This window comes from Pelobates fuscus, chromosome 11, assembly GCF_036172605.1.
Source record: "Pelobates fuscus isolate aPelFus1 chromosome 11, aPelFus1.pri, whole genome shotgun sequence".
Lineage (NCBI taxonomy): Eukaryota > Metazoa > Chordata > Amphibia > Anura > Pelobatidae > Pelobates > Pelobates fuscus.
The window spans coordinates 37,564,232-37,636,320 of record NC_086327.1 but is presented as its reverse complement, the minus strand read 5'-3'; the positions used below and the strand labels follow the sequence as shown (position 1 = coordinate 37,636,320).

Sequence of the window (72,089 nt, the reverse complement as noted above, 5' to 3'; positions counted from 1 at the left end):
TGTAGCTGTGGGAGAAATATTTCAATAATTTCTGCAGTACCCTGTGTATGGGAAAGCCTTGTTTATATCCAGGAGAAGTTATACATGTGCTAACTTTCTGATTGCTGTTGACATATTCCATAGTAAAGGTCCTTCCTGTCCTCTTATAATTGGGAAGATAAGCATAGTTTATAGGTCCAGTGTTGCCCATTTATAACCATGTTAAGATGTTCATGACAGAGGTTTCAGGTACCATTCAGAGAAAAAAAGAACAACTTTATTAATTTGGATTACATGATTTAATAGTTCCCCATGTACAAAATAACACCTCCATGTGTCTTGCACCACATATAGCTACCGGATTAAAGGGCTGGAGTGGTCACGATGCTTTAAGGGGAGTCCTGCTCCATTATATTGTCTAGTTTCTAACTTATTTTGCACACCAACATTTGGACATGCTGTTAGTTTTGTCTCTTAACTAACATTGACATCACACATAGAGATAAATGTTTCTGAACTTTCACATACTGGGTGTGACAAAGCACTAACATAAAATTGTTAGTTATTGCAGATTTATTTATTAATATCAGCACATTTTAACAGCTGGAAGGCTTCAAGCCATGCGTTCAGGATGTAATAGGATATTTAATCTTAATGTAAGGGAAGGGTGAAAGTGGATTAACCAAGGAATATGAACGACAGGGTTGCTATGGTTTGGACTAGCAACATATGACATTTGCGTACAGGTGATCTATATCAAGCCATTGGATCAAAATATCGACTTTAACAAATCAACTGTTAGTATAGTATTATTAGTATTATAGAATAACTGCACAGAATATTACATTAAGTGATGAGGTACAGTTCTCTACCAAGTGCAGCGGGATAGAGCAATGTACTTAGGTAGTATTAGGGGCTTAGGATCATGGATTCCCAAATAGCCACTATTCCCCTTGCATCAGGTAGCAATGGAACAATTAAATGAACATTCCAACCACCATAACCACTACTGTACACTGTAGTGGTTATGATGCAATGACTGCCTTAGTGCCCTCTGCAATGTAGGTTGGAAGTGTTAGCTGATCACTTGTAGACAATAGGCTGAGTCATGCACTGTCAGACTAAGGACTGAACTGAGAGCTTCCAGCTACAGTGGAGACAGGAAGCCAAGGCCCACGGACCCCAGTAAAGCGCTGAAGTGGTTGTTGTGCTTGGAAATGTTTCTTTACTGTTAATTTAATTTACCAGGAGTTGCTCAGATCTTTTTGTTGTTGTCCACAGAGACATTATTCAATATAGATATATTAGGCCCACCCTTTACCTGATGCTCACACCTCATCATTACAGTGAGACCCGGAGAACACTGACATCAAATTATCAGTGCGTGGCTGTGTCTGCTGTCATTCCAGAGAGCTCCAGGTCTCATAGGAACAGAGAAAGAGATGGGTGCAAAAGGAAAGCACACATCTTCCACTTGACTCACCGGATCACCAGTAACTGAGGTCATCTTCCCATGGAAAGCATGAGCTAATGGAGGGGTACTTGTGTATGGTCACATGGATGGTAAAGAATTGTAGAATTGCTAGGGGTGACCTTGGAACATATAATATTCAAGAATTTATTGCATAACACATAAATCATGTTGGTCATTTAGTGTATTAATTAATATCTGAGCTGTTACTCTTCAAGTGTTCTTTGTACAGACCTTAAGCAAGATTTACAGGTCCAGCAATGATTGACTCCCATTCAGCAAGAACATCCATGATATGTAGGTAAGCTATACAGAGGACAACAGAGAAATGCTTATTACTTTGGGTAGTTTGAGCAAAGAATAAGCCATGACTAGTGTAGGCAAAAACCATGGGGTTTTCAGAATCATGCAAGTTGGACCTAAAGTGTAATTTAATAAAGAATACAACATAATATACAAAGTTTGCAAATATGTAGACTAAACAATTTATTGCATACATGGCTATACATGGAACTGATGATTTCATTGAAAATTAATTTACTGGGGAATTACAACCTTTAAGCAATAATAGCTAAATCTGAAAAATTCGCAAATTCAGCTATTTTTCTAGCTTTGTTATTTCAGCCTAAATTTGCAATTTCCCTGGCTCTGTTAACATCTATCCACATACGCATAAGTTTGGCTTCCTAGAATTTCTTATGATAAGTCTGTTGTGAAGGCCATCTCAGAAGATCCATACACAAGCCTCAAGTAAGTCATTTAATCTTTAAAGGGACACTATAGTCACCCAGACCACTTCAGCTCAACTCTTCAGATGTAAACATAGCAGTTTCAGAGAAACTGCTATGTTTACATTGCAGGGTTAATCCTGCCTCTAGTGGCTGTCTTCCCGATAAAGGCGCTTCTGCGACGCTCAATGCAAAAATCGCATCCAGCGTGCCAAACGTCCATAGGAAAGCATTAAAAAATGCTTTCCTATGGAATGTTTGAATGCACACGTGCATTCCGCTCCACTCAGGAGCTGATGTTGGCGGGGGAGGAGAGGTCACCAGCGCAGAGGGAGCCCGGCGCTGGATAAAGGTAAGTAACTGCGCCAAGGGAGGGGACCCTGAGGGTGGGGGGTCCTAAGGATGATATAGTGTCAGGAAAACGAGTTTGTTTTCCTGACACTATTGTGATCCTTTAAATTTTCTGGAAATGTAATTTACATCATGCCCCTGTTGATTTGATAAAGTTGATGTGCAAATGGTGTAGGCTCCTTATGTAATGGCACAAGTGAGTTAAAACATGTATGACACTTGAGTGGGAACTAACCTGAAAACAAACTACTGCGATTTTGAAAATTGTTGCTCATAAATTCTGTTTTTTGGCTTATTTGCATATGCCCAGGGTCTAACTTAGTCAAAAGGGTAATCTACACATTGACTCCTTGCTCACTCCTTGCCCCAGAAAGGGATTAGGTATATCTTACTGATAAAGACTGAATGTTATCAGTCAGCTGTTATAGGTTCCGTCATTCAAAAGTGATCTTCATTTAGTCTTTGAGTAGAGACTAACTAAAGGGCAAGGTACTGGATTTTCTGTCTGATCTCGGTGTCTTCATAAATTTTGTTTTTAGATTTTAAACGCCTATCCGAAGATGACTTTGTTATCTACATGTTTAGGAGTCAAATGCTTCACTTTTAAGGTCTTGAATTCATTGTCATCATTTAGGACAGCAATTTCATATGATATATTTCAGATATAGAAATGACTTTAGTACTAACATACACTCTGGCTATATTTGCGGACTCATCAGACAGTCTCTTTCACCCAAGGATATGTTTTCTGCGCAGTCAGACGGTAGGTAATCTTGCTTTAACATAATTTCAAGTAACTCATTCTGTTCATTTCTCACTTATCTCCATGTTCAGAATCTAAATCTCTCCCGACATCTGTTAGTTCTGAAAACAATAACAGGGTTATATACTAAAGTATAAATTCAAAATGAATTTTAAATCTAAAGCAAGATAAGCCTAGCAGAAACATATCTGACTAAGAGCATTTTTCTATTTTGGCTAATCATGGCCTTAAATGTGAAATTTAGTTGCAATTCTCACTTTGGTAAATAACCCTGTAAAATGTGTCGTGAATAGACACCAACAAAAGTAAAACACAATATGTTTAATAGCATTTTATTGAAGAAAAAAAACAGAAAAACAAAGAAATAGGATAAGATCAAATATACATAAAATGCAATAGCATGATAGGCATTTATAGAGAACAGACATATAAATACATTATGTTAAGCAAAATAATAAACTTGGTTTGTATTGAGGTGAATAGATAAATTATAATAGTATGGCAATAATGATGTATTAAGAGAGAGTGCAACCAACCCTGGTTTTGCTACACAACTTAGCCAAAGGCGCAAACGGAGGCATTTCCAGTATAAAAATGGGCTTATACACAAACAAATCAGGTAGAAAAATGAAAGCATAACACAGGTAGAAGGTTACAGAAATGGAAGAGCTGTGGACAGAGAAGAGTAGAAACAAGTATTGAAGATGTATAGGGAATAAGGGAGTGAAAAGAAAGAGGGGGAAAGTGGGGAAGGAGAGTGGGGGAAAACGGTGCATAGGACGTAAGCAGTTAAAGGTGTAGGGAAACACACATAGCCACAGGTGGCAGCAAACCATGTGTGCAGATTATACCAGACTGTCTCATTTTCAGGAATTATAATGGTGGACATCAAGATACCTAGCAGCTTCTGCGGAGGAGAGGAACTCCAGCCTTTAGAACCATTACCACGTGTAGCACTCACTAGCCCAAACAAGTCATTGTACTGCCAAATTTCATTAACCTTCTGAACCCACTGAGCTAAAATGAACACGTTTTGGCAAAAGTTAGGCTTTCCCTTGAGTCGAAGCATTGCTGCTGGAGACTGTAGTTCAATAAAAGGCCTATCTAAGCCTTGGAGTGCCTGGACATTTTTCTTTTTCAGTGACTACAATGATCAGTCATCATCAATGAATGTAACATGCAGATGATCCTCTAACTTATTAGTATGGTGTGGGTGGAGCGAGCATTGTTTACTTACCAACATGTTCAATCGAAAGACAGAGAATAATAAGTCTTGAATGTGGTAAGAAAATGTCGGTGACAGTGAGGGTTCCGCTTACATGCAAGATTTGAGCATGAGTGAATATGTGAAGAAAAATGCGGGGAGTATCCAGAAATAGCCCACATAGGGGCACAACTAACTATGGGGCCTGTAAAATTTGATGAACAATAGTAATGGAAGTGTCTGAGAGCAGGTGTAAAAGTGGACCATGGATCCCCATGGTGAAGTCAGAATTGTCCCTCAGTGTTAGTTTGGACTTGGGCCAGTAGTCAGAAAGTACATACTTCCCAAACTGTGCCGGGTCAACAGTGTAGATTGAACAAAGAGGTTTGGCTGAGCCAGACGTCTCCCACATTTTGCATGAAACCAGAGGCATGAAGGGACCAGGGTGGCTAGATGATGGTTTTAACCCTATCGGGTCAGGAATACATGTTTGTGTTCCTCACCCTATAGTGCTCCTTTAAAACAAGAAAAGCAAATGTGGGAGTATAGACATTTTTATAGAACTGATCCATTCCAACCATGAAAGACACTGATAATCCCATTTATGCAAATAACTGACCACTGAAGAGAAAATTAGTGGGGAAAAAAAAAGAAGAGGCCTGGGTAGTCATCTGTTCTGGGTGATAGAGATGATGAGAACTGAAGTTTTAGCATTTAGTAATTTCATTACTCATAGCATGGCTTTGCAATCATCCAAATTTCTGAAATCTGGACTTCTGCATAATAAAAAGTACATATTGTGTCAAGTGAGTCTGAATAGGTCTGGATATGTTAGAAGGAACAGAAAGATAACATTATGCTTAATGGTTCATTATAGGCCTGTGTGTGACAGCAGAATGATGAGTGATATAAATCTTTTTTTTTATTAGATATTATCCTGGTGTATGTTTAGATAAGGCAATATTGCATATTTTGGAATGGCTATGTTCCTCGTATGGTCTAAAAAGGTAATTCAGACATGGACCTCTGTCTCTCACTGGTGTGAACAAAAAGTGGGCCCCAAAATACCCTAATGAAGGCCTGTTTTGTTGCTGTGATCCCTTTTAAGTCTTTTACTGCACTTTTGCATTGTTTTTTGTTGCTTATGTGTGGCTGAAGAGAAAAAGTATGATTATATACTTCATCTTTATTTAAGCCTGGTTATCACAGGGACACAGTATTGTGCAAGTAAGTAACATGTATGGTCAGTGATGAGACCTATGACAGACCAAATAATTCTCTTAAGATACTGTACCTCTTGTACCCCAACATTGTTGGGACCACGCTCACATACAAATGGACTAAATTAACTAATCTGAACCCAAACAGGCATTTTGTATAACTATTACTAGCATAATATACAAGAGAATCAGTTGGCCAGAGCACGAGAGCTCTTTATCAGTGATTTGTAACTGTCAGCACAAAAACATTAACACCAGACACGTCAGTGGAAACATTTCGACTTTCACTTATTGGGTGTGATAGAGCACTAATGTATAATGGCATACCTTTTGTTGATTCAATGATCAGAATCAATATGTTTTATAGACTGTGAATGTTCCCAAGCCAGGGAATCAGAATGTAAGGTCTTGTGTTAATGTTAGGGACAGATAGTACAATAAAGATATACAACTGTATAAAATGGGGTGCAGGGAAGCAGCACCTTTTAGGTGTCCTCAAGTGGAAGTAGAGCAATATGGAAGACAAGTGGACAAAGGAGCGGAATATAGTGTAGTATTTTAATTACTGGTGAATTAAATAAGAGAAAACAATTTTTTTTATATATATATTTTTTTGGATGTGCTTATGCTCTTGGTCAGCTTCTGTTCCCTTTCAGGGCGCAGTGTTGTAGCAGTGGCAAGCCACCAGTATATATAACAAAGACAAAACCTAATATAGTGCTCACTGTGCAGTAACATTTAAAATAAACAAACCTATACTCCTAAAAGGAGAGGGGGAAATAAAATAAATGTTTTGCTCAATCCAAACAGCATAGCTGGTATATTGCAACAAGGAATTCAAAGAGTGAATCTTCAGAATAAAATCAGGACGGTCCAAATTTAACACTAACGTGTTTCGCCAAAATTTGTGAAGTATTAATTAGAATGATGTAGTAAAATTGCTAGACAGGGTCATTAACTGAATGCTTTGTATCCAGGATTGGTAAAGCTCCAAGTAACTGGGGCAACACACCAATATCCATTTTTTTTTTTAAATTGGTTTACAGAGGCAGATTTAATAGCATGGAAATTCATATATAAAAGACTTTATTTGGGCAATGCAAATTGGTTTTAATCAGATCAATTCTGTGCATAATATAAGTCACTGTCCAGCACACGCTAGCAACGGACGTATAGAGCAAAAAGGTACCCAAAAAGTAGATCCCTAGATTTTGTAAAACTACCATGATGTTTTGCATGCCTTTAGAATGACAAAGCATCATGGAATTTGTAGTTTTAAAAGATCTTGAGTAGTGTTGTCGCGAACCCGAAATTTTCGGTTCGCGAATGGCGAACGCGAACTTCCGCAAATGTTCGCGAACCGGCGAACCGCGCGAACCGCCATTGACTTCAATGGGCAGGCGAATTTTAAAAACAACAGGGACTCTTTCTGGCCACAATAGTGATGGAAAAGTTGTTTCAAGGGGACTAACACCTGGACTGTGGCATGCCAGAGGGGGATCCATGGCAAAACTCCCATGGAAAATTGCACAGTTGATGCAGAGTCTGCTTTTAATCCATAAAGGGCAGAAATCACCTAACATTGACACCTGTCCTCAAAGCCCAGCCCTGATACACACTGACACAGAGCAGAATAGAGACTGTTCCCCCTACATAGGGTCACTTGGCAGATATGGATTGACACCTGTCCTCAAAACCCCTGATACACACTGACACAGAGCAGAATAGAGACTGTTCCCTGTCCACAGAGACCATGATACACACTGACACAGAGCAGAATAGGGACTGTTACCCCTACATAGGGTCACTTGGCAGATATGGATTGACACCTGTCCTCAAAACCCCTGATACACACTGACACAGAGCAGAATAGGGACTGTTCCCTGTCCACAGAGTCCATGATACACACTGACACAGAGCAGAATAGAGACTGTTCCCCGTCCACAGAGACCATGATACACACTGACACAGAGCAGAATAGGGACTGTTCCCTGTCCACAGAGACCATGATACACACTGACACAGAGCAGAATAGAGACTGTTCCCCGTCCACAGAGACCATGATACACACTGACACAGAGCAGAATAGAGACTGTTCCCCGTCCACAGAGACCATGATACACACTGACACAGAGCAGAATAGAGACTGTTCCCCCTACATAGGGTCACTTGGCAGGTATGGATTGACACCTGTCCTCAAAGCCCCTGATACACACTGGGGGGAGCTACTGTCCTCCCCAACCCCTGCGCGGTGGGTGGGGGCCATAAATCACAATGGGGTGACCTACTGTCCTCCCCCCCTCGGCCCCCACACCTGCGCAGTGGGTGGGGGGCATAAATCACAATGGGGGGGCCTACTTTCCTCCCCCCCGGCCCCCATCCCTGCGCGGTGGGTGGGGGGCATAAATCACAATGGGACAGACATACTGATAGGAGTGGAGTATTGTTCATATCAGTTTAATACCTTCCGCGTCTCCTATCAGTGGACGTGTAAATGGCAGAGATTTTTAATTGTTGAATCACCTCCCCTTTTTAGGCCAAGGTGGGAAGATGCTTAGACCACTGGTATATTGGTGCCATCTTGAAGGATTTTAATTTTTGGTTTGGTTTTTAAAGCCACAGTGCTGCACCAGTGGGCCTAAAAATTAGGCATGTACACATGCCTGAAAAATTTGGTATTGTTGCAGCCGCTGCTGTAGCAGCGGCCAGAAAAATTGATGTTTGTTTCACAGGCAGAAAGTGCCCTAAAACATGGCGGCTTGAACCCTAGTTGGTGGCGGATAAGTCACGCAAGTCAAACGTCATTCAGAGCTAAAATACAGCAGCGTGTGGACCATTTTTAGCCCAAGGCTCATCTCATCAGGCCTTTTTTAAGTGAATGTATCGCCCAGTGTCAGTCCCTTCGGGATCCATCCCTCATTCATCTTAATAAAGGTGAGGTAATCTAGACTTTTTTGACCTAGGCGACTTCTCTTCTCAGTGACAATACCTCCTGCTGCACTGAAGGTCCTTTCTGACAGGACACTTGAAGCGGGGCAGGCCAGAAGTTCTATCGCAAATTGGGATAGCTCAGGCCACAGGTCAAGCCTGCACACCCAGTAGTCAAGGGGTTCATCGCTCCTCAGAGTGTCGATATCTGCAGTTAAGGCGAGGTAGTCTGCTACCTGTCGGTCGAGTCGCTCTCTGAGGGTGGATCCCGAAGGGCTGTGGCGATGCATAGGACTTAAAAAGGTCCGCATGTCCTCCATCAACAACACGTCTTTAAAGCGTCCTGTCCTTGCCGGCGTGGTCGTGGGAGGAGGAGGAGGAGGATGACTTCCACCTCTCCCCCTGTTAGATTCCCGTTTTGCTGTGACATCACCCTTATACGCTGTGTAAAGCATACTTTTTAATTTATTTTGCAAATGCTGCATCCTTTCCGACTTGTTGTAATTGGGTAACATTTCCGCCACTTTCTGCTTATACCGGGGGTCTAGTAGCGTGGACACCCAGTACAGGTCGTTCTCCTTCAGCCTTTTTATACGAGGGTCCCTCAACAGGCAGGACAGCATGAAAGACCCCATTTGCACAAGGTTGGATGCCGAGCTACTCATTTCCCGTTCCTCCTCCTCACTGATGTCATTGAAGGTATGTTCTTCCCCCCAGCCACGTACAACACCACGGGTACCAGATAGGTGACAACGAGCACCCTGGGATGCCTGTTGTGTTTGGTCTTGCTCCTCCTCCTCCTCCTCAAAGCTACAATCCTCCTCTGACTCCTCTTCCTCACAATCCTCTTCCAGCGTTGCCGCAGGTCCAGCAAGCGATGCTGATAAGGCTGTTTCTGGTGGTGATGGTGACCACAACTCTTCCTCTTTCTCTTCACGCTCATCTACAGCCTGATCCAGCACTCTTCGCAGGGCACGCTCCAGGAAGAAAACAAATGGTATGATGTCGCTTATGGTGCCTTCGTTGCGACTGACTAGGTTTGTCACCTCCTCAAAAGGACGCATGAGCCTACAGGCATTGCGCATGAGCGTCCAGTAACGTGGCAAAAAAATTCCCAGCTCCCCAGAGGCTGTCCTAGCACCCCGGTCATACAAATATTCATTAACAGCTTTTTCTTGTTGGCGGTCGAACATTAGGAGTGTTGAATTCCAACGTGTAGGGCTGTCGCAAATCAAGCGCCTCACTGGCATGTTGTTTCGCCGCTGGATATCGGCAAAGTGAGCCATGGCCATGTAGGAACGCCTGAAATGGCCACACACCTTCCTGGCCTGCTTCAGGACGTCCTGTAAGCCTGTGTACTTATGCACAAAGCGTTGTACGATCAGATTACACACATGTGCCATGCACGGCACATGTGTCAACTTGCCCAACTTCAATGCCGCTATCAAATTTTTTCCGTTGTCACACACCACTTTGCCGATATCCAGTTGCTGCGGAGTCAGCCACTTTTCCACCTGTGCGTTCAGGGCGGACAGGAGTGCTTGTCCGGTGTGACTCTCTGCTTTCAAGCAAGTCAAACCCAAGACAGCGTGACACTGCCGTATCCGGGATGTGGAATAGTACCTGGGGAGCTGGGGGGGTGCCGTTGATGTGGAGCAAGAAGCAGCGGCACAAGAGGACTCAGCCGAGGAGGTTATGGAAGAGGATGGAGTAGGAGGAGTAGAGGAGGTGGCAGCAGGACTGCCTGCAATTCGTGGCGGTGTCACCAACTCCTCTGCAATGCCACGCATTCCTTGCTTGTCAGCCGTCAGCAGGTTTACCCAATGCGCAGTGTAGGTGATATACCTGCCCTGACCATGCTTTGCAGACCAGGTATCAGTGGTCAGATGGACCCTTGCCCCAACACTGTGTGCCAGACATGCCATGACTTCCTTTTGCACAATGGAGTACAAGTTGGGGATTGCCTTTTGTGAAAAGAAATTCCGGCCGGGTACCTTCCACTGCGGTGTCCCAATAGCTACAAATTTTTTGAACGCCTCAGACTCAACCAGATTGTATGGTAAAAGCTGGCGGGCTAATAGTTCGGACAAGCCAGCTGTCAGACGCTGGGCAAGGGGGTGACTTGGTGACATTGGCTTCTTACGCTCAAACATGTCCTTGACAGACACATGACTGTGGGCAGATGAGCGGGAACTGCTCAAGGCGGGAGACGGAGTGGCGGATGGTTGAGAGGGGGCAAGAAGGACAGCAGTGGTTGACGTGGCTGAAGATGCTGGACCAGGAGGAGGATGGCGGCTTAGAGTAGGCGTGCTGCTTGTACTCATGTGTTGATCCCATAGGCGTTTGTGATGTGAGATCATGTGCCTACGCAAAGCAGTTGTACCTAGGTGGGTGTTGGACCTCCCACGACTCAGTTTCCTTTGGCACAGGTTGCAAATGGCATCGCTGTTGTCAGAGGCAGACACACAAAAAAAATGCCACACTGCTGAGCTCTGCAATGACGGCATTCTGGTGGTGGACACAGCATGCGTTGATTGGCGTGCTGTCGGGCTGACCCCGGGTGCCGATGCATGCTGTCTGACTGTGCCACTAGCTCCTTGCGACGACCCCCCCCCCCCTGCTTCCAACTCGTCTCCTCCTCCTCTCTGTCTCCCCATCTGAACTTTCGCCCTGTTCTTCTTCTTGCCGAGCGGGCACCCACGTGACATCCATGGACGCATCGTCATCATCAACCGCTTTGCTTGTATCTGACAACTCAGAAAAGGAAGCAGCAGCGGGTACAACATCATCATCATCATCACACCGTACCTCCATGTGTTTAATGCTGCCTGCCTGAGACATATCCCTGTTATCTACATCCTCTAGCAATAATGGTTGCGCATCACTCATTTCTTCAAACGGGTGTGTGAATAACTCCTCTGACATACCAAATAAAGCGGCTGTGGTGCTAGTTTTGGTGGTGGCGGCAGGCGGGTGAGTGCTATCTTGAGAGGTGCCTGAAGCTAAGCTGGAGGAGGATGGTGCGTCAAGGTTCCGAGCGGAGGCTGTACAAGATTGGGTGTCCAGTGTTAGCCAGTCAACTATGTCCTCAGAACTTTTCAAGTTCAGGGTACGTGGCTTCTGAAAACTGGGCATTATTCTAGGGCAAAAGGGAATCACAGCACCATGACAACGACGGCCCCTGCGGGGTGGCCTGCCTCTGCCTGTCATTTTTTGGGGGATTAGTGGTACTATGCGTGCAAGCTACTGTGAGACCAGATATGATTGGCAATGTGAACTGTAACAGTTCTGCAGAGCACACACTGTAGGCCTGAGACACCCGCTTGAAGACAAGTAACTGCTATTCAATCTATAACAGTGAAAAATAAATTTTGGTTTTAAAAGCACGCTATAGAGACACCAGATATGATTGGCAATGTGCACTGGAACAGTTCTGCAGAGCACACGCTGAAGGAAGGACTGACAGAGCCGCTTGAAGACAAGTAACTGCTATTCAATCTATAACAGTGAAAAACTAATTTTGGTTTTAAAAGCACGCTATAGAGACACCAAATATGATTGGCAACTGTCAAAGCACGCTGGAACAGGTCTACAGAGCACACGCTGAAGTAGGCCTGACACCCAGACGCTTGCAGACAACTAACTGATCTTCTATTACAGTGAAAAAAAATGATTTCTTTAAAATCTAAAGCTTAAGCTATTGTTAAAACAGATATGAGTGGTGGCACTGACTGTGCAAATGGGCAAGGCATCCAACCTGACACAGAAGCTGGCAGGCAGGCAACTGCTCTTCTATTACAGTGAAAACAAATTATTTATTTTAAATCTAAAGCTTAACCAATTGTTAAAACAGATATGAGTGGTGGCACTGGGCAAGTGGGCACAGTATCCAATGTGAACCTCACACAGAAGCTGGCAGGCAGGCAACTGCTCTTCTATTACAGTGAAACAAATTATTTATTTTAAATCTAAAGCTTAACCAATTGTTAAAACAGATATGAGTGGTGGCACTGACTGTGCAAATGGGCAAGGCATCCAACCTGACACAGAAGCTGGCAGGCAGGCAACTGCTCTTCTATTACAGTGAAAAAAAATTATTTATTTAAAATCTAAAGCTTAACCAATTGTTAAAACAGATATGAGTGGTGGCACTGGGCAAGTGGGCACAGTATCCAATGTGAACCTCACACAGAAGCTGGCAGGCAGGCAACTGCTCTTCTATTACAGTGAAAAAAAAATATTTATTTTAAATGTAAAGCTTAACCAATTGTTAAAACAGATATGAGTGGTGGCACTGGGCAAGTAGGCACAGTATCCAATGTGAACCTCACACAGAAGCTGGCAGGCAGGCAGGCAACTGCTCTTCTATTACAGTGGAAACAAAATTTTGGTTGTAAAAGCACGCTATAGAGACACCAGATATGAGTGGGAACTGTCAAAGTACGCTGGCAGGGTTGTGCAGGGCACACGCTGAAGGAAGGCCTGACAGAGCCGCTTGAAGGACACTGACTGTCTGCTATTAGCTTACACTGGAAACCTTTTTTCTTTGTAAAAGCACGCTAAAGAGACACCAGACATGATTGGCAACTGTCAAAGCATGCTGGCACAGGTCTGTAGCGCACACGCTGAAGTAGGCCTGACACCCAGACGCTTGCAGACAACTAACTGATCTTCTATTACAGTGAAAAAAATGATTTCTTTAAAATCTAAAGCTTAAGCTATTGTTAAAACAGATATGAGTGGTGGCACTGACTGTGCAAATGGGCAAGGCATCCAACCTGACACAGAAGCTGGCAGGCAGGCAACTGCTCTTCTATTACAGTGAAAAAATTTTTTTAGTTTAAATCTAAAGCTTAACCAATTGTTAAAACAGATATGAGTGGTGGCACTGGGCAAGTGGGCACAGTATCCAATGTGAACCTCACACAGAAGCTGGCAGGCAGGCAACTGCTCTTCTATTACAGTGAAAAAAAATTATTTATTTAAAATCTAAAGCTTAACCAATTGTTAAAACAGATATGAGTGGTGGCACTGGGCAAGTGGGCACAGTATCCAATGTGAACCTCACACAGAAGCTGGCAGGCAGGCAACTGCTCTTCTATTACAGTGAAAAAAAAATATTTATTTTAAATGTAAAGCTTAACCAATTGTTAAAACAGATATGAGTGGTGGCACTGGGCAAGTAGGCACAGTATCCAATGTGAACCTCACACAGAAGCTGGCAGGCAGGCAACTGCTCTTCTATTACAGTGGAAACAAAATTTTGGTTGTAAAAGCACGCTATAGAGACACCAGATATGAGTGGCAACTGTCAAAGTACGCTGGCAGGGTTGTGCAGGGCACACGCTGAAGGAAGGCCTGACAGAGCCGCTTGAAGGACACTGACTGTCTGCTATTAGCTTACACTGGAAACCTTTTTTCTTTGTAAAAGCACGCTAAAGAGACACCAGACATGATTGGCAACTGTCAAAGCATGCTGGCACAGGTCTGTAGCGCACACGCTGAAGTAGGCCTGACACCCAGACGCTTGCAGACAACTAACTGATCTTCTATTACAGTGAAAAAAATGATTTCTTTAAAATCTAAAGCTTAAGCTATTGTTAAAACAGATATGAGTAGTGGCACTGACTGTGCAAATGGGCAAGGCATCCAACCTGACACAGAAGCTGGCAGGCAGGCAACTGCTCTTCTATTACAGTGAAAAAATTTTTTTATTTTAAATCTAAAGCTTAACCAATTGTTAAAACAGATATGAGTGGTGGCACTGACTGTGCAAATGGGCAAGGCATCCAACCTGACACAGAAGCTGGCAGGCAGGCAACTGCTCTTCTATTACAGTGAAAAAAAATATTTATTTTAAATGTAAAGCTTAACCAATTGTTAAAACAGATATGAGTGGTGGCACTGGGCAAGTAGGCACAGTATCCAATGTGAACCTGACACAGAAGCTGGCAGGCAGGCAACTGCTCTTCTATTACAGTGAAAACAAATTATTTATTTTAAATCTAAAGCTTAACCAATTGTTAAAACAGATATGAGTGGTGGCACTGACTGTGCAAATGGGCAAGGCATCCAACCTGACACAGAAGCTGGCAGGCAGGCAACTGCTCTTCTATTACAGTGAAAACAAATTATTTATTTTAAATCTAAAGCTTAACCAATTGTTAAAACAGATATGAGTGGTGGCACTGGGCAAGTGGGCACAGTATCCAATGTGAACCTGACACAGAAGCTGGCAGGCAGGCAACTGCTCTTCTATTACAGTGAAAAAAAATATTTATTTTAAATGTAAAGCTTAACCAATTGTTAAAACAGATATGAGTGGTGGCACTGGGCAAGTAGGCACAGTATCCAATGTGAACCTCACACAGAAGCTGGCAGGCAGGCAACTGCTCTTCTATTACAGTGGAAACAAAATTTTGGTTGTAAAAGCACGCTATAGAGACACCAGATATGAGTGGCAACTGTCAAAGTACGCTGGCAGGTTTGTGCAGGGCACACGCTGAAGGAAGGCCTGACAGAGCCGCTTGAAGGACACTGACTGTCTGCTATTAGCTTACACTGGAAACCTTTTTTCTTTGTAAAAGCACGCTAAAGAGACACCAGATATGATTGGCAACTGTTAAAGCACGCTGGCACAGGTCTGCAGAGCACACGCTGAAGTAGGCCTGACACCCAGACGCTTGCAGACAACTAACTGATCTTCTATTACAGTGAAAAAAAATGATTTCTTTAAAATCTAAAGCTTAAGCTATTGTTAAAACAGATATGAGTGGTGGCACTGACTGTGCAAATGGGCAAGGCATCCAACCTGACACAGAAGCTGGCAGGCAGGCAACTGCTCTTCTATTACAGTGAAAAAAAAATATTTATTTTTAAATCTAAAGCTTAACCAATTGTTAAAACAGGTATTGTTGCAGCCGCTGCTGTAGCAGCGGCCAGAAAAATTGATGTTTGTTTCACAGGCAGAAAGTGCCCTAAAACATGGCGGCTTGAACCCTAGTTGGTGGCGCATAAGTCACGCAAGTCAAACGTCATTCAGAGCTAAAATACAGCAGCGTGTGGACCATTTTTAGCCCAAGGCTCATCTCATCAGGCCTTTTTTAAGTGAATGTATCGCCCAGTGTCAGTCCCTTCGGGATCCATCCCTCATTCATCTTAATAAAGGTGAGGTAATCTAGACTTTTTTGACCTAGGCGACTTCTCTTCTCAGTGACAATACCTCCTGCTGCAATGAAGGTCCTTTCTGACAGGACACTTGAAGCGGGGCAGGCCAGAAGTTCTATCGCAAATTGGGATAGCTCAGGCCACAGGTCAAGCCTGCACACCCAGTAGTCAAGGGGTTCATCGCTCCTCAGAGTGTCGATATCTGCAGTTAAGGCGAGGTAGTCTGCTACCTGTCGGTCGAGTCGCTCTCTGAGGGTGGATCCCGAAGGGCTGTGGCGATGCATAGGACTTAAAAAGGTCCGCATGTCCTCCATCAACAACACGTCTTTAAAGCGTCCTGTCCTTGCCGGCGTGGTCGTGGGAGGAGGAGGATGACTTCCACCTCTCCCCCTGTTAGATTCCCGTTGTGCTGTGACATCACCCTTATACGCTGTGTAAAGCATACTTTTTAATTTATTTTGCAAATGCTGCATCCTTTCCGACTTGTTGTAATTGGGTAACATTTCCGCCACTTTCTGCTTATACCGGGGGTCTAGTAGCGTGGACACCCAGTACAGGTCGTTCTCCTTCAGCCTTTTTATACGAGGGTCCCTCAACAGGCAGGACAGCATGAAAGACCCCATTTGCACAAGGTTGGATGCCGAGCTACTCATTTCCCGTTCCTCCTCCTCACTGATGTCATTGAAGGTATGTTCTTCCCCCCAGCCACGTACAACACCATGGGTACCAGATAGGTGACAACGAGCACCCTGGGATGCCTGTTGTGTTTGGTCTTGCTCCTCCTCCTCCTCCTCAAAGCTACAATCCTCCTCTGACTCCTCTTCCTCACAATCCTCTTCCAGCGTTGCCGCAGGTCCAGCAAGCGATGCTGATAAGGCTGTTTCTGGTGGTGATGGTGACCACAACTCTTCCTCTTTCTCTTCACGCTCATCTACAGCCTGATCCAGCACTCTTCGCAGGGCACGCTCCAGGAAGAAAACAAATGGTATGATGTCGCTGATGGTGCCTTCGTTGCGACTGACTAGATTTGTCACCTCCTCAAAAGGACGCATGAGCCTACAGGCATTGCGCATGAGCGTCCAGTAACGTGGCAAAAAAATTCCCAGCTCCCCAGAGGCTGTCCTAGCACCCCGGTCATACAAATATTCCTTAACAGCTTTTTCTTGTTGGCGGTCGAACATTAGGAGTGTTGAATTCCAACGTGTAGGGCTGTCGCAAATCAAGCGCCTCACTGGCATGTTGTTTCGCCGCTGGATATCGGCAAAGTGAGCCATGGCCGTGTAGGAACGCCTGAAATGGCCACACACCTTCCTGGCCTGCTTCAGGACGTCCTGTAAGCCTGTGTACTTATGCACAAAGCGTTGTACGATCAGATTACACACATGTGCCATGCACGGCACATGTGTCAACTTGCCCAACTTCAATGCCGCTATCAAATTTTTTCCGTTGTCACACACCACTTTGCCGATATCCAGTTGCTGCGGAGTCAGCCACTTTTCCACCTGTGCGTTCAGGGCGGACAGGAGTGCTTGTCCGGTGTGACTCTCTGCTTTCAAGCAAGTCAAACCCAAGACGGCGTGACACTGCCGTATCCGGGATGTGGAATAGTACCTGGGGAGCTGGGGGGGTGCCGTTGATGTGGAGCAAGAAGCAGCGGCACAAGAGGATTCAGCCGAGGAGGTTATGGAAGAGGATGGAGTAGGAGGAGTAGAGGAGGTGGCAGCAGGACTGCCTGCAATTCGTGGCGGTGTCACCAACTCCTCTGCAATGCCACGCATTCCTTGCTTGTCAGCCATCAGCAGGTTTACCCAATGCGCAGTGTAGGTGATATACCTGCCCTGACCATGCTTTGCAGACCAGGTATCAGTGGTCAGATGGACCCTTGCCCCAACACTGTGTGCCAGACATGCCATGACTTCCTTTTGCACAATCGAGTACAAGTTGGGGATTGCCTTTTGTGAAAAGAAATTCCGGCCGGGTACCTTCCACTGCGGTGTCCCAATAGCTACAAATTTTTTGAACGCCTCAGACTCAACCAGATTGTATGGTAAAAGCTGGCGGGCTAATAGTTCGGACAAGCCAGCTGTCAGACGCTGGGCAAGGGGGTGACTTGGTGACATTGGCTTCTTACGCTCAAACATGTCCTTGACAGACACATGACTGTGGGCAGATGAGCGGTAACTGCTCAAGGCGGGAGACGGAGTGGCGGATGGTTGAGAGGGGGCAAGAAGGACAGCAGTGGTTGACGTGGCTGAAGATGCTGGACCAGGAGGAGGATGGCGGCTTAGAGTAGGCGTGCTGCTTGTACTCATGTGTTGATCCCATAGGCGTTTGTGATGTGAGATCATGTGCCTACGCAAAGCAGTTGTACCTAGGTGGGTGTTGGACCTCCCACGACTCAGTTTCCTTTGGCACAGGTTGCAAATGGCATCGCTGTTGTCAGAGGCAGACACACAAAAAAAATGCCACACTGCTGAGCTCTGCAATGACGGCATTCTGGTGGTGGACACAGCATGCGTTGATTGGCGTGCTGTCGGGCTGACCCCGGGTGCCGATGCATGGTGTCTGACTGTGCCACTAGCTCCTTGCGACGACCCCCCCCCCTGCTTCCAACTCGTCTCCTCCTCCTCTCTGTCTCCCCATCTGAACTTTCGCCCTGTTCTTCTTCTTGCCGAGCGGGCACCCACGTGACATCCATGGACGCATCGTCATCATCAACCGCTTTGCTTGTATCTGACAACTCAGAAAAGGAAGCAGCAGCGGGTACAACATCATCATCATCACACCGTACCTCCATGTGTTTAATGCTGCCTGCCTGAGACATATCCCTGTTATCTACATCCTCTAGCAATAATGGTTGCGCATCACTCATTTCTTCAAACGGGTGTGTGAATAACTCCTCTGACATACCAAATAAAGCGGCTGTGGTGCTAGTTTTGGTGGTGGCGGCAGGCGGGTGAGTGCTATCTTGAGAGGTGCCTGAAGCTAAGCTGGAGGAGGATGGTGCGTCAAGGTTCCGAGCGGAGGCTGTACAAGATTGGGTGTCCAGTGTTAGCCAGTCAACTATGTCCTAAGAACTTTTCAAGTTCAGGGTACGTGGCTTCTGAAAACTGGGCATTATTCTAGGGCAAAAGGGAATCACAGCACCACGACAACGACGGCCCCTGCGGGGTGGCCTGCCTCTGCCTGTCATTTTTTTGGGGATTAGTGGTACTATGCGTGCAAGCTACTGTGAGACCAGATATGATTGGCAATGTGAACTGTAACAGTTCTGCAGAGCACACACTGTAGGCCTGAGACACCCGCTTGAAGACAAGTAACTGCTATTCAATCTATAACAGTGAAAAATAAATTTTGGTTTTAAAAGCACGCTATAGAGACACCAGATATGATTGGCAATGTGCACTGGAACAGTTCTGCAGAGCACACGCTGAAGGAAGGACTGACAGAGCCGCTTGAAGACAAGTAACTGCTATTCAATCTATAACAGTGAAAAACAAATTTTGGTTTTAAAAGCACGCTATAGAGACACCAAATATGATTGGCAACTGTCAAAGCACGCTGGAACAGGTCTACAGAGCACACGCTGAAGTAGAAAAAAGCAGTAGTATACCAACTAAAGTTTATCAATCTGCCTAATTGAAGGGGTTCCAGGTGAACCTCACAGACACCCAAAGTGATAAAACAGAAAAAAAGAGTGGAAAACACCTTCAAATAAGCATGTAGTTAATACAACCTGGAGAATATATCCAGAATAAGATATTCAATTTGAGAATATAATACAATCTGAAATGATAAAAATATATATCATAGCGTAATATTGTTAAGATTAAATGTGAAAGTGTAAAGTTTAGATGTTAAACTCACAAACGAAAATGCAAATCAGGCTTCTCACCCCCCTGGGGTATATAAGTATAGATCTTGATAGTAGATCAAATAACGAAGTATGTCTTAAAGAGACGGATAAAAAGAGCCATACATGGTGAAGTATGTATAAAAAATACAAAAAGATATTTATTGGGAGCACTTACAGACGTAAAAAGGTAGTAGGCATATCTCCACTCTCAGTGGAACTGGATGGCAGTGTAGAAATAGGCAGCACAAATCCAATTCAAGGTTATAGAGAGCAGGAACAATAAATCAGCATACAAAATAAAATTATAAAATATAAATAAAAAAGCAGACAATAAAGTCTTATTTTATAAAGTTTTATAAAGTTTTATTTTGTATGCTGATTTATTGTTCCTGCTCTCTATAACCTTGAATTGGATTTGTGCTGCCTATTTCTACACTGCCATCCAGTTCCACTGAGAGTGGAGATATGCCTACTACCTTTTTACGTCTGTAAGTGCTCCCAATAAATATATTTTTGTATTTTTTATACATACTTCACCATGTATGGCTCTTTTTATCCGTCTCTTTAAGACATACTTCGTTATTTGATCTACTATCAAGATCTATACTTATATACCCCAGGGGGGTGAGAAGCCTGATTTGCATTTTCGTTTGTGAGTTTAACATCTAAACTTTACACTTTCACACGCTGAAGTAGGCCTGACACCCAGACGCTTGCAGACAACTAACTGATCTTCTATTACAGTGAAAAAAAATGATTTCTTTAAAATCTAAAGCTTAAGCTATTGTTAAAACAGATATGAGTGGTGGCACTGACTGTGCAAATGGGCAAGGCATCCAACCTGACACAGAAGCTGGCAGGCAGGCAACTGCTCTTCTATTACAGTGAAAAAAATTTATTTATTTTAAATCTAAAGCTTAACCAATTGTTAAAACAGATATCAGTGGTGGCACTGGACAAGTGGGCACAGTATCCAAAGTGAACCTCACACAGAAGCTGGCAGGCAGGCAACTGCTCTTCTATTACAGTGAAAACAATTATTTATTTTAAATCTAAAGCTTAACCAATTGTTAAAACAGATATGAGTGGTGGCACTGGGCAAGTGGGCACAGTATCCAATGTGAACCTCACACAGAAGCTGGCAGGCAGGCAACTGCTCTTCTATTACAGTGAAAAAAAAATATTTATTTTAAATGTAAAGCTTAACCTATTGTTAAAACAGATATGAGTGGTGGCACTGGGCAAGTAGGCACAGTATCCAATGTGAACCTCACACAGAAGCTGGCAGGCAGGCACCTGCAATTACATTACACAGGAAAAAAAAAAAGCAGCCTGATGTTATAGCCCTAAAAAGGGCTTTTTGGGGTGCTGTCCTTACAGCAGAGATCAGAGGAGTCCTTCAGGATTGTGGTGGACACTGAATACCCTAGCCTAGCTATCAATTTCCCTATCTAATCAGCAGCAGCTAAACTTTCCCTCCTCTCACTAAGCATGCATCTTCCGAATGAATCGAAAATGGATGCTGGGAGGGAGGTTGGAGGGTGTGGAAGGGAGGGAGTGCTGCTGATTGGCTGGAATGTGTCTGCTGACCGAGAGGCACAGGGTCAAAGTTTGCCCAATGATGACGAATAGGGGGCGGATCGAACTGCGCATGTGTCCGCCCGCCGCGGCGAACGCGAACACGCTAAGTTCGCCAGGAACTGTTCGCCGGCGGACAGTTCGGTACATCACTTATCTTGAGATCTACCTTTTAGGCACCCCTGGTTCTGCAGGCAGAAGACCTCCCTACTTCCCCTTTCTGACCCAGAGAAATAGTACAATCTCAGACTTCACCTCAAGTTCCAAGGACATAGATCTTGAAACTTATAGTACGATCATATCAATTTCGAAAGTAATACAACACATAATGAATGCAACATGTTAATATTTACAGTAGGTTTTGGCACAATATAAAACTATTATACCTTTACTCTTTCCTAATATTTTTCCATGCCAGGATGATCAACTATGATATTTCTTAGTATCAGAGAAGATTGTCTGGTAACCAATTTGTGACATTTATTTTCTAGGACAGAGTGAAATACCTCTAGCAAAAGGGAAAAAACAGGTGACCTTCTGTGTGTGGAGAGAATCGTGGTAGCGGCAAATAGGATGTGTCCTATAATAGTTATTTTTTGTTTTCAGGAATTATTTTAGCAATGCCAATCTTAAAGTAAGCGCTGAAATAGTGTCAAGTTTAAATTTGTGTATTTCCTTTCAGTACCCACCCCCTGCCACCCCACCAGGGCTGTCTTCATGCATGGACATGCTAGGCAGTTGCCCAGGGGCCCCACGAGCATAGAGACCCATAGGCTTGGCAACTTTTTAGTTTATTTTTACAGGAGATCTATTCCGAATGTTTAAAGCCTCTTTATTAAAACCAAAAGGGGAAAAAAAAAAAGTTACCTGCGCTCTTTCCACATCCCTATGTATTTTTAAACAAATGCAGGGTTTTAGTTGCCTCCAATGGCCATGAGGGTAAGCCCACCTGCCACATCAAGGCATACCTCTTCGGTGGGTCCTAACTCTAACCATTTGCCTTGCTTCCTTGAGCTTCTGGCAAAAGAAAATATCTGAGACAGAAAGGGGTATTTTTTTTTTATATACATCCCTACATGCTTATTAATCCTTAATAGTGAACATATGGGATGGGCAGCAGCATTGCAACCTAGCTGTGTGATACAAAAGTGAATACAAAGAAACTAGTCCTGTGCTCCAACTCCCATTACTCCTGGGCGGCAGCAATGACCATAGTACACATCAGCTAATACATATAGTAAAAACCAAAGAAAAAATAAATAAACTTACCTGTGCTCTTTCCACATCCCTATGTATTTTAAACAAATGGAACACACACACACACTTTTATAGTCCTTGTCAGTTGCCACCCCCGCTACATGTTTGTGTAGATTGTGAAGGATTGTGAAGGCAGGACCCTAGTGCATTGCTGTGCTCGTGGCCTATAATGCTGTTAAGATGACCCTGCGCCTCCTCTTCTGTTCTATGTGGCTTTACATCTATGGTTTGATCTACTGTTATGTGCATTGATATATTATGTTCTATTATAGTGACATATGGTGTTATTTTTATATCACTACATCTACGTCTTAAAAATATGAAAATTTCAACAACAAAAACTTGAATAAATGGTCCAATCACAAGCACTACTATGAGAAGCCTGTGACTGGTCCACACAATGCACCCTTCAATGCGGTGTATATTAGTCTACTATTTCTTAACCTAATCTAAGCAAAGCATGTGATCACATGATCATCTTTAAAGGACCACTATAGTGCCAGGAAAACACTCATTTTCCTGGCACTATAGTGCCCTGAGGGTGCCCCCACCCTCAGGGACCCCCTCCCGCCGGGCTCTGGGGAGAGGAAAGGGGTTAAAACTTACCTTTCTCCAGCGCCGGGCGGGGAGCTCTCCTCCTCCCATTCGTCTGAATGCGCACGCGTAGCTTTCCTATGGACGCGTAGCTTTCCTATGGACGCTTGCATGCTCTCACTGATTTCACAGTGAGAATCACGCAAGCGCCTCTAGCGGCTCTCAGTGAGACAGCCACTAGAGGATTTGAGGGCTGGATTAACCCATTTATAAACATAGCAGTTTCTCTGAAACCGCTAGATTTATAAAAAAAAAATGGGTTAACTCTAGCTGGACCTGGCACCCAGACCACTTCAGTAAGCTGAAGTGGTCTGGGTGCCTATAGTGGTCCTTTAAGATTTCCAGAAAATTGTGGAGGGGGGGGGTTAAAAAAATAAATAAAAAAAAAAGGGAACACCCTGGGCACCCAGACCCCTTCATCTTACCATTTATTGACCGAGGGAGAGGGAAGGCAGAGAGCTATAGTGTTAAGATAACATGCTTGTATTCCCAACACTATTGTATACTTTAAGCCTGGCTGGTCACCTAAATGGTGAATAGGACACTATAGCATTAGGAAAATGTATTATTCAACACCAATGTTCCACAAAAAAAAAAAAAATTATATATATATATTTTATTTTTAAATAATTAAAAAAAAAGTGAAGTTGTATTTAATAACTAGAGTCATTTACTATGCAATATTGAGTAAGTGCTGCCACCACAAGGGTGATGGTAGAACTAACATTTAGTCCAATAAGTCAGGCCCTGTATTCCTTTTGAAGACTGTCATAGTTCACACTCAGGGCCTTTGCCTGTTTAGCAAATAAAACATGAAATTTGCAGTAAGGTAAAATTAAACAAACACACACCAGAAAACACTTTTTGGTTGAACTGGTCCCAGGAGCACCTTTTATTGCAAAACAAAATTTACAAAGTCAAGTTCTGTCATCCAAATACTGGGAAAGAGACTGTTCTATAGAAATATATTCAAGTTTTTTTTATAAAATACGATGCGAGAGGTAGCAGTTGTAGCACATTTTACTTGGCCAGCGTGTGCTTGTTGAAGAGGTACTCTGCCATGCCAGGATGACTTCCCCAGAGTTTCTTCAGGCTTGTGATGTGGTCCCCGAGCTTTTTCATGGTCTCTGTGCTGTCAGACAAAAATGGGTCCTCCAGGAAATCACACATCTGCAGGAAGATCAAAAGATCACAGCAACTGGCAAGAACAAGCCTTTAACAGTTACATTCATCAATCCAGCAACATAACCACTATAGTGCGGTGTAGTGGTTATGGTAACAGGAGTGTCCTGCCACCCTCCTCCCCCATTTAAATTGGTCAAACCATCTGACCATGGTATGACTTCTTGAATTTGATCTGTGGGGCACTGCTCCCTGCCTCCTCTCCATTGGAAGCTCAGTGTCAAGCACAGCACTGCTCAGCTCAGCTTATGGGCCAAGAGCTAAAAGCTCCCAGATCTCATTTAAGGATGGGAGGAGGCAAGGAGCAGCATTTGAAGATACCAAATGGTTTGGCTATGTACTTGGGTGGGTGCTAGGGGTGGGTGCTAGGGCACTCCTGGCTCCATAGCCTCTACATCACATTGTAGTGGTTATGGTGCTTAACGTGTTTTTTTTTGTTTGTTTGTTTAAACCAACCTGGGAAATGTGGAGAATTTGAATCAGAGTCACAAATTAAATGCCAAAACAATACTTTGAGCCAAACAAAGCTATTTATTAAAGAGAAAGTGTGCATTAATGGGGGAAGGGAATTATAGCTCAGGAGGATTTGTTTTCTCCAAATTTGACTTGTCAATTCATCACTATGCGAATAGATCCATTAAATATGTAATTTGCTTGTCACAATATATGTTATAGGAAAAGGGTAGGCAACATTCAGCACTCCAGATGTTGTGGACTACATCTCCCATAATGCACTTACAGCTATAATGCAGAGAAGCATCATGGGAGATGTAGGCCCAAAGACCTGGAGTGGTTAATGTGGTCTATCCTGTTATAGTGAATAAACTCCACAATGTATACAAGTGATTGAGTGGTGTTGTGGGGATTGTCATTTATCTACAAACTGTGCAAGTCAAAGTGTAACATTAACTTACATGTGGGTCCTTTTTATCCCCAGCTAAACTGTGCAGATCTAAGATAGCTTGGTTTACAGTCTTCTCCAGCTTCAGGGCCAACTGCAGTGCTTCGAGCCCATTGCTCCAGTCATCCCGCTCTGGTTTCTAACAAGGAAGCATAGTTTGGGTAAGGAGAACACTTCAAGTATCAGATACATTTTTCAAATTACCTGTTATATAGAATATAACCGGACAAGAAAGTCAAACTTTCTAAATAGGATGCACATACAGAAGCTGGATCATTTACTAAACTGTTAGTCTGTGGAAAACGGCTATGACATCGCAAATTTTCAGGTCAAAATAGCAGAGATAGAAAGTTTGTTGGCAAGTTGAATAATAAGTAGGTGGCAGAATGGGCATGGCTGCTGCCCACTCAAAACCAAAAGGAACTTTACTCCTTCCATCCCCCATACATAAAACAAAGAAAGTCTACTGAAACAAATTGTATTTACAACCAATATCTTTAAAAACCAGAGAACTAGACAAGTAACTACTCCGGTAAAATGTATCCATGCTCTGTTCCCACCCTTTCTAAGGCAAATCACCCCCACCTGATTTCTTTCATCTTTGAATATAAACTGTAACGTTACTCCAACCACAACCACGTCTGTTATTGGCGCTTCTGTGCCAGGGTCAACTTACTCCCACGCCACACGTAGCTTAGGTATTATAAAAAACACTTTTGAGCTTTTCTTTTGTGACCTAGAGAATAATGCCAATAAGGCATTAGTTAAAAAAAAAAAAAAAAAAAAAAAAAAAAAAAGTTTAAAGGACCACTCTAGTGCCAGGAAAGCATACTCGTTTTCCTGGCACTAGAGTGCCCTGAGGGTGCCCCCACCCTCAGGGACCCCCTCCCGCCCGGCTCTGGAAAGGGGAAAGTGTCTAAAACTTACCTTTGTCCAACGCTGGGCGGGGAGCTCTCCTCCTCCTCTCCGCCTCCGTTCCTCCCCGTCGGCTGAATGCGCACGCGCGGCAAGAGCTGCGCGCGCATTCAGCCGGTCGCATAGGAAAGCATTTACAATGCTTTCCTATGGACGCTTGCGTGCTCTCACTGTGATTTTCACAGTGAGAATCACGCAAGCGCCTCTAGCGGCAGTCAATGAGACAGCCACTAGAGGAAAAAGGGGAAGGCTTAACTACCGTATATACTCGAGTATAAGCCGACCCGAATATAAGCCGAGGCCCCTAATTTTTCCCCAAAAAACTGGGAAAACTTATTGACTCGAGTATAAGACTAGGGTGGGAAATGCAGCAGCTACTGGTAAATTTCTAAATAAAATTAGATCCTAAAAAAAATATATTAATTGAATATTTATTTACAGTGTGTGTATAATGAATGCAGTGTGTGCGTATGAGTGCAGCGTGTGTGTGCGTATGAGTGCAGCGTGTGTGTGTGTATGAGTGCAGCGTGTGTGTGTGTGTGTATGAATGCAGTGTGTGTGTGTGTGTGTATGAATGCAGTGTGTGTGTGTATGAATGCAGTGTGTGTGTGTATGAATGCAGTGTGTGTATGAATGCAGTGTGTGTATGAATGCAGTGTGTGTATGAATGCAGTGTGTGTATGAATGCAGTGTGTGTATGAATGCAGTGTGTGTATGAATGCAATGTATGAATGCAGTGTGTGCAGGGCCGGTGCAAGGATATTTGCCCCCCCCCATATGTCCTGACCTCCCCTCCTCCTCCCTCAGTGGTCCTTACCTCCCCACCCCCGTGTTCCTTCACCCCCCTCCCCCAGTGGTCCTGACTCACCCCTCCCCTAGTGGTCCTTACTTCCCCCTCCCCTCCCCTAGTGGTCCTTACTTCCCCCTCCCCTCACCTAGTGGTCCTTATCCCCCCCTCCCTCCCCTAGTGGTCCTTATCCCCCCCCTCCCTCCCATAGTGGTCCTTATCCCCCTCCCTCCCATAGTGGTCCTTATACCCCCCCCCCTCCCACAGTGGTCCTTATACCCCCTTTTTTTTTTATTATTTTTTTTTTTAATTATTATTATTTCTTATTTTATTTTTTTTTCGTCCCCCCTCCCTGCTTGATACATGGCAGGGAGGGGGGCTCTCCTTCCCTGGTGGTCCAGTGGCAGTTCAGTGGGGGGGAGAGGGGGGCTGGCAGAGCTGTACTTACCTGTTCTGCAGCTCCTGTCAGCTCTCTCCTCCTCTGCGCCGTCCGTGCAGCTCCTTCTATCAGCTCACACTGTAAGTCTCGCGAGAGCCGCGGCTCTCGCGAGACTTACACTGGGAGCTGACCGAGGTGCTGAACGGACGGCGCGGAGGAGGAGAGAGCTGACAGGAGCTGCAGAACAGGTAAGTACAGCTCTGCCAGCCCCCCTCTCCCCCGGTCTGTATTATGGCAATGCAAATTGCCATAATACAGACCTTGACTCGAGTATAAGCCGAGTTGGGGTTTTTCAGCCCAAAAAATGGGCTGAAAAACTCGGCTTATACTCGAGTATATACGGTAATTGATAAACATAGCAGTTTCTCTGAAACTGCTATGTTTATAAAAAAATTAGTTAACCCTAGCTGGACCTGGCACCCATACCACTTCATTAAGCTGAAGTGGTCTGGGTGCCTAGAGTGGTCCTTTAAGAAACCCTATAACGATACCTGAAGATGGAAATTATTTTCATTCGCAGTCTGTTTGTACCTCCCTCAATTTATTAACAGTCATCTCTTCCACAACTGTACATCCCCAGACATCTTTCAATCCCCTATTGGGTTGCTGGTGGAAGTGTTAATTGGGTCCCCAATGATTTTGCAATTTACACTAACCTTACATCCAAATCATAGAACAGCTGAATATGAACATTTGATTGTCATTTAAATGTAAAGGTGTATCAAAGGGTTAGGAACAAAAAGGATTTTTTTTTTTTTTAAGATGCTTTACACTGTAGGTTCCTTTTTAAGCAGAGATGGGCTTAGCAATCAAACAAGAAACAAAAAATGGGGACTTCTTTATCCTGTAGCTCTGTCAGGACAAGGTCTAATCTGATGGACACAAAGGATGCACTAAAGTGGACCAGTCTCTTAGTAGCTTTCGATAATTAAATTCTTGCTTATTACATTTTATTGTTTTATCTAAAAGCAAGGTTGTTTTACTTATCACTGTTCTATCTGGCTTTGGAAGGATTAACCAAAATGCAGCCTGGTACATCATCTGCCAATGAGTTACAGCCAACATTATAACCAACAGATGCTTATGCAGATATACAATGCATGTGTCGGACAACCTTGCTGCTATCAGATGTCTCACAGCATCAGTCAATGACAGTTCTCTCTTCTTGATCATGTAATAGGATACCATGGGGATGCAACTCTTGGCAAGAAAGGTTGCCAGGAGTTACAGAGAAGAGCTTAGTACAAAAGCAGTTAGTCCTAGTGATCTCTGTAATATCAATACTGTAATATTTTTTTTTTTTTTTTTACAAGTATAGATTTTAATTTCCTTTGCATCCTGTACAAACATGACCAGCAATAAAAGGCTGCAAGTGCTGGATGAGTTGGTAATGAATAACCAAAAAGTTAACGGCGATTCAATACAAAAGAAATAAATGTACATGCGTATCGAATCCTGCAGCACTTGCCCCATTGCGATACACAATACAAACAAAATACCCAAACAAACCGTGGTGTGCTCAGAATGGGAACTTCTTTAAAACCAATCTGAGAAAATCTATGAGATGTACTCAAAATGCTTTTTTTTTTTTTTTTTTTTAAACACAAAAGTAAAAGCCTTAAACTTTACAGCAGAATTCAAAAGATAAAAAGATTAGTGAAAGATAAGTACTTCAACACTTTGTAGAAAGACACGGCCTCCTCGCTCATTCTGGTATTTGATAAATTTTTCTGCATGTTCTTTTTCCTGCTCTGAACGTTCCCGAAAAAACTTTGAGAAATTGGCAAGTGCGACATCATCACGGTCAAAGTAGTATCCCTGCGGAAAAATAAACCCTGGTAAATATTCACATAGATCAGTGCTCCATCTTCGTTGTGGCCTTCTTAATGGAACTGAAGATTTGGATTTCACACGGGTTAAATTTGTTTTAATTCCCCAGCATAACAGAAAATTGAGTGTAAGACAAACACAAACCTCATTTTTTTCCTCACTGGACCATCACTTCCAATGCTTTTCTTTTGTGCACAAATGGTTAGAGAGGAGGCCAAGGGAACTGCGATGGATGGAAGTAATAATGTGGTAAAAAGGAACAGTGACTAGTGGAGAGAAGGTGATGAAATGGTAGAGAAAAAGGAAGTAACAAATCAGAAGAAAGGCATGGGGAAAGTAAGCGTAGCCAGAGGCATACCTAGGTTAATGTGCACATATTAATGTTTGGGCACTGCACCCCATAAACTGTAGAACTTTTGTATGTTGCTCTGCACTCCCCCTAAACCTCTTGTTAAAGAAATTACACACTCATTCACATGAGACACTATTATGAACATATTCTGGAGCGCATCACAGTTATAGAATGGGATAGTGGGCTGCAAGTAAATGAGAGAATATAACGGAAGAGGTGAAGGAGGCCCTGCTCAAACAAGTGTATAATGAAAAAGTAAAAAAACACAATAGGAAGAACACGACGTCAAAGGGGAAGAGGGATTGATGTATATTAGGATTACCAAAAATCAGTCCGTAAAAGTGGTGTGTTGGAGAACCGAACAGTGAAGGAGAGAGTGTAAAGTAGGCTATGGACTACCGTGTTCTTAAAAACACAAAAGTGTTTTAAGCAACGCTGGACGTCCTCACGCTACGTGAGGACCTCCTGCGTTGCCGAAATCCCCATAGGAAAGCATTGAGTAATGCTTTCCTATGGGGAGGTCTAATGCGCGTGCGCAGCCATTGCCGCGCATGCGCATTAGGTCTCCACGGCCGGCTGACGTCGGCGGGGGAGGAGAATAGGTGGAAAGTAGGTGGAGACTGACCAGCGCCGAGGGACATCGACGCTGGACTCCGGTAAGTCACTGAACCCCTTCAGCAACTTGTGATGGGAGGGAGAGAGGCACTACAGGGTCCTGCAGTGCCAGGAAAACAAATATGATTTCTTGACACTGGAGAAACACTTTAACCGAGAGGACTATGAGGGCGAGAAGGAGAAAGTGTGATGAGTGCAAGTATTTTGTCAAAGTCTATTGCCTGCACATATGGTATTATATTTGGATGAAAGCATAAAAAAAAAAATAAAAACCCAAGTTACCTTTCCAGTTTTTGGAATGATTTCAGTTGAGACCTTTTATTCAGACACTCTTTAATTCAGGTCTGGCCATGTCTTGATAGTATTCGTGTAATGCAGCAATAGCGTTACATTAGGATGTTTACATCCATATTGTCAGTATACATTATGGACTATTTACTAGCCCTATTTGCAAGTTGACATATGGTCAGACACATGCCATGCTGTGTCCTGGTAAAAAAGGGCACAGTGCCAGGAGGAGCTAAGGGGCAAGGGACAATTTAGTTGCAAACTGTACAATGGTTAGCTATTTGGTTCTTTAGCCTTAAAGGGACACTATGGTCACCAGAAAAACGACAGCTTAATGTAGCTCATGCAGGCTGAGCACTATAAACACTACCTTTTCAGAGTAGAAGCATTGGTAACATTGCTGCCTAGTAGCACCTCTACTAACAGTCATTCAGACTGGAACTATGGGTGCCTCTTTTCTGCATAGTGTGGAGCACCTAAGTTCAGCTTCACTCTCTGTATAGAGATGCTAAACACTCCCCCGTAGAGATTAATTTTGCCACGTATGCGCAATAGCCTTGGATTGGCAGAGATCATCAAGAATGAGAATCTCAGCCAAGGAGGCATGGTCAGGCACAGCAAGGGAGAAAAGGAAAGTTTGAACACCTCTCCCATGCAAAGGGAGCAGGGACCTAAGAGTTAAACACTATAGCAGGGGTAGGCAACCTACGGCACTAGTGCCATGCACGGCACTCGAGGTGTCTTTGCACGGCACTCAAGGCTGCTAGAGCCAAACAGGCTCTGTCCTATCAGGAGTCCCAGTAAAACTTCAGATATCTGTTAATACGAAGAGGTGGTGAAGAGCAGTCCTCAATTTATGCATTGCAGCACATATGGAACTTGTAAATAGGAATCCACACTGTAGCAGAGCAGCCTGCAGTTGCTGTTGCAGCTCCTATACTTGAGCTATACCTGGCCGGCATGGTCCCCACGGAAGCCACCCACACTGCTAGATTTACACAGAAATGCAGAATAACCCTCCCCTCATACAAATAATATAAGCAGCCCCCACACACTACCAAACACACAATGTGACCTATCCATCCACACACAATTCCATAAGCAGCCCTCATACACAGCCCACATTCATATGTATCATACAAGATACCATAAACTTCTAATGAACATATACAATATAATAGCTCATATACGCACAAATACAACGATACAAAGCAAATTCAGTATAAATAACACAAGCAGAATACGGCAGCATACACACCTCAATTTAAAAAAAATAGGATCGCCACGCAACGTCACAATCCTATATCGGCACAGCGCTGCTAAAAGGTTGCCTACCCCTGCACTATAGTGTCAGTAATACATCATTTTTATTCCTGACACCAGTGTTCCTTTAAATGTAATATTCACTCGGAGTTCCACTTTATGAATTAACTGTCTAGCTACTCTAGCTCATTCTGTGCTCCTGTCCAAAAACAAAAAAAACAGCAGCTACTACAGGAGCTTTGTAGTCATAACAGCAGGTAGGAAGCGATTGTATTATGTAAGCTGCCAGCTATGCACAGCGAAGACAAACTTACATTGACCTCAAGTTAAGCTTTTTGAATAAGCTTTTTAAAGGATTTAATGTTTTTAGATAAACTTAATATACTAATATTTTATATCAATTATTTTAATAGTTTATCCAAAATTAAAAGCTTTTCAGACACTTATCCAAAAATATTAACATTGAAGCCATTGTGGTTAGAGGTGAAGTAAGCATTGGTTGGAAGGATTAACGCTGTGTAAATTGGAATGATGGATTTGTAAACAATCGATTGCACGCTTTGGAAAGAATTGAGACGGTAAAGGAAAACATGCAGTCAGTTAGCAACTGTTTGATCTATGCAAATGTTTGTTTTTCCCCCCTGTAATAAACCTTCAACACCAAGCAGGAAGGGGTTTTAGATGTTACAATGTATAGGTTAGTACATACAAATACAGCAGTGTTCCCCAACCCCCGGGCCGCGGACCGGTACCGGTCCGTGGATCAAACGGTACCGGGCCGCCCAGGGGTGTGGGGTGTGCGAGCCTGCCGGCTAATGCAGGGCTGGCATTGCCCAAGTGCCAGCCCTGCAATGTGCCTGCGGACCGGAGGGGAGATCAGAGATCTCCCTCCCCGGTCTGCAGGCACTGTGCTGACAGCCGGCAGGGGAGTGAGAGAGGACCCGGGAGCTCTTACCTGCAGCTCCTCCGGGTCCTCCTCTCGCGAGATTTGGAGCGTTGCCGCGGTAACCACGGCAACGCTCCAAATCTCGCGAGAGTGAACTCTAGCCCTGTAACTGGGCTAGAGTTCACCTCACCACCACCGGACCACCAGGGAATCCCCACCGGACCACCAGGGACTAAGAAATGTCCCCCCTCCTCCCAGTAAAGGTAAGAAGGGAGGGGGGACATGAATATCTTAATTTTAATTAAATAAATTTTTAAAAAGCCTCCTTACCCCCCATACACACACTGCCCCATAAACACACTACACACACTGCCCCACAAACACTGCCCCATACACACTACAAACACTGCCCCATGCACACACTACACACATTGCCCCACAAACACTGCCCCCATGCACACACTGCCCCACAAACACTGCCCCCATGCACACACTGCCCCACAAACACTGCCCCCATGCACACACTGCCCCACAAACACTGCCCCATACACACACTACACACACTGCCCCACAAACACTGTCCCCATACACACACTGCCCCACACACACACTACACACATTGCCCCATACACACACTACAAACACTGCCCCATACACAGACTGCACACACTGCCCCACAAACACTGCCCCATAAACACACTACACACATTGCCCCATACACACACTGCCCCATACACACACTGCCCCATACACACACTGCCCCATACACACACTGCCCCATACACACACTGCCCCATACACACACTGCCCCATACACACACTACACACACTGCCCCATACACACACTACACACACTGCCCCATACACACACTACACACACTGCCCCACAAACACTGCCCCCATACACACACTGCCCCACAAACATTGCCCCCATACACACACTGCACACACTGCCCCACAAACATTTCCCCCATACACACACAACACACACTGCCCCACAAACACTGCCCCCCACACACACACTGCAACTCTCACACACACTGCCACCCTCACATACACACTGCACCGCTCACACACACATACACACAATTTTGAGTCTATGTCTTTATGTGACTGTGTTTGTGATTTTCTGACTATGTATGTGTCTGCGTGTTTTTTTTTAATATATGTGACTGTTTGGGTTTTTTTTGTCTTATTAAATCAAAACAAGCGGGCCACGGAAAAATTATCAAACGTTTACCGGTCCGCGGCGATAAAAAGGTTGGGGAGCACTGAAATACAGTGTCCCCAGAGCCTGGGAAGCATTCTATGTTAGAACCCTATAGTTTACTACACACAGAGCATTGAAAGCTGCAATCCCCAGGGCTGAACACACAGAATCCCTGAGACTGGGGATTCTTTGTTTCCAATAAATGACTTTACACGGTCACTAACAGCACAGGGGAGGGGGGATGTGTATAACTGTAAGATAGGATGAGCTCTGACAATTGTTTCTTGGTGTTGACACAATGACACAGAATGGCTCACCATGGACAGGTAGACATAGGAGCTGTGATATTTCATGTTCACCATGCGGTTGAGGCCTGCCTCACAGTCCTGGTGGAAGTTGTGCCTGATCTGGGATTCCATCTTTATCTGTGGCTTGCAGCCTCAAGAACCATTTAATGCATTCTAGCTTGGCAGCCCCTCCCCCACATGAAGCCTGTGTGAATAAGCCCCACCTAGCCCCTCTCTGCCCTCCCTTACAAATGCAGTGAACACAACTCCCTCCCATCACATTAACTATATGAGGTCGGGGGAGGGGGGTGACCCAGTACAGCTAGGATTGTTAAATTCTCATTTTTGTGCTGTGTTTATTATATTGTTATAGTTACACAAACATATTTCTGGTGTGAAAGCAGAGCAAGTCAGGTACTGTGCTTTCCTGGGCACACTCCACTTCCTGATGGTATTCATATGGGTTCATATGCTGCAGGAATAAAGCTCTCTCCAAACGGGCAGCACTTTACTCTCTCCTCCAGTTTTGCTTCACTCCCACCTTATTTGATCGCTATTTCCTGTCCTAATGTGTTTTATACCCCACCTCCTATAGACTGTAAGCTCTTTGAGCAGGGTCCTCTTCAACCTATCGTTCCTGTCAGTTTCCTTGTAATTGTCCTATTTATAGTTAATTCCACCTCCCTCACCCCCCTTAATATTGTAGAGCGCTACGGAATCTGTTGGCGCTATATAAATAATAAAATAATAATACTAAATGGCAATAATAATAATTAGTAAATGTGGAATTTGGAAGGAGCTGCCTTAATTGACTGACTTGCCTTCTGCACCATGTGTGTGTTACATAGTCTAGGGCAGCACTTTTCGTTTAAAGTCATTAACTGTGTTCAGAAAAACACAGCGGATGGGGAAAGCTTACGTATATCAGCGCTTGATTATTTTCTCTTATTTTTATTTAATTGAAACAAATGTCACAGAAAAATGCAATGCAATGGCGGCTGCTGTGAACCAAATTCATTAGACTGGCAGAGAATGATGGGAGTTGTTGCAATGCACTGTGGACATCTACTGGGCAAGTTTAAAGGGATTCTTTAGTGTTAGGATACAAATCTGTATTCCTAACACTATAAAGCCCTCTGATGCCCCACTCTCTAGTGTTTCCTGGCAATTAAAGGGTTAAAAACCCTTTAATCACTTACCCAGTTCCAGCGCTGATGTCCCTCGCCACTGGGTCAGCTCAGGGTGGACCTAATGCGCATGCGCAGGGTAACCACATCCACCATGTTTTCTGGGACACTTATCACATTAAAATGGCTGCCCTGTAGTAAGGAGAATTAAGAAGAAGGTGTATAAGATTAAGTAACTAGGCAATAAAGAATTATGCAGAATCTGAGTTATACATACTGCAGGGCAAGCATTTTAATGCGTTTTTATAAACATTACAAAATATGTGTTGTTTTTTTTAAATTGTGGATCTGGTCACCCTGTGAATGCGCTGCAAGAGCATTAGTGCATTAGACTCTCCCCATAGGAAAGCATTGCTTCAATGCTTTCGTATGGGGATTTCACTGAGAATGCGAATTTTTCAGTTTCAGCTATTTTGACCTAAAATTTCAAATTCACTTTTAATTCTCACTTTAGTGAATAACCCTTTTAGTGTTTCCCAGAACACATATCACTTCTTGAAACGTGTAGATAAATATATAGAGAGAAAATATAGAGAATATAAAAAAAAAAATAATCTAATTTCTACCAGTTCCAGAAGCAGAGAACTTTAAAAATATAGGAACTGCAAGAGTGTATTTGGAAACATTTCCAAACACCAAAGGCACAGTTTGGCTGTGCACACATTAACCCCTTAAGGACACAACTTCTGGAATAAAAGGGAATCATGACGGAATATATCCGTCATCTGTCCTTAAGGGGTTAATGTTACAATTTAGTGTTCTGTTCTCAACAACTTGGTGTTTTGTAAATATGTTGCATAATTTCGGTTTATTTTCTCCAATCCACTGAAGGACAGTTGTTTATCCAGAATGTAAAATCATTTTCCAGACTTCTCTTGATACCGGAGAAACTGACGGAAGCCAAGCACAGAGAGATGGACACAGGTTTCTTCAGGAAGGAAGAGATTCTTTATTGGATCACCGATCGGGACTCAGAGGGACTAGCGTCACCAAAATACAGCAAAGTCTGAGTACTGAATACATAGAGTACATTCCTTATATAGCACTGTAGCTCCTCCCACAATTAACTACACCCACACATACCCTTAACCTATTTAATAAATAGAGTCTAAACTCATCCATCCGGTCTAACCACGTGGCTCATCTGATACAAAGGAGAGGGACGCGTAATTCCAGTTCTTACATTCCTGCACCTGGTCAGTACAGTGATAACAGTATCTTAGCTACGTGTAATTAACTAACTGATACTACAAACACATATACATACATATGCCTTGTGGCAATCTTAGCCTGCTAAACTTGTATTTTACTGGAATTACATCACATTCCCCCCTTTGATGCCTCTGATATTTCACAATTACTTGAGGCATCACTTAACCTTGGTTTGCATATACCTCAGGTTACCATGAACCAGACCAGACTTATCTTATGATGTGAATCTTTTAACACTCATCTTCCTGCATTGGTTCTCCTTGATCTAGAGCCTTATACTTATATATCGCCATTATCTGTGCAGCAGCCTTCCTCTCTGCTATACTTCCTATCAGGCTTTGCACAGACCTAACTACTAAGGGTATAAGACACGGTAGGAGTAGACACAACAGTAAAATCAGTAGGACTCCACCTACCACTGCCTTAAGCCCTCCAAACCACTCATACCAGCTACCAAACCAACTACTTGGATTGTACCCTTTCCATACCTGAGTAGGCACATGCACTAGTTTAACCATATGGCTAGTAAGCTCAGCTATTGCTTGCCCTTCGTCATCTATTTGAAGACAGCAATTGCTCAGGTTAAACTTCCCACATACACCTCCCTCTACTGCCAAAAGGTAATCCAAGGCTAATCTATTTTGGTACACTGCTGTCCTCATCCTGGTATTATGCTTCGCTAGAAGATTGAGTGCTTGTGAGGTCTCATTAGTAATAATCTCAACCACCGCCTGTAATCTTATAATACGGTTGAGCATATAAATTGGGGTTCTATAACCAAAGGTACCATCTTCTGCCCACGTGGCTGGCCCATAATAATCTATGATACGCTGGGGAGGCCATTCATTATCTTCCCAGGTGCCTATCTCTAAGGGTCCCCTTTTCTTCCTATGATTCACATCATACACTTTAACACCTAAAGTCTCACCTGTTTCAATCGGTAACAAGAAGAAGGATGGTTTGAGCATACCCAACACACATGCCCCTTCCCAGTCCTGTGGCAACTCCGAATAGGCTTTCTTACCACAGATCCAGTACAAATTTGCTGGGGCTCTCCAGGTAGATGTGATGGATAAATCAAACCACACATCCTTTAAACTGGCATATCTAGCAAACGGGTTAGATGGTTCTGAGACATTTGAAGCCGACCACCAAGTTGTATTTTTAGTATCATCATCATAAGCTTTTTGCCCTAGACAAGTTAATTCTCCTACAGAAGTATTATACATTATTCCTTTCCTTGCTATGCAAACATAACCTATGATGGAGGTCTTTAATCTCCACTCAGATTTACCTCTAACACTCAAATGATAATCGGCTTGTGTAGATATTAGTTGGTCAACTGCCTCAGAACCGGACATTACCTCCTTTGCTTCCCAAGGCCATTGGTCTCCCATGTTAGTACCTCCACACACATAGCAGTTGGTAACATTAAGACTACCAGCAATACTTTCAGCTAGGTCAATGAACAGGTTTTTAGCGTTATGGGGGATCTTATTATCTATACTCATCTCTTCATAAAAGGAATGGTATACTTGATGAGTCTGGGAGGATACCGTATCAGTCTCTATTCCTATAAACAATAATGTCCCAGGATCTAAACCCGTCCCGTATATCTGAAACCCAAATAAATTTCCATACTTATCTAGGAACTTGTCGGGGTTATTAATAAGTATATGGACTGGGTTGCATTCCATAGACTTACAATAAGGGCTAGTCGGCAACTTAGTCACTATCATGTCTTTATCTACTGTCTGTCCCCAAGTCGCCCACCCCACACAAGACCAATATGGACAAAAGTTATAGTCTTTATTTGGGCATCTAGGACTCACATATTTATTTTTACTACTGGGACAAATATATTTATCATTAGACCCATACGTCCTCTCCCATCTAAGATCCCCACATACATTCCACGGTTTTCTACCACTTGATATCGCCTTACATGCATCAAATAGCAGAACACCCGAAGAATGTACGGATTCTAACACCGTCTTATTAATTAGGGTCCCCTGAGGATCTCCATTCCTGAGAGTCAACCAAATTGTACGAGGTTGATACTCTGGACTGAAGCACTTAGGTTCTCCTACTCCTAAATGGCACACACTATAGTCTATATTTAGGTATCTACATCTTGATACCTCTCCTTTACATTCGTATTGTGAATGCCAAATTAGGGTTTGGGAAATATGGTTACCTGTTCTCGTAGTCTTAATGCATACCTCACAGCTAGGAGTGTCGGTACCTCTACCTTCCTGAATATAAAAACACATATAAATAAACACAATCAAAAGCACATCTTTCGCCGTCATCCTCAGTCTTCGTCCGTGCGATGGAACCTCAGCTTCCAGGATGTGAGGGCTGCAGGGAATGGAGTTCTGCTCGTCTTCACAGGTGTCCCTTCGAGACTTTCCTGGCTTATACACTATGTGTTGGTAAGCGGACAGGCTTTATTATGGCCTTCTCACTCACACCTGTAACAATAAAATTTGTAATCCACAATAATTCCTCGTTACTCCGACTGAGTAGTGCGTTTCAACCGGATCTTGCAGGGATTCTCTGGATCTGCTGTAATTTGCCAAGAATCGACTGCTGCTGGTTTAACCCTGGAGTGATGTATCCACGGAGTTACTTCGGCTACTTTTATCGCTGTAGGGGTAGACAAAAGAACAACATAAGGACCTCTCCACTTGGGCCCTAACGGTACATTATTCCACTCTTTAATCCACACTTGGTCTCCTGGATGATAACTATGAACAGGGGGATAAATATTCACAGGTAATCTATCTTGTACCCATTTCTGTACCTCCTCCATAGTCTTACCCAACTCTACAACCTGCTGCCGGGTAATTCCTTCTCCCAACTGACTCAAGTCCCCCCTTAAGTTACCAAGTACGGGAGGTGGTCGCCCATACATGATTTCAAAAGGAGAGAGGCCCATCCTTCTGGTAGGGGTACTGCGGATTCGCAATAAAGCTATGGGTAAGAGAACGTTCCACTTAAGTTGGGTTTCCTGACACATTTTAGCCAACTGGTTCTTTATAGTTCTATTCATTCTCTCTACCTTACCAGAACTCTGGGGTCTATATGCAGTATGAAGCCTCCACTTTATACCAAGCATATGAGTCAGTTGTTGTAGGCACTGATGAACAAAAGCTGGACCATTGTCCGATCCTATAGAACAGGGTAGTCCATATCGGGGTATTATTTCTCGTAGCAGGAATCTTACAACTTCTCCTGCTTTCTCTGTACGAGTAGGACATGCTTCTACCCAGCCTGAATAGGTGCACACAATTACCAACAGGTAACGATGTCCACCCGATTTAGGCATTACTGTAAAGTCTATTTGTAGATCGGACATGGGGAGTCCCCCCATAAACTGGACTCCTGGTGGCTTTACTGGTCCTTGTCTTGCATTATTCTTAGCACACGTTACACATCTGCGTACAATGGCCTGAGTCAAGTTGGACAATCTTGGTATGTAGAAATGTTTCCTGAGAGATTCTTCAGTACTGTCTCTCCCAGAATGTGTCCCGTTGTGATAATTTTGGACAATTTCTACCGCTAGTGATGCTGGTATGACTATTCTTCCATCTTCTAGCTGATACCACTTGTTCTCCAAATACTTTCCCGGTTCAGTCTTTAACCACTCCTCTTCTTGAGCTGTATAAACTGGAGTCCATTGGGACAGTGGAGTTGGTATAAGAGCAGCTATATGCCCCACATACTCCTGTCTTCCTGATTCAGCAGCACGCTTAGCTGCACTATCTGCCATCCGATTTCCCTTGGTTACATCACCATCTCCTCTCAGATGCGCTCGACAATGTATGATACCGACTTCTTTCGGCTCCCACACTGCTTCCAATAGTTGTAGGATTTCAGCTGCGTACTTGATTTCTTTGCCTTCTGAATTCAGTAGTCCTCTTTCTTTATACAAAGCTCCGTGGGCATGAGTGGTTAAAAACGCATACTTAGAGTCCGTATAGATATTTACTCTTAAACCTTCAGCCAATTGTAACGCTCGTGTTAGTGCTATTAATTCTGCCTTTTGTGCTGATGTTCCTTTCGCCAGTGGCCGAGCTTCTATCACCTTGTCTATTGTTGTCACTGCATATCCTGCATAGCGGATCCCTTCTTTCACATAACTACTGCCGTCGGTGTAATATTGAACATCGGGGTTCTGGATGGGAAAATCACGAAGATCTGGTCTACTTGAAAATACTTCATCCATTACTTCCAAACAATCATGTTGACTTTCAGTAGGTTGCGGCAAAAGGGTAGCTGGATTTAAGGTGTTTACAGTCTCTAAATGCACTCTTGGGTTTTCACACAACATTGCTTGATACTTGGTCATACGGCTGTTACTAAACCAATGATTTCCTTTGTAATCCAACAACGTCTGTACTGCATGTGGGACTCGTACATAAAGTTCTTGACCCAGAGTGAGTTTATCGGCTTCAGCTACTAGCAGGGCGGCTGCAGCTACGGCTCTTAGACAAGGTGGAAGTCTGCTGGCCACTGCATCCAGTTGCTTAGACATGTAGGCAACAGGTCTTTGCCATGATCCCAAGTACTGTGTCAATACTCCCACAGCCATTCTTCTTTGCTCGTGTACATATAAGTAGAATGGTCGTGTGTGATCAGGTAGACCTAATGCTGGGGCACTCATCAAAGCCTTCTTCACATCTTCAAATGCCGTTTGCTGTTCTTGGGTCCATAAGAAGGGGTCGTGCTCTGTACCTTTGATGGCTGCGTACAGAGGTTTTGCCAGTATCGCATAGCTGGGAATCCATATCCTACAGAAGCCTGCTGCCCCCAAGAATTCTCGCACTTGTCTTCTATTCTTGGGTACTGGTATTTGGCAGACAGCTTCTTTTCTCTCTGGCCCCATAATCCTTTGACCTTCAGAGATATGGAATCCCAGATACTTGACAGTTGGCAAACACAACTGAGCCTTCTTCCTGGACACCTTGTATCCTGCCTTCCAGAGAATATGTAGTAGATCGTGCGTTGCTTGCTGACATTTTTCTTTTGTAACTGCTGCTATCAACAAGTCATCTACATATTGTAACAATACACATTCTCCTGGGATAGACTCGAAATCCAGTAGATCTTGACTTAGAGCTGAACCAAATAGGGTAGGTGAATTTTTAAACCCTTGGGGCAGTCTTGTCCAAGTCATTTGGCGTTTTGAGCCCGTTACAGCGTTCTCCCATTGGAAAGCGAAAATACATTGGCTTTCTGCGGCAATTCGGAGGCAAAAGAAGGCATCTTTGAGATCTAAGACTGTGAAGTAAGTAGCCCCGCCCGGAATTAAAGCAAGCAGGTTATATGGATTGGGTACAACTGGATGTATGCTAACAACCGCATCATTGACTGCTCTTAAGTCCTGTACAGGTCGATACTCATCTGTACCGGGCTTTTGAACAGGCAGCAATGGGGTGTTCCAGGGGGAAGTACAGAATTTTAGGATACCATACCGTATGAACTTATCCAGATAGGATTGGATGTTCTTCTTAGCCTTCTGCGGAATGTGATATTGTCTTAGGCTCACTGGATAAACCCCATGTTTCAGTTCAATTTTTATTGGTGGAATATTGCGGGCCAGTCCTGGTGGGTTGTTCTCTGCCCAAACTCCTGGTACGTTAAACAATGTCTCATCACTCCTAGGGTTTTGGCTAGTCAACACTGTATAAAGTCGCCACTCTTCTTCCTTTGGTACGGATAAAGTCATAATACCTGAAGGTCCATTAAACTTTAAGGATGTTGTTCCATTTGGTAGGAACGTAATCTGCGCTTGTAATTTTGATAGCATATCACGTCCCAGCAATTGGACTGGACATTCAGGCATATAAAGGAATTGGTGTTTTACTACGTGGCCTCCCAATGTACAGAGTCGACTTTTAAGAACCGGTTTTTCAGCACTTCTTCCAGTTGCTCCTATCACAGTAATAGTCCTTCCAGATGGAGGAGCAACTAGATTAGTCACCACTGAATGTTCAGCACCAGTGTCGATCATGAACGCACTCCTTTTCCCCCCTATTGATACATCGACCATAGGCTCCGCTCGACCAAGGGGGATGGAGCCCGGTCGGTATCAATAGTCCTCCATGACAGTGTCAGCCAATCCTACAAAGTCCCTACCTTCTCTATCGCGGGACCTTTGCGCTGCTGGAATATACCTGTCTTCCCTAACACTTCCTCTGTTCCCATTACTCCCTCTATAACCATTACTCCCTCCGGGGCCTCCTCTACCTCTCGCTCTACCTCTAAAGTTTCCGTAGCCTGCCCTGGGTTGGTCTCTCTCGTACTGCTCTCTTTGCGGACATTCGTTCCTCCAATGCCCTTCTTCCTTGCAATACGCGCATTGATCCCTACTCAAAGGCTCCCTACTCCATCTATTATTGCCTCTATCTGGGCCCCGTTTATCTACGCCTGCGATCGCTACCGCTAGCATATCAGCCTTTTTACGCATCTTGCGCTCTTCCTCTTTCTTACTTTCTGTATCCCTGTTCATATAGACCTTATTTGCTACCTCCATTAGTTGGGTGATGGACATACCTGCAAACCCTTCTAACTTTTGTAGCTTGCGCTTAATATCTCCGTATGCTTGGCTGACAAAGGCGGAGTTAACCATTCGGGAATTGTCTGCGTCTTCCGGATTAAAGGGGGTATACAAGCGGTATGCCTCCAATAATCGGTCATAAAAGACACTGGGCGCTTCATCGCTTTTCTGGATCACCTCAACTGTCTTCGACATGTTAATGGCTTTCTTTCCTCCGGCTTTCATGCCAGCAATTATAGCGTCTCTATAGGCTCTGAGTTGAACCATATCAGCACCATTTACGTTCCAATCGGGATCGGTGTTGGGATAGTGTGTCGCGGCCCATGCTGCTGGATTGGCTTGGTTCAAAGCACGGGCTCTATCCTCTAATGCTTTAATGGCTGCTTGATTTATTCTTGTCCTTTCCTCATTGTTAAATAAAGTCATTAGTAACTGCTGGCAATCAGCCCATGTCGGATTATGCGTCTGTACTATTGAGGTGAACAGATCAGTCATAGCTTGTGGTTTCTCAGTATACGAGGAATTATGGGTCTTCCAGTTTAAAAGATCGGTTGTGGTAAATGGGACATATACGAAGACTGGGTCAGCGTGTGCCATTTGACCTGCGGCATCGATATAAGCTGACCCGGGATTCAGACGAAGAGGCATCTGATAGTGCTTTAATTGTTGGGCACCAGTCAACTGTCGGGTTTGGATGGGGCTACGTAGAGAGGCGTCAGTCATGGGTTCCGGTCGGGGAGAGATAGGGTATGGGGATGTGGGAGGTCGGTTTTGGGAAAAGGTCGTAAATAAAACACTTCGAGCCGAGCTAGATGAAGCTTGACCGGAAGTCTGAAGTGGCGCCAAATCAGGATATTCGTTTCTAATGGGGGTGGATTCTGGTTCCGGAAGGGGAGATTTAGTACGAGGGGGGGTGGATCCTGTACTGGAGGAGGAAGCGGAAGTGGATGAGGGTAATGAGGGGAGGGGTGCAGGACTTCCTGCGTTTGCGTCACTTCTTCTTAACGGAAAGTAAGGGGGCGGCAAAGGGATCTCGGACTCAGGGGGCGTGTCCAAAATGGGCCTAACACCAGTCCTAGTGGACGAGCAAGTCCTAGCTACCATGAGGCGACACTGCTCCTCGTTCCTGAACCTGAGTTCACACTCATCGACGGGGACACCCCAGCACTTCTCACGTAGAGGCCGATGATCTCCTGGACAACAGACCAGTGGCGCCGAGACGAAGGGAGGTCCACGCAGAAGTTCAGGGGTGCAGCCGTAGAGAACGTGGGCAAAGATAGACCGTCTCACGCCTCTGCCTCTCAGCTACCGTTGAACGATGAGCTTCCCGGCCAATGCACCAAATGATACCGGAGAAACTGACGGAAGCCAAGCACAGAGAGATGGACACAGGTTTCTTCAGGAAGGAAGAGATTCTTTATTGGATCACCGATCGGGACTCAGAGGGACTAGCGTCACCAAAATACAGCAAAGTCTGAGTACTGAATACATAGAGTACATTCCTTATATAGCACTGTAGCTCCTCCCACAATTAACTACACCCACACATACCCTTAACCTATTTAATAAATAGAGTCTAAACTCATCCATCCGGTCTAACCACGTGGCTCATCTGATACAAAGGAGAGGGACGCGTAATTCCAGTTCTTACATTCCTGCACCTGGTCAGTACAGTGATAACAGTATCTTAGCTACGTGTAATTAACTAACTGATACTACAAACACATATACATACATATGCCTTGTGGCAATCTTAGCCTGCTAAACTTGTATTTTACTGGAATTACATCACACTCTATTTTAGTCAAAACATCGGAATTGCATTGTCAGTTCTTTGTAATTTACTGTTTAGTGAATAAACCCTGTGGGATGTATGGACTAAATCAGAAACTATGCAGAGATCACAGTAAAACTGCAAATTTCAGGCCAAAATAGCTGATTTGACAAACTTCTCTAACCTGCAATTTTTCTAGCTTTACATTTTTGCCTTATGATCTGTAATTGTTTTATGTTATAAACCCCTGGGTGTCTTAATTTTATTTTTTTTAAATTTGTATTTTATTGGAGTTTCCAATTCCAAAGAAAATATCTGCATCAAGGTATGAGGTTACAAAAGGTAAGAATAAAACATTTGCATAGAGCATATATAACATAGAGCATATTTAACATATATATCAACTTATATATTAAGCATATTTTAAGCATATTTAGGCCTCGGCCTTTTAGTGTACATTGTGGACTATGAGTGATTGACTCTTGAACCCTATTCAGTGGTTGGTAGATACGAGAGGGGACTGTCATTAACACAGTGTTACATACGCATTTAGGCATACAAATCGGGCATGTGTGGGGCAGATACAGAGGATCCAAGGAGAAGATCTGTTGCTCTATGTGTGGTCCCTGCGAAGTCTCATTAGGTGTGACATGCGGTAGAGTATGGTAAAATATATGTTAAGGTGTAAGGCAGTAGGTTAGATGTAAGGCAATAAGATTAGATGTGTACCATACACAACATATAGTATAGCTAACTTGTATATTATTACATAAGTAGGTATCGACATATTAGTGTGCAGTGTGGTCTATACATGTTCGCCTCTAGGGCTCTGCTAGCACAGAATACAAAACATTTAACTGAGGGATATTCAGTAACGCAAAGCCAAGTAGATATTCACTGGTTGGGGGCTAACATGTGGTCCATATGTTTTTATGGCTGCATTTGCCGTTTACTTTGTTATGAGTTCACAATTATGGACTGTGTAGTGCTGGGCAGGTATTGTGCCCCGATGTCAAGTAGTTGGTGGTTTTAGAGGACCGCTGTGAGCGATGTGTATCTACATGAGATGTGGTGTAGCCAGGGGTCGAACTTGTGGGTTTAACGGTTGGATTCTGGTGAGTCCTTGTGCACCTATCTTCGGCTTCTGGATTTTCGCAGGCAGTTTTGAGGTAGCTGTCAGTTGTTGGAGGAAAGTTTCTTTTTTCTCAGGAGATGAGAGGGTAAGTATGTCGGTCCCCTGTGCTACTAGTAGAGAGCCGTCCGCTCCCCACCGGTATCTAATCCGCGCTTCTCTCAGCTGTCTTGCCACCGGTATCAGCTGTCTTTTGACTGCGAGGACGGCAAAAGGGAGGTCACCGTATATGACTATCTCGCAGCCTTCAAATTGAAAGGTGCCCAGCTCTCTCGATTTGGCCATGATTGTGGATCGGTTTATAATGTCTCTAGTCGCGGCAATTACGTCTCTTGGGGCGTCCGCAGGGGCAGCTGCCGCTTTACGGACCTGGAACGCTGATGGCAATGTTTCTGAGCTCGTATTGCTTCCTATGCCTAGCGAGGCCATGAAGCGTCGAAGGAAAGGCATTACAGCTTCTCCTTCAATACTCTCCGGAATGCCGCGGAGGCGGATGTTCTTTTTTCTGTGTCTGGACTCAATCACTAACATCGACCTGGTAAGTTTCTGTACTTGGTCTGTTAGTGCTTGCAGATTGTTGTGGGATTCTTGCATACTCTGGGTTGCAGTCGATTCCTTAGTTTCGAGTGCTGCGACCCGCTGTTTGAGGGCCCCTATTTCCGTGCGAGTGTCTAGGAGGTCAGCCTTCCACACCCGCCGCATATCCAGCAGGAGATTTTTAATGTCTCTCTTTGTAGCCGGTGAGGAGTCTTCCTCTGATTCCGACTCGTTATAGGGGGTCCCCTCCGACTGTGTGGTCTGGGCTTCTTCCTCCTCTTGGTAGTTATCCGAGGCCTCATCCTCACTAGGCGGGTCGGGCGCCATTTTGGCCTGGGCCCGCGGTGTAGGCCTCTCAAAAGATAATCTTATATCTTGCGATTTTGGAGCCTCTGGATGGCGAGGTTTTTTGTTTTTCCGCCCCATAGTACCTTCCGTGTGAGGGTAGTTGGCTCTCAGCTTATTTAGGTTTTTAATTCGGTGTTTAAAGCGGCTTTTTCTGCTATCTGGGACAGAGCTCTGTGTAAACACGTCTTCTCTGTTGCTCGGTTGGCCACGCCCCCGGGTGTCTTAATTTTAAACCCTTGAGAAGCCATATTGACAGATCTCTCTACCTGTAGCCACCTTGATAAATGTTCAGTTTTAGCTTTCTTCAGGGCCAGCTCAAACATATGTTGTTTATTCTTTGTCACAAGTGAATTAGGGAAGTGCATGCCAAAAATCTGAAAAACATACTCGTTTTCCTGGCACTATAGTGCCCTGAGGGTGCCCCCACCCTCAGGGTCCCCCTCCCGCCTGGCTCTGGAAAGGGGAAAAGGGGTAAAACTTACCTTTTTCCAGCGCTGGGCGGGGAGATCTCTGCCTCCGATCCTCCTCCGTTCCGCCCCGTCGGCTGAATGCGCACGCGCGGCAAGAGCTGCGCGCGCATTCAGCCGGTCGCATAGGAAAGCATTTACAATGCTTTCCTATGGACGCTTGCGTGCTCTCACTGTGATTTTCACAGTGAGAATCACGCAAGCGCCTCTAGCGGCAGTCAATGAGACAGCCACTAGAGGATTTGGGGGAAGGCTTAACCCATTAATAAACATAGCAGTTTCTCTGAAACTGCTATGTTTATAAAAAAAATGGATTAACCCTAGCTGGACCTGGCACCCAGACCACTTCATTAAGCTGAAGTGGTCTGGGTGCCTAGAGTGGTCCTTTAATATGACAGAGAAGTATGTGTATTTGTGTCAGCTAGGTCAGTGTCAGGGTACCTGAGGCCTCTACCTCTAAGGGAGGTAGAGACTTAGTAGTTTATCCGTCCAAACGAGCTGTTCCCTTCGTTCCTCGCGGTTCATCCAGTCACTTAAACACCGACCGCGAGGAATCCACATCCTTTTCTAGCGGGACGCTCAATACGTGACGTCATGACGCTATCACGAGCGACCTGTCACTCAAGTGTCCGATATCCAATCGGTACTTGTCAGAGGCGTGATTACCATCCAGAGCCAGGGTATTTAAGCTTACTTCTCTCTTCAGCTCATTGCCCTGTCGTGGTTCTAGCTTGTCTAGTCACTCAGTGCTCTGGTATTCTAGTTTGCTCTATTGGTTTTGACTCGGCTTGTTGTACTACCCTGCTTATCTCTGTTATCCCTTGACCCGGCTTGTCTCTCGCTTATCTGTCTTCTCGTTCCCTCGACCTCGGCTTGTCTCTGACTATTCTCTATTACTCTCGGTACGTTAGTCCGGCCATTCTAAGGCCCGGTATACGTACCTTTCCACTCTTTGTACTCTGCGTGTTGGATCCCTGTCCCGATCCTGACATTACGACAGGGCCAATGGATCCTGCAGGTACAAACAGTCAGCTTGGTTCTTCTGATCCCAGGTTTGACGCCATGGAGCATAGGATGGATCAGATGGCCCTAGCACTACAGGCACTTTTGTCTCGTGCTAGTAACCCACCTGAGGAGACACGTACTCCTTCTATTTCTCCTGCAGTCTCAGGTCTAGAGGTAGCCACTGTAGGTGCTTCTTCCCGTATTACTCCACCAGTACGTTATGGCGGGTCACCGGAGAAGTGTCGTGGTTTTCTGAACCAGATTAGCATCCATTTCGAATTACAACCCCGCTCTTATCCTACAGATAGAGCGAAGGTTGGATTTGTTATTACTTTACTCATTGAGAAAGCTCTGAGATGGGCCAATCCTTTATGGGAGAATGATAATCCACTAGTCTATAATTATAATGCCTTTGTAGCTGCGTTTAGAAGAACTTTTGACCCTCCTGGTAGAAAGGTCAATGCAGCTAGATTACTGTTGCGCCTCAGACAGGACAATCGAACACTTGTGGACTATGCACTAGAGTTCAGGTCCTTGGCGGCAGAAGTTAAGTGGAACGAACAGGCTTATATAGATGTGTTTCTGAATGGGTTATCAGATGTAATTCTTGACGAGGTCGCTACTAGAGAACTCCCTGAGAATTTGGAGGATTTAATCTCTTTTATATCTCGTATTGATGAACGCATAAGAGAGAGGCAGAACACTCGAGATAGGACCCGTAGACCCTCCTTTAAACTAGCGCCTACCTTTCAAAATTCTGAGTTCGAGGACTTACATATTTCTGAACCTATGCAGATAGGCAGTACTCATCTCACAGAGAGAGAGAGACAGTACAGAAGAAGGGAGGGTTTATGTATGTATTGTGGAGTCAGAGGCCATTTACGCCTAAATTGTCCTAATCGTTCGGGAAACGCTCGCACCTAAGTTTCTCTAGAGGACAGGCCTTGGGTGTTTCTACTTTGTCCTCTATTCACAACTACAAAGAGCTCAGGCTCCTGTTACCCGTTTCTTTGAGGTGGGAGAAGGGAGTAGTAAAGACTATGGCACTAATCGATTCTGGAGCTGCTGAGAGCTTTATAGATCAGGGTTTTGCTGCCAAGCATGCTATCCCATCCCAGTTAAAAGAGACACCACTGGCTGTTGAGGCCATCGATGGTAGACCGTTACTTGAGCCTGTTATTTTCCATGAGACCATACCGATTAACTTAACTGTTGGCATCCTACATAAAGAGGATATATCCTTAATGCTCATTTCTTCTCCGTCTATTCCCATAGTCCTGGGGTACTCCTGGTTGAGGAGACACAACCCTATTATTAATTGGGAGTCAGGGGAGATAGTTTCGTGGGGAAAGAATTGTCAAGAAAAATGCTTGCGGAAGGTCTTACCTCTCGGATTAACTAACACATCGGCTACCTCTGATAAGCCTACAGAGACACAAATTCCGCCTCAGTATCTAGATTTAAAGGCAGTATTTGACAAAAAGAAAGCTGATACCTTACCCCCACACAGGTCCTTTGATTGCAAAATTAATCTACTCCCTGGTACCATGCCTCCCAGAGGTCATGTATACCCATTATCTACGAAAGAGAACTCAGTTCTAGAGGAGTATATTCACGAGAATTTAGACAAGGGATTCATCAGGAGGTCCTCCTCCCCTGCCGGGGCTGGATTTTTTTTTGTTAAAAAGAAAGATGGTTCTTTGAGACCTTGTATTGATTATCGAGGCTTAAATAAGATAACCATTAAAAATGCCTACCCGATTCCCTTGATCACCGAACTCTTCGATCGTTTGAAGGGCTCTACAATTTTCACCAAGTTAGACCTCAGAGGGGCATATAACTTGGTGAGAATCCAGCAGGGACATGAGTGGATGACGGCATTCAATACTCGCTATGGTCACTATGAATATACAGTTATGCCTTTTGGGCTATGCAATGCACCAGCGGTATTCCAAGATCTGATAAATGAGGTTCTTAGGGAATTTCAGCAAGAGTGCGTCATTGTATACCTAGATGATATACTTATACATTCTAGTGAGATTGAGACTCATCACAAGCAAGTCAGGAGGGTTTTGCACAAGCTTCTTCAACATGGTTTGTACTGCAAGTTGGAGAAATGTAGCTTTGATCAAACCCAGGTAACCTTTCTCGGCTATGTGATCTCTGGGGAAGGATTTAAGATGGATCCGGATAAACTCCAGTCCATTCTAGAGTGGCCTTTACCCAAAGGTCTTAAAGCCGTACAGAGATTCATTGGTTTTTCTAATTATTATAGGCGCTTTATTAAGGGCTATTCTTCAATTATCGCACCTATCACTAATATGACCAAACAGGGGGCTGATACTAAGAATTGGACTACTGAAGCTCTTCTTGCGTTCAAAACTCTCAAGGAGCTTTTCGCTTCCGCTCCAATTTTAGTTCACCCCGACACTTCCCTGCCTTTTCTGCTTGAGGTAGACGCATCAGAGACTGGTTTAGGTGCTGTCCTTTCTCAAAGGTTGGGTGTTGATAAACCATTACATCCATGTGGATTTTTCTCTAAAAAATTGTCCGGTACTGAGAGCAGATATGACATTGGTGACAGAGAATTACTAGCGGTTATCAAAGCTTTGAAAGAATGGAGACATTTATTGGAAGGTACTTTACATCCTGTCACCATTCTAACAGACCACAAAAATTTGTCTTATATCGGAGAGGCCAAGCGTTTGTCCTCCAGGCAGGCTCGTTGGTCATTGTTTCTTACCCATTTCAATTACGTTCTGACTTACAGACCTGGCTCAAAGAATTCTAAAGCCGATGCGCTATCTCGCCAATTTGAGCCTTCTGCTTCAGTTGAACCACTTGTGTCCTCCATTGTACCCAAATGCAATATTATTGCTAATACCAGTCTTAAAATTCATTCTCCACTACTTGACCAGATCTTGAAGTCACAACATCTAGCTCCCGGAAACACGCCTGAGGGAAGAAACTTTGTTCCTCCTGAACTTCAACTGGAGCTCTTACAATGTTTTCACGAAAGTAAGATAGCTGGTCATCCTGGTATTCGCAAGACATACTCTCTGATATCCAAGGATTTCTGGTGGCCTTCACTTCGAAAAGATATTGAGGAGTTCGTCGCAGCTTGTGAGACTTGTGCCAAGACTAAACTACCTCATGTTTCTCCATGTGGCCTGTTACACCCCTTGGACGTTCCTGAGAAACCTTGGTCCTGTCTGTCCATAGACTTTATCGTTGATTTACCTGCTTCCAAGAGACAGACTGTTATCCTCACGGTGGTGGATAGATTTACTAAGATGGCTCATTTCGTACCATTACCTAAACTTCCGACTTCTCCTGAATTGGCGGAGATTTTTGCGAGAGAAGTTTTTCGTCTACATGGGATTCCTTCGGAGATTGTTTCTGATAGAGGTTCTCAATTTGTCTCACGTTTCTGGAGATCCTTTTGTTCTCAAATGGGTATCAAATTGAACTTCTCCTCTGCCTATCACCCTCAGTCTAACGGAGCTGCTGAACGTACTAATCAAAAGATCGAACAGTATCTGCGTTGTTTTGTTTCCGAACACCAGGACGATTGGGTCGGTCTGATTCCTTGGGCGGAGTTCGCACACAATAACCTTGTTTGTGATTCAACTCGCTCTAGCCCTTTCTTCATGAACTATGGCTTTCATCCTTCGATTTTTCCTTCGGTTTCCTCTTCTCAGGGGATACCGTCGGTTGATGATCATGTCGCCAACCTGAAGAGATTATGGGATCAGACTCGGCAAATTCTGTTACATAGTTCTTCGTTGTTCAAGAAACACGCTGACAAGCATAGAAGAGCGGCTCCTGTTTTTGTTCCTGGGGATAGGGTATGGTTGAGTACTAAGAATATTCGCCTAAAAGTCCCATCTATGAAATTTGCTCCTCGCTACATAGGTCCTTACAGGATTCTCACTCGTATCAACCCGGTTGCGTATCGCCTTGCTCTGCCACCTGCCTTACGCATTCCTAACTCTTTTCATGTCTCCTTGTTGAAACCTCTTATTTGCAACAAATTCTCCTCTAAGGTTTCCTCGCCTCGCCCTGTTCAGGTGGAGGGTCGGGAGGAGTACGAGGTCAGCTCCATCATTGATTCCAGAATTTCAAGGGGAAAATTGCAATATTTGGTCAACTGGAGGGGATATGGTCCTGAGGAGAGGAGTTGGGTACCTCAGGAGGACGTTCATGCTTCTCGCCTTCGCAGAGCATTTCACCTTCGCTTCCCATCTCGCCCCGGTTCCTTCCGCCCGGTGGGCGTATCTGAGAGGGGGGGTACTGTCAGGGTACCTGAGGCCTCTACCTCTAAGGGAGGTAGAGACTTAGTAGTTTATCCGTCCAAACGAGCTGTTCCCTTCGTTCCTCGCGGTTCATCCAGTCACTTAAACACCGACCGCGAGGAATCCACATCCTTTTCTAGCGGGACGCTCAATACGTGACGTCATGACGCTATCACGAGCGACCTGTCACTCAAGTGTCCGATATCCAATCGGTACTTGTCAGAGGCGTGATTACCATCCAGAGCCAGGGTATTTAAGCTTACTTCTCTCTTCAGCTCATTGCCCTGTCGTGGTTCTAGCTTGTCTAGTCACTCAGTGCTCTGGTATTCTAGTTTGCTCTATTGGTTTTGACTCGGCTTGTTGTACTACCCTGCTTATCTCTGTTATCCCTTGACCCGGCTTGTCTCTCGCTTATCTGTCTTCTCGTTCCCTCGACCTCGGCTTGTCTCTGACTATTCTCTATTACTCTCGGTACGTTAGTCCGGCCATTCTAAGGCCCGGTATACGTACCTTTCCACTCTTTGTACTCTGCGTGTTGGATCCCTGTCCCGATCCTGACAGTCAGTGAGCTACAAACAAAACTTAATATATCAAAGGAACACTCATAACACCATAATAAATTAAAAGCAGTGTAGGGGTTATTGTACATTTTAATGGTTATTCCTCTTACCTGGGGTCTGCCGGGCACTATTACCCCATCTTCTCTCAACAGTAATAAAAACTGGACACTCCTAGTTAGGAGCTGACTGATTTATTGATTTATTTATTACTGGTATTTATAAAGCGCCAACAGATTCCGCAGCTGACCAGCTGACAATCTCAACCAATGAGCTAAGCCCTGCAAACGTAAGTCCCCGCTTAGGAACTCCAGCCCAGAGGATGCCAGGTGTGATGTCAAACAACAAAAACAGTTTGATTACGTACAATGGGAGAAGCCTAGCACCATAACCACTATAGCAAGTTGTAGTGTTTGTATTGCTTATGGTGTTGCTTTATGGGTAAAATGGCACTTTTGAAAACGTTTTCTTCGCATACACTTTGAGCACCAAAAAAGTGAGCTAATTTTATTTAGCAAAGTTTACTGGGTTTTCTCACATTCCTTCGATTCAGCACTTTCCAATCGGAAAAAAAAGACTGCAAACTGTGGCTATAAAATAACATTAATATCTAGTTACCAAATACTGTGCTTACAACCACATTAAACAATACAACACCCATTTACAACCAGAAAAAAAAACTGCTGAATGTGTCAATACACTCCTCAGGCAGAACATGGTGAGATACAGATAAGAACCGCTCCATGCGATTTTTCTGCTACTTTTGCTGTTGTGCAAGACTGATTGTAGGGGAAAGGCCAATGCTTAACAAGACTAAATATACATATACAAATATTCTAGGAACTATTCTACCATTTGTATTTGAAATAAAAATGTTACCTTTTATTGGAGATAACAGTGTCAGATGTAATTTTTAATTGATCCCTACTATTAGGTTTGCTTTAACTTTGATCTTAGCTGGGGGTGAGGACCACTAATATGTCACGATGTGTGTTTACCCTGTATTAATAAGAACTAATCTGCTGACTATGTCTTATGGGGACATAGACTGTCACTGGACCTAAATAGTGTAGTAGTTCTTTTTGGAAAAACATTGTACCTAATGTTCCTTAACTATGTCTACGTTTGGTGAAAACAGAGTATGCACTATTCAGTTGAGACACTTATCGTCTTTGCCAGGAAACAGTGTGTGTCGTATGGATGGCCACTTATTCTCAAAGTGCATATTTGGATGGCTCTGGTTCTGGGATAGGCAACCTTCAACTCTCCAGATTTTGAGGACTACATCTCCCATAATCCTCTTACAGCCATAATGCTAGCAAAGCATCAGGGGAGATGTAGTCCACAGCAACCGAGGGTTGCCAACCTCTGCTCTAGTTAATAATTTCCTTACACTTTAAATATTTTTGTTAGTATTTAGAAATTGGCAGTACATTCTGCCGAGCTATACAATAGGTAAAAAAAAGTGATTTACTTTAAAAATGTCAACATGAAAAGTGAGTGTCATATAGCAACACTATTAGAATACCGCATTGAAGATGGAGAGGGGCATTATAGCGCAATTTATAATGACAAGCGTCATTACAGATTGGAGTACTATTCTGTACCTGGTATTGTAACATTATGGGACTTAGATGCTATACACTGTGACAGCATAGTATTGGGCATTTAAAATCTTGAAGATACTTGCTTTCCCTGATTTTCCCTTAAAGAGACCCTCTAAACACCAAAACAACTTTAGCTTAATGAAGTTGGTTTACTGTTCAGTCTCATCTCACTGCTGTATCAGCTAATCTCCTATTTACTATTAACACAAGAACTCATATCAGGCTGAACAGACAACATGTGTTTAGTACTGATATACAAGGTACAAGACGTTTTGCCTGTGTGTTGTAACTCTAGCTCTGTATGTTTTATATATATATGTCCTGTACACATATTTAATCTACCTATCCGTGTGTCTTTTGTTCTGTTAGAAATGCGACATCCTTAAGGAACAAAAAAAGGAAGCGTTACATAAAAAGAAAGATTAAACACACTTTTCCACTTAACAGCTCTGAAACATGTTCCATGATAAGATGCTATTCCCTTGTGAATAACATGACAATGCAGAAATGCAAGCCAATGATATAACCTGTAACATAATAGCCATCGCTGAATTGAATTGGCATAATCTCCCTGCACTCATTGGTTCTCAGCTAATGGGAAGGTGAGGTCTGACTTCATTTCTGGGAATAAACAGAATATATAAGTCCCTGCAGCTGCTGCAGAATCACCGTCAGAGAAAGTTCTTGCTTCAACAGTGATTGAACGGAACTGCTTCTGATATTCAGAAACAAAATCATTTTATTCCACCAGTTCTTTAAGATCAACAGCAACATGAACTCTCAAGTGCGTCAGAACTACAGCCATGACAGCGAGGCAGCCGTTAACCGCATTGTGAACCTTAAAATGTTTGCGTCGTACACTTACCTATCCATGGTAAGTTGAAAAATATCTCGCTATTTGACAGTGTTTATAGTAGTTTACATATTAAACTAGCAAAGTTCCAAGAACACTCTTTGATAGATTTTCTTAAAACAGATTAATCAGAAATATGTCTATCAATCTATCTATCTATCTATCTATCTATCGGATCTATATAAGGGTCTATATATATATTTAATTTTGTCCATTTTTATTGTTAGTCTTACTACTTTGACCGCGATGATGTGGCTCTCCATCACGTAGCAGAGTTTTTCAAGGAGCAGAGCCACGAGGAGCGGGAGCATGCCGAAAAACTTCTGAAATACCAAAGCAAGCGCGGAGGGCGGATCATTCTGCAGGATGTGAAGGTAAGCATGAGCAATGGCAAACAATATTTGGGGTCTGGGAAAGGTAATCTGTATGAATCTGGGCTTGGTTATCAATCACAAATAGAAGTTTATTTAAAAATAAAAAATAAAAAAAATAAAAGCCTGTTTAAATGTGCCTATCTGTGGTGAGTTACAAAATAGTATAATCCTTTTTAGCACCAAACATAGCTCTATGTGATGTGGGGCCAAGACATGATCAGAATTATTCATGACAAGGAGAATGAGAATTCAAAGTGAATTTCACATTTAAATCCAAGTACCCGAACAGGTGCCATAGTGAAATGAAGAATTGGAGAATGTTTCCAGTTCAGCTATTTTTGCCTTACATTTGAAGTATACGTTGAATTCTCATTTTACTGAAAAACGTATTTTCAAGGGAATAATCTTAATACTAAACAAATTACGAATATGGATTATTATCCATAGAAATATAATACATGTGTATATAATGTTTTAGGTACATAATGATCTACACAACAGTTTCTACCCACATGAGGTTTTATTTATTAAAATATGAATTGGAGAAAATCGAGGTGTAAAATTTGCTGGAAAATGTTCCAGTTCTGCTATTTCAGCCTGAAATGAGCAATTACTTTTACAATTATGTACAAATCTGAATTCTCTAAATTGTATCAGGCTATAGCATACTTTAGGTCAAATGAGCAGATTTGGAAACGTTAATATAAATACGACACATTCAAAGGGGAACTAGCACTTTCCTGGATTTTTAATACGGGTGGTCCTCGTTTTATGACGGCTCGCACTTATAATTAGCTCTCTCGCGGGGTGGTAAGTGCGAGCCGTCGTGGGGATCAGAGGAATTCCCTGCTCTTGTGCGTTCGTCTATGTTCGGGGAAATGTCTCTGAACACAGACATGCGCACCAGAGCAGGGAATCCTTTAAATCCCAAGTTCGTGGAAATTTGCACGAACATAGATTAGATGGATTCCCTGCTCTGGTGCATTCGTCTATGTTTGGGGAAATTTCCCTGAACATAGACAAGCGCACCAGAGCAGGGAATCCCTTAACTCCTCAATTACCGAGCAATTTGTTCTACAACCGGGTCATAGGAACGGAACCAAGTCGGTAAGTGAGGATATATATATGCACAAATAAGCTTTTGTGAAGCCTGAAAAATAAAATAAAATGTAGAAATTCACACTGTTGCATTTGACTGTATAGTGGAACTCCATTTTGGCTTCCTGTTTGTTCTAAATGCTGCCCTTGAACATAGGGAAACTTAAACCTTCTGTGGTTAGTAAAACAAATAAAAAAAACACAACAATACTTATGTTCTCTTCCTCATTTGCATTTTGTGCCCTAGCCAAAACTGATCACAGGTGTCTGGGTCACAGGTGCCTGGGTGCAGAAATTTGGCGCCCCCAGGTGGGCATGGTCATCTTGCTAACTGTTGCCATAAAAACATGTACATCTGGACTTGGCAAATGTCCAGTCCAGGCATGCATGTTTCTTTTGTAATGACTCCATCTCTCCATTGATATGCCCCACCCCTTTTTGTAATCAGACACACACAATCATTGACAGACACACTCACTGACAGACACACTCACTGACAGACGCACACACATGCAGGGAAAGCAGGTGCCTACTCTGCCTTAACCTAGTAAGCACCACCTCTTGGGCCCCCTGTGATACTCCATCTGTTCGCTCTTCATGGCGCAATGCACCTCCTGGCTCTGGGCATGCTGCACCAGCTGAGGATTGGCCCTGGCCCTAGCTATACTTGGAATTAACTGGATTGTGATGACATTTTTAAATCTTAAATATACATTTTTGATACATGATTAAGGCTTTACGGCTGAAACATTGTATCTTTGTTTTGTCTCCTGCACCATAATTAAATATACTGTATTCTTAACGCTGCACTGTGTAGCCTGTGGCTCTATACTTCTGGTTTTACATTTAGGGCTAGCAGACCTCCCCCACAGAACTCCAGTGAATCAAGATACTAGTGTGCAGCACTCCACTAGCGGGTTAAAAGAAATCATAGCAGCAAAAATGGTTTACATGCCCCTTTTGTGGGTGGTTCCTTCCCAGACCTACCAACAGTCTTGCTTTTGGCTCGACAGTCCTGATTTTGGGGACCTGTCCCACTGGGGAACTGACCCCAGAGAGCACAGCGTGAAGCAATCATTAGATTTGCTGGGGCAAAGCAACAGGAACTAGAACCATGCAGGAAGCAGTTCAGCTGTGCTCCACTCATGGTCCTCAATGCTGGGGAGGGCCAGTCCAATTATGGGCGTCACTGGTGATGCCATTCACATCATTGATGACGCCCATCTTATCCAGTCTGATTGTTGGGAGGTATTCCACCTTTTTCTTGGTGAGATGGCCCATGTAAGGCATTGAAAGCGAATCAAGTTGCCTCTAGGCCACCCATACCTGACCTTTTTTTTTAGCTCCCAAAGTTGAGAGGTATGCAGTGTCATTCTTTATAATTCTTTAGCAAGGGTAATGAATCTATTGATAACATTGTCAGGGTATTTATATCGGCAGACATTTTGTGCTATGATAGAAATACAAAGTATATATTCTGAAGTAATCTGAACATACCAGACTCCATTTTGTTATATTCAAGTTAACAAAGACACAAAATTTCTATCCTTTCTCTAAAACTGATTGCTTTGCCCGAGCTGAATGGAATGTGTAGTATATATAAACAACCTAGAGATAAGACATTGAGAACGGGGGATGGATAGACTGTCTAAATGCTAATGGAATATAATAAATTCTATACCCAGACATAGGTGACAGAGGAGATTAAATAATTATTTTTTACTTTCTATATGTACAGAGTCCCATTGTAAGTTTGAGTTCATTTGTAGTATTACAAACTGTCATATTAGGAATTACTACAGAAAATGGAGACGCATAGTCTGGATAAAACTGAGAAAGACCCCTTGATCTGACGAGCAAAATTGAGTTATAGCCACCATATAGATAACGAAAATGACGTCAAAATAGCCACCAGGAAAAGTTAACTCTTTCCTGGATAGGTATGTTTAGTGGGACAAGACTGCCATCTAGAGTCCATATACTAAAATGGTTACCTAGAAGGGAACCACACCCACAGTGTTGATTGGTTCATAAACCAGTGACGAACAGACAAAGTTTCCCCTTTAAAAAGTCAAGCATTCAGAGAGATTGACAGTCAAAGATTGAGGAGAGAGATCCAGGCAGAGGAAGAGTCGGGGGCAAGACACTCCATGCAGAGCGAGAGAGAAACATTCCTTGACACTTAGCCACCTGAGAATATCTGATGAGAGAATATCTACTTAACTGGTAAATATACTGGTTTCATTTGATTAATTAATTAAAATTAATTAAAATGAATAGCATGATATATGACTGGATAAAAGCACGATCAGATTTCCATAATTAGAAATCTTAGTAATAAGAATACATTTTTAAACTTTTTACTCTACAGGTAAAAACGATAACATTGTATTTATGTGATTAATATCACAAGTTAGTATATTGTGACATTTATCCAGCTGTATGATTTGCTCTAAAATAAGATAAAATATCTGTTAGACAAATTAAAATATCAGTTTATAGAACATGTCGATTTTCTCTTAATTGGATGGATACAAGGAAGTGGTTACTGACTGTTTAAATATTATTTTATTTAAAATTACATAGGAGTAGATCTTAAATCCCATGAAGAGGTCTAGCCAGCATTGAAAGGGTTACTCTGCCAGCTAAGTTTTTATTGCTTTACACTGCACCTGAGGAATTCTGTCTCTCCGTAAAACTTTGTCTCCCTGTGAAACTTTCACATTTTCTCTGTGAAGAAGGTCGTAAATCTTGTCTTGACGGCCTAATGCTGTAGATTCTAAGCTAAGTCTTAGTCATTAACCAATGTTTTTAAATTGCCACATTGTATTGCATATTCATGTTATACTGAAATTCCATTGATTATTATCATGCATGTTACTTATATTATTATCATTTGAATATAAAAATAAATATTATCTATTTTTATAACAAATCTGTGACTAATTATATGATATACATTTCACTTATACCGATAACGACTTTGGGATCTGAGAATTAAATTAGTGGGTAATTCTCTCTGTTTACAATTATTATCCCATAAATATCCCCACAACATTACTCTGGGAACTGTTTCCTAGCACACATCTTACAGAAAGGTATTTTTATTAAACCTAAATTGATTGAAACTGAAAGAGGAATTGTAAATTTTATGTATTTTGGAAAATAAATGAACATTATAGAATGGGCCTCCGTGCTGAAATCATGTACAAAAATCTTTCAAAAATGGTTTAAAAGTGTACTTATCATGGTCCATATAAGTTAGATTTAAATTAGACATGAAAATTTCACTTATTATGCTAGCAAAATGCTTTAAAAATGTGGTTCCCCTCCACTTATGCTGATGGCATAAAGGTCTATGGCAACAAATGAACAACAAGGTAGAGCAGGAGAACCTTCTCAACAGTGGCGAACATATAGGGGTCACAGCTGCAAAAGGGCCATCACTCCAGGGGGCCCGGCCACCCTGCCAACCCCTGCGACCGGCTGCCCGCCGTCATGTTTTGCGGCCCAGGCCCGTGCAGCAAACTGCCGGAGCCGCCCTTCTAGGGGTCCATCGGTGGCCCATGCTGTTAGGGCCACCCAATGGATATGGATTTCCAGGGGGCCCGGTCAGCGCTGTGGCACTTTAACAGCGCAGCCGGCCCCCCTGTGATGACATCACACGCTGGGAGGAAGTGACTGTCCCGGTCACTCCTCCCAGCATACACAGAGCACACGCGGGAGGAAGCAGAGGAGGGAGTCAGAGTGGGAACTCTGACTCCCATCAACCTGAGCCACCACTGGACCCCAGGGAAAGTCACCCTCCTGCACCTAAACATTTTGTATATGTGTGTGTTTGTTTGTTTGTTTGTACGTATGTATGTCTGTCTATCTGTCTTTTTGTTTGTATGTATGTATGTATGTATGTATGTCTTGTGTGCATGTGTCTGTATGAATGTGTGTCTGTCTGTAGGTGTGTATGTGTCTGTGTATGTGTGTGTCTGTCTGTCTGTATGTGCGCCTGTCTGTCTGTGTCTGTGTATGTGTCTGTCTGTATGTATGTGTGCCTGTCTGTCTGTTTGTATGTATGTATGTATGTGTCTGTCTGTATCTATGTGTGTGTGTCTCTATGTATGTATGTATGTGTCTCTGTATGTATGTGTGTTTGTGTCTGTCGGGGGGCGGGGGGGAGAGGGAGGGGAACCCATTGATCAGTTTCGCACCGGGGCCCCATGGATTGTGTGTACGCCACTGCTTCTCAATGCTGGTTCTTCTTCAGTCATCTGTCAGCAAGCACTTCCAGTAGAACATAGAAACTGAGTAATTTAAAGGACCACTATAGTGCCAGGAAAACATACTCGTTTTCCTGGCACTATAGTGCCCTCAGGGCCCCCCTACCGCCGGGCTCTAGGGGGTGGAAGGGGTTAAATTTACCTCTTTTTTCAGCGCCGGGCGGGGGACTCTCCTCCTCCTCTCTTCCTCCTTCTCGTCGTCATCGGCTGAATGCACATGCACATTATCAATGCTTTCCTATGGACGCTGGCGTCTTCTCACTGTGAAAATCACAGTGAGAAGTGCGGAAGCGCCTCCAGCGGCTGTCAATGAGACAGCCACTAGAGGCTGGATTAACCCTATTATAAACATAGCAGTTTCTCTGAAACTGCTATGTTTATAGAAAAAAGGGTTAATCCTAGTTGAACCTGGCACCCATATCACTTCATTAAGCTGAAGTGGTCTGGGTGCCTTTAGTGGTCCTTTAAGACACACACCTATCTCCTGTTCTGACAATGATGCACTGCCAGTGGAACCAGCATTCAAACATTCATCAGGTTAAACTGACCTGCTTAAAAAAGTATCCCCGGGGGGCGTGGCCTGACCGCGATGCTGAGCGGACGCAAGTGAGCTGAGCTCCCGCCGAATTTAGGCCCTGCAGCACACAATAGCCCACAAACGAGCAATATACCACCCCAAAACTCACCCTGTGCAGCAGCATGGATAGAAGAATCCAGCGAAAGCCCAATAAGAAGCCGTTGGAAGCGGGAACATCTGTTGCAGACATGTTCGCGGTGACCCGCGCGGCCCAGCCGGACCGTCAAGATGGCGGCCGTCACAGCTCCAAGATCTCGTCGACGCCGGTGCGCCCGGAGTCTCCCCAAAGCCCTAACTCACCACAAGGGGAAACATCCATGATACTGGCCAAGCTGATGGAAGTAAAAACATACCTGGCAGGTGAGATCAGCAGATCCACAGCGGAAGTCAAAGCTGAGATCGCGGCACTGGGACACCGCACGACCATCTTGGAACAAAGACAGGAGACAACCGTTAAAGCTCACAATGAGGTAACCAGCCATGTGAACAACCTAGCCACGCGGCTGCAGGCAGCAGAAACTGCCCTTGAGGACTTAGCCAACCGCTCCCGCCGAAATAACATCAGGCTGAGAGGCCTACCAGAAAAGGAAGGTGAGGGAAGCCTATTGGCCACAGTAATGGCGATCTTGCAGCCCCTCGCACCAGACATCCCAGAAAACCAGTGGCACCTCGATCGGGTGCACAGAGCCCTTGGCACACGGAGAGCAGACACAAAGCAGCCGAGGGATATCATCATGCGCTTTCAGCACTTTCAAACGAAAGAAGCCATAATGAAAAACAGCAGAGAGGGCCCCATCACCTACAAAGGGGCTACCATCCTCCTGTTCCAAGATCTGGCCCCTGCGACCCTCCAGAGGCGCAGGGAATGGCGGCCGATCACTGACATCCTCAGAAACCACAACATTAAATATGCCTGGGGACACCCTTTCAAGCTCATGGCATTCAAGAACGGCAGACCAATGATACTAACACCGGATGGGGACGCGGCGGCCTTCCTCCGAGCGCTGGACATCCACACCCCGCTGAACCTGCAATGGCGGACCGCAATCCCGGAGGACCTCCAGCTGCTACCCAGAGAATGGTACACAGCCGGGGAGTAAAGACACGACAAGTAATACAGCCTTATCGAACATTTTATCCCCCCTCCAACAACCACCTCGCATGGACTCACATCCCCAGAGGGGAAAGATATTCTGGGGCTCTTCGGGCAAGTACTGATCCCCACAACCCCCCCCCCCCCCCCCCCCTCCAGTTGCATCTAGAGTGAGGCACGGGTTAACCGGGAAAAATAAAGGGAATAAGAGACAATTAGGGACAAAATTTAAAGAAATAAAATAAAAAAACAATCACAAAAAAAAAAAAATATATATATAAAAAAAAAAAAAAAAAAATAATAAAAAAATAATAAAAAATAAAAATAAAAAATTATATAGAAAATAAGCAAAAGAACGCTCAATCCTGCGACAATAAATTTAAACGTAAAAAAAAAAAAAAAAAGGGGGGGAAAGAATGTAATGTGTATATCTACCAGCATGTAAATACTTGCAAGCAAATGTGACAACAAAAAAAAAATAATAAAAAAATAATAAAAAATAAAAATAAAAAATTATATAGAAAATAAGCAAAAGAACGCTCAATCCTGCGACAATAAATTTAAACGTAAAAAAAAAAAAAAGGGGGGGAAAGAATGTAATGTGTATATCTACCAGCATGTAAATACTTGCAAGCAAATGTGACAACAAAAAAGGGGGTAGATAACTCAATCAGGGGGCACGATAATTTAAAAAAAAAAAAAAAAAGGACAAAAAATAACAAAAAAAAAAAAAAAAGGGAAAAAAAAAAAAAAGGGAAAAAAAAAAAAAGGGAAAAAAAAGAAAAAAGCTCCGATGCCAACCTTAGAAGGCAAAACGCCACTAGGGCAATTGATTTCAGATAGCCTTGGGTGGGGGGACCGGGACGGGCTCTAAGTATACAGGGGGACTGCTCCACGACCTGCCCCGATCGATAACATACAGCGGTACTGAATACTGACGCACGCACTATGGGGCAGAGATGACACTTCTACACCTCCAGTTATGGGGCGACCCCGGGACATGGGGAAGCCCGAAGGATCAGCCCCCAAATTCTCGTAGGACTGGCAAGGTCGAATTCCCCTAAGAGACACATGGGCGGCCCAGATTACCGGGGCAGAATGACAACCTCGCAGGCGTGCTCACGCATATTCCATAGGGCCTAAAAGGACTAGTTAGTACAAGTTCGGGACCATGCATCCGTGCGCTAAACCCAAACTTATTGGGCTAGCAGCACTGATGCAGACGCACCGCACAAGTCTGGCAAGAGATAAGACCAGACAGTTTATATTTATTTTAAGTTATACAAGTTTTACCTGTTTATGTAAATGTGAATGTGATCAAACTAATGTCCTCTTTTTTTCTCCTCCCCCCCTCTTCCCCTCCTCATGGTGGCCGGAGCGTCCCAACCGATGCGATCATAACAACAGGGATCAGAGACATCCCAAAAGCAACACCTGGGAATCATCAAGATGACCACACCCGTAAGTCAGCTTACACGCACACACCCCATACACCACAATGTCCACCCGCATAAACTCCCTAAATGTCAGAGGGTTGAACGCCCCTAAAAAGCGCAGGCTGCTATACAGAGAACTTAAAAGACTAGGCCCAGACATAGCATTTCTACAAGAAACCCATCTACCTAAGACTCTGGGAATATCCCTTAGAGACCACACTTACAGTACAGGTTATGAAGCCAGAGCACACTCCAAACGCAACGGAGTAGCTATATTGATACACAAACGCTGCCCACTTAGGGTCACAGGGGTCAACGCAGACAAAGACGGACGATACATCATACTCTCCGGGACGTTATACGCACACACCATTCACCTCATAAATATCTACGCACCTAACGAACCAACCAGGGATTTCTGGGATCAAATAGCAGACAAACTGAAGGCCCTACAACACGGCATGATTATAATGGGAGGCGACTTTAATGCAGCTCCGTGCCCAGCCATAGATAGGGGAAGCATAAGGGGTTACCCACGCTCACACGGCAGAGGGAGACAAGACAAACTGGTATCTGACTTCATTGGCACAACGGGACTCATAGATGTGTGGAGGGCCCACCACCCCGGGGAGGTCGATTACACATTCTACTCCACTCCTCATGACTCATATTCCCGCATTGACTATTTCCTAGTTAACGACCAAGCTATCCAAAGGACCATAAAATCCACAGTAGGATCTATTACATGGTCCGACCATGCAGACATAAGCATAGAATTAGGCAACCTTTGCACAGCAACCCAATGGAACTGGAAACTAAATACCTCCCTACTACAGGACCCAATTATCAAAGAAACTATACGCAAGGAGATAGTAGAATATTTTCAATTAAACACCACTCAGGACCTAACACCCACCACCATATGGGCCGCTCATAAAGCGGTTATCAGAGGAGCCCTCATTAGAGAAGCCACCAGAAAAAAGAAACAAAAAACACGACACCTGAAATCCCTCCTGCGTGACCTCCACATTCAAGAACAGAGACATAAATCTAACCCCACCCCCGAAGGGCTCACAGCCCTATTAACGACCCGACGCCACATCAAAGAGACCCTCCTAGACGATGTAGCAAAGGCGATGACATGGTCTAAGAGAACATTCTTTGAACAGGCCAACAAAATGCACACGCTGTTAGCACGCACACTCCGCCCACGACCAAAACAAACACACATCACGACAATGAGGGACCGCACAGGTCAAATTAAGACAGCACCTGCAGACATAGCACAGATATTTACCGAGTTCTACAAAACCTTATATAACCACACACCCACGGCGACAGACAAAACACCACACATACGGGATGAGATCAGACAACACCTTAGCAAACTAGACCTTCCAAAACTGACCCCCTCAGCAATAGAATCCATAGGGGAAGAATTCACGGCAGACGAAATCGACAAAGCCATATCACGCCTTAAGGGTCGTAAAGCCCCGGGCCCGGACGGATACGAGGGCAGCTACTATAAGACATATAGAGAAGAACTGACACCCCACCTATTACAGTGGTTTAACCACCTGATGCAGGGCGGACATCCCGACCCGGACATGTCCACGGCCCACATAGTACTAATACCAAAACCCGGAAAAGACACGACCTATCCAGAACACTACAGACCCATATCTCTGATCAACCACGATGTAAAACTACTGGCCAAGATTTTAGCAGACAGACTCTCCCCACACCTACATAACCTAGTCCACGCAGACCAAGTGGGATTTATTCCCGAACGACAGCTATTCGAAAACACCAGACGAAACATAGACCTAATTTGGACACAAACGACTTCACAAACCCCAACGCTCATCCTCTCTCTAGACGCTGAAAAGGCGTTCGATAGAGTAAAGTGGCTATACCTGTTTGAACTCCTACGACATCTCCGATTCCCTGAGACGTACATCCAAACAATCCAAGCCATGTACACCGACGTTAAGGCTCTCATACGGATCCCGGGCGCCACAACAACCCTCATCGCCCTACATAATGGCACACGCCAAGGTTGCCCTCTGTCACCTCTCTTGTTCGTGCTCACATTAGAACCCCTACTACAAGCTATCAGATCAAACAGCTCCATAGAGGGAATCACAGTGGGAGACCAAACCTACAAAGTATCGGGATACGCAGACGACGTCCTTCTCACACTTACAAACCCAAGTGATTCAATGACGGCATTAGACAAAGAACTAACAGAATACGGCGCCCTTTCAGGCTATAAGGTCAATCTGTCCAAATCCGCTGCTCTCCCGATAGCCATGACCGCAAGCGACACAACACACATAAGGAACCGTCACCACATACCTATTGCACAAAACGCCATAAAATATCTAGGGATACAACTGACTGCTGACCCCAAAAAACTTTACGGGGCGAACTATACCCCCCTTCTTAGGACCCTTAGTGCCGACCTCGACAGGTGGACAGATAAGCCTATATCCTGGATAGGGAGGGTCCACACGATAAAAATGAACGTCCTCCCCAGACTCCTCTTCCTCTTTCAAGCCCTCCCCTGCCCCGTCTCTAAATCGGATCTGGCCCCCCTGCAGAGGACAATCGGGGACTTTATCTGGCAACACAAACGACATAGAGTGGCCCGCAACATATTGTACAGACCCAAGGACGGAGGGGGACTGGGATTGCCCCATCTCTATAATTACTACCTGGCGGCCCAAATGGCTCAGGTGGCCATGTGGCACTCGACACCGGGCGACCGTAGATGGGCGGACCTAGAATCCGGCATGACAGGAGCCGACCTTCCCCAATTCTATATCTGGTTACCCAAAGAACACAGGGCCACCCTACACACTAAATGCCCAGCCATCCTAAACACCCTCCGGCTGTGGGACACCGCAGCCCTAAAACATAAACTAACCACGACACCCTCCCCAATGATGCCCCTGTTAAGAAATAGAGCATTCCCACCAGGAATGAGGGCCCGAGATTTCAAAAATATAGAGGAGGCGGGACTACAGAGGGCGATACACCTGTATGAAGGGAACCAAATAGTATCATTCGACAAGCTGACAGAAAGGACCAGACTGGGCCCTTCGGACTTCTTCAGATATGTCCAACTTAGAGACTTTGCACAACACAACCTAGCAAAAAAGGCAGCAAAAACTATGCTCACGAGTTTCGAACGCATTTGCCTCAAAGGAAATCCCCCAAAGGGACTTATCACAAATCTCTACGCACTCATATGCACAAACGGCACTGACTGGGGCGACCTGCATTACACCACGCAATGGGAAACCGACCTCAAGGAGACCCTAGAGGGCACAGATTGGAGAGAAATATGGGACGCAAATAAAGCTCTCTCAGTATGTGTCACCTTACAAGAGCAGGCCTACAGGACCATGCTGAGATGGTATACAACCCCGGTAAAACTATACCGCATGCAAAAAACCCCAGACGATCTGTGCTGGAGAGGGTGTGGACATAAAGGGACTTACATCCATATGTGGTGGGAATGCCCAAAAGCACAGACCTTCTGGAGGGATATCGGGACCCTACTCGAAAAGGTATTCCATAGGCGTATACTGGTAGATCCATGGGTGTTCCTACTCTCTAGACCGCTAGACGACTGGCCGAGGAAGGAACAGAAACTCTTACATAAAATTACGCTAGCGGCCAGACTTACAATGGCGCAGGCGTGGCTCAAACCAGAAATCCCCCAGGTAAACACGGTAATCCACAAAATAAAAGACATACAGATTATGGACAACCTCACAGCACTAGTGAGAGGCAACATAAAAACCTACGAAAAAATATGGGAATTGTGGATGGCTGGTGATTGGGAGATTACCTAGAGACCATAACAGGCCCACCTCGCAGACCCGGCACCCCAAGCCGGCATAAAGAGCATCCCTCGACACGGCGCTCCGACCTACACCATGAGGAACCCCTACCCCCCCCCCTTTCCCCCCCCCCCCCCCTCCCCTCCCCCTCCTGTTACTCCATAACCTGACGGAGGAGGAACTGTCCACCTCTATACATTCACAACCAGGGGAGGTCATGATCCTTACATACCCGGCCACTCAGCATCGCTGGCAGGTATATAACCTAGCGATCTGAACCCGGAGTAAGAAACTTGTTTTTAACCAACCGACATGACCCTCCGAGCATGTTTTTTCTTATGAGTTATTGTTTTTCCTTTTACTGAGTTCTTACTATGTTTTATCTACTAAATATTCAAAAATGACACCAAAAAGCGAATATTGGCAGACCTCAGGAACCGCACCTGAAAGGCAGACGCAGCGGAATCTATTACAAGCCGAAACATGTTCTGTTTCCAAACCGATGTACTCGACTGAATATGCCTTGTAACTAATGTTCTATCACAAGTATGTATACCACTGTCATACCAAAAATAAAGAATTTAAAAAAAAAAAAAAAAAAAGTATCCCCAAACAGGGATAATCACGCTATAGAGGGTTGGAAGCAAAGCAGGACCAGTAAGTGGGTGTTACCATAGTGTAAAACCATCATACCTCTGAACATGGTCATGGCATGCTGGAAACAAGGTAAGAAAAATATTTACAGCTACCAAACAATTTAGTGTATCATTTTCTTTATGATACATTGAATATTTGTTTTTTTTTAATAGCTGTTAAATGTTTAGCTAAAAATTTAATTGTGAGTTCACTTTAAAATCCACTGGCAAAACATATATACAATATGTGATCAAGCATCTTTTTGCAATAGCTCAGCTAACTAAGACGCTTGACCATATATTATATATATTTATATTCATTGTTATTATCCATGAAGTGATGTGTACACAATATGGGGAGATATGTTTCCTTAAATGATTAAAAGTGAGACATCTAATGTATTATTTTACTTTATTTATCCAGAAACCAGAACGTGAGGAATGGGGCAGCACTCTGGAAGCTATGCAGACGGCTCTGAATATGGAAAAGACTGTGAACCAGGCCGTGCTGGATCTGCACAAGCTAGCAACTGATAGAAACGACCCCCATGTGAGTTCTAGTAGCTAAAATTGACATAATATGTAGGCATCTAGACATACCTGAAAATGACATTCCCTCTTGATGTTCTTTGCAGTACAATTCAAAATAGGGTCCTGTTTTTATATATATATAGCCAACTCCTTGGTTTTGCAACCCTCCCTGTCACAGGTGCCTCATCCCAGGGCCCTATTTAGCCTTCTACTGCAGAGAACCCCAAATGAAATATGTTTCCCCAAGTAAGTAGCTCATCTAGCAGATATTTGGCTGTTAGAGTAGGACCTGCCAAAGATGGGGTACATTAATGTTGTGGCAGGCTTATGCAATGCATGATCAGATAATGTAACTAAACTCTCATTATTTTTTGCCTAGATTAGGTGTTTTAAAAAAAAAAAAAAATCTGTCAGCACAAAAGTTGCTGTTTAGTAGATAAGGGAGTGCACTGGATTTTGATTTTTATTGTACTTATTGGCTCTCAGCAGCACCATATTTATGCATGTTTAGGTGAGTGCAGCCAGCCCCTTGTTAGCTGGCATTTGATGCCTATATGAATTTCTTCTGACTCTCCTAACATCTACACTACATTTTGTAGACCTGAATCTGCTGTCTGATGATACAATTGGACTACTTAACCCCTCTAACTTTTCTGGGTGTAGAGGGTGAACATCTCTCAGACCCACTTTTAAAAGTGTTTATAACAAAACCCATAGCAATGAATTTCCTACTGCTTTTGGAAAGATAACCTACATTGTCAAGATTGTGGAGGTCCTTACTTGATGCCTACCTAGGACATTGTTATTCAAACCTATCCTCAGGGCCCACAGGCTATGTTTTATACAACGACTGCTAATAAAAGTGGAAATGTCAGTGGCTGTGTCATGGTACTCCCATGGAAATATCTTAATTCTGGCCTGTTGGTGGGTCCTGAACACAATTTGGAACAAGAGTGGTTGAGAAAATTAGTTGATAGTTTAAGTATCAAATATATATCCATGCAATATAAACAGCCTAGATTATATATGGGCTCAGTTACTATATATACTACTATCCATGCTTTCCAAACTGAGCTTAAGCATCTTTGGGGAGAGTGGAGACAAACAAATGGTTTTAGGGATTGATTGCCAATCTTGTTGGATAGATGTTTGCAGTTTTGAGCACAATTGGAAGGAGTCTTTTTGCCTAGGTTATTGGTTCTGCCATTGAGTTTATGCCTTAACCATGTTATCTTTTTACAGTTGTGTGATTACTTGGAAAGTGAGGAGCTGGAGGATCATGTAAAGCGCATTAAGAAACTTGGCGATCATATCACTAATCTGAGACGCCTTGGGGTGCCACAGAATGGCATGGGAGAGTACCTGTTCGACAAGCACACCTTGCCATAGAGTAGCCAATATCTTAATCCTCAGAGAGAGAACTTCCAGCTTTCTATACATTCCTCCTAATCCTTCCTCTCTCACAAAACGTGGTGCTATATGCCTCTCTACTGTCAATATGGAGTTGAACTGCAATTTCCATTATGCTTGGTCATGGACGTTATAGTTCAACAACTGTTTAAAATCAAACTGTTTGTTCTAAGCCCTGTGAAAGCATCCATCGGTTCTCCCAGTACAAATTGGCAGTGGTAATGGCCTCTCTTTGAAAAATAAGAAAATGTCTACTTGTCTGTGTGCTGTAGTATTTAAGAATAAAGAGAACATGTCATTCAAAATGCATATTGTCTCTTGGTATTATTTCTAAATTATGTTTTCAGGTGTTACACTGTGTTTATGAATTAAAAGCTTACCCTCAATCTTTTATTTCTTACAAAAAAACACACAAACGTACCTAAACCCCTGCAGGTTTCCCTATCAGTGGCACACGTTCTTTGACAGCCAACCAATCAGCCTTCATTGCCTACTATCTACAAAAGTACACTCCGAGAGCGAGGTCTTATATTAAGGATACTAAGCCATTTTTTGCAAGAAATGGATAGCATAGAATGACATGAAGAGTACAGCTGGGTCACACTTTGTCAGGATCTTACATGATGGGTGAGAGTCCGAAGTGAAGAGTTAGGGCACACCCTTGCAGTCTAACACAAACAGAGGAGACTTGAGGTGCACTGGGGCTTTGCAGGAACAATAACCAGGTACGCAGAAACTGACAAGGGAAGTACAAAAGAGTAGTCGGGTATGTTCCAATGGTCAGGGCAGGTGGCAATCAGGCAAATACGTTGAACAGAACTGAAGGTGAAAGCATGAGTCAGATGAACAAGCAGTATCCACGATTGGGACAAAACAATATGACCAGGAGGAAGTGGCAAGGCAGGGCTTATGAAGGCAGTTAATTAGCCACTCAATCAGGAATCATGAGCAGGTGTGAAGCAGTCCAGGCCCAGAGATGCAGACATTAAAGGATGAGAATAGAACCAGAATTAACAAGTGAAGTTGCGACAACGTAAGGTCACTGACTGGAACGTAGAGGACCCAGGTTCAATCCCAGCCAGGCCCTGAGAAGTGATGATCATGCCTGGCAGTCTGCTTGGCATGGTGCGAACCCTGACACACTTGATGTGACATCGTTATATACAGTGATCAGCCATTATTTAGGAACAAAGGCTGTAAAATTTTACATGGATAAAGAT

At 43.9% G+C, this 72,089-nt stretch overlaps 2 protein-coding genes across 2 annotated transcripts; one reads left to right on the top strand and one right to left on the bottom strand.

The window, feature by feature from the left end:
• Nucleotides 1–23,957: 23,957 nt before the first annotated feature.
• Nucleotides 23,958–34,224, bottom strand: LOC134577314 (ferritin, lower subunit). The gene is made up of 4 exons (XM_063436010.1): nt 34,082–34,224; nt 28,992–29,138; nt 25,193–25,318; nt 23,958–24,266 (listed from the first exon to the last, which is right to left on the bottom strand). The coding sequence occupies exons 1-4, from the start codon at nt 34,181–34,183 to the stop codon at nt 24,117–24,119; spliced, it is 525 nt and encodes a 174-aa protein (XP_063292080.1). The 5' UTR covers nt 34,184–34,224; the 3' UTR covers nt 23,958–24,116.
• Nucleotides 34,225–55,374: 21,150 nt separating this feature from the next.
• Nucleotides 55,375–71,178, top strand: LOC134577483 (ferritin heavy chain B-like). The gene is made up of 4 exons (XM_063436243.1): nt 55,375–55,611; nt 55,818–55,964; nt 69,353–69,478; nt 70,702–71,178. The coding sequence occupies exons 1-4, from the start codon at nt 55,510–55,512 to the stop codon at nt 70,846–70,848; spliced, it is 522 nt and encodes a 173-aa protein (XP_063292313.1). The 5' UTR covers nt 55,375–55,509; the 3' UTR covers nt 70,849–71,178.
• Nucleotides 71,179–72,089: the final 911 nt, after the last annotated feature.

Bases quoted from the DNA above. Each gene is read 5' to 3' on its own strand.
- LOC134577314 (XM_063436010.1), bottom strand. From the start codon at position 34,183: ATGGAATCCCAGATCAGGCACAACTTCCACCAGGACTGTGAGGCAGGC. The intron at 29,139-34,081 runs GTGAGCCATTCT...ATTTTTCCGCAG, and splicing joins CCTATGTCTACCTGTCCATG to GGATACTACTTTGACCGTGA. The intron at 25,319-28,991 runs GTACTTATCTTT...CTTCCTTGTTAG, and splicing joins TCTTTCTACAAAGTGTTGAA to AAACCAGAGCGGGATGACTG.
- LOC134577483 (XM_063436243.1), top strand. From the start codon at position 55,510: ATGAACTCTCAAGTGCGTCAGAACTACAGCCATGACAGCGAGGCAGCC. The intron at 55,612-55,817 runs GTAAGTTGAAAA...TTTTATTGTTAG, and splicing joins CGTACACTTACCTATCCATG to TCTTACTACTTTGACCGCGA. The intron at 55,965-69,352 runs GTAAGCATGAGC...TTATTTATCCAG, and splicing joins TCATTCTGCAGGATGTGAAG to AAACCAGAACGTGAGGAATG.